Raw genomic sequence first — 72,089 nt, 5'->3', positions numbered from 1 at the left:
ACTTTAATTAAACAAAAGTGGAATCCGTTGAATACGAATCCGTTGACACATAAACAGTGAAACGTGATAACGTTGAACACGCAAAACCATGAAATTTAAACATCGAAACCGCAATAGTCGGCTAACCCCACCACCTGTAACATACTACCTACGCAAACACAACAACACAAAACACATAAATACACTAACCAAAACCCTACTACTAACCTTAAATTAAAGCACCAAAACCCCACTTGTAACCCTGCACTAAACCCCACATACACAACTATCTATGCACTACCCTTAACCCCTCCCTAACGCTAAGGTCCATAACTACCGCACACTTACTCTACAGAACTATACCCACACAAAGTAAATATTCCACACACATACACTTAACAAAACCCTACACTAAACCTTACATACATTACCTATCTATGTACTTACCTTAACCCTAACCCTAATGTCCGTAACTGTCACACACTTACCTTATGGAGCTATACCGCAGATGAGCCAACTATGACAATTCGACATTTCCAATTTTGCTATTTAGTGCATTCAATTTTTCCACTTTTTGCTGTTTATGTGTCGACGGATTCGTATTTGACGGATCCGGTTTTGTTTAATTAAAGTAGACCCAAAAGGCTGTAATGGTAATCAATTTGTATATGTAATATGAAGGGCTCTGCCCTGTATGGATTTTCCAGGAGATTAGTTTTCCATGCATTCTTTTCATAGTGGTAGGGCTTTGGCTTTGGCAAGGGACGGCAGATCTATTGAGGTCATATGGAGAGTGGGGCATTGGTCTTCAAATGCATTTTTATTTTATATTAGGTAATGGATTCAATTGATAATTTATATATATATATATATATATATATATATATATATATATATATATATATATATATATATATATATATATATATATAGTCTTTCCTGATTGTCATCTTGGGCCATTCTTATATTCATTGGGCAGTTAGGATGAATGGAAAGGAATTGGGTTTGCATCGATTGGGGTAGACAGTTGGCAAGGAATTAGAATTTTAGGTAGACTTGGGTAATGGATGAAGATGAATTGATATGGTCACAGATGGAGCTTCCTAGAATATTGGTGATACATTTGTCTGGTAATGATTTGGAAATAATTCCTAAGAAGAAGTTAGTGGATAGGATATGGTAGAATCTGCTTATGTTGCAGATGTTGTGCCCAGGCATGTACATTGTATGGTCAGAGATAGCACTGCGTTTGTGTTGGTAACCACAATGAAAATCTTCTCCAAAGCTAACTTTGGGCTCCTAAGAACAGAGGTGGCTAACTTCACGGCACCCATGCAAATGGAGAATAGTTGCATGACTGCCAAATCATACAGCAATGCACTGTAGGAACACGTACACAAATGCATGGATCTCGCCATACCCAAAAGAACCAAGACAATCTCCTCCAAAAAAAGGAAGCCAATTTGGAGGACCCCTGCCATAAACAAACTCTACAACAAAAGGAGAAAACTGATGCGGAATAAGGTAAAGACCCAAGACTGGAAAAACTCCCTTATCAGTCTCAACAAAAAGTTGAGATCCCTCATTAAATCCTCTAAAGCTAGCTATGAAAACAGAATTGTAGTATATAGTAAAGACAACCATAAGGCCTTCTATAGTTATGTAAATAACCCCCCATGACAATTCCCAGATTTGCTCTGAGCTACTGCACAATAGTACCTCCTATACCGAGCTAATAGACATTGCCAATATACTGGCTGATAGATTCATTGCCAGCTTTACCCCTCTCCCTCCCAAAGGACCAATCACAATACCAGTAGATTGCCAGGCACACAGAATTACTGCTGCACAGGTTATGACAGCAGTGTCTAAGGCCAGGAATACAGCTTCTATAGGACCTGACAATATCCCTGGCTGTGTTCTACATGAACTACAGAGTGAACTGGCACCTCACCTGTGTGCCCTGTTCAATCACAGCCTCACCTCAGGCTTTCTCCCTACTAAATGGTGTACTGCTATAGTCATCCCTCTCCACAAAGATGGAGTGACTACAGACCCTGGGAACTATTGCCCCATTAGCCTGACAAGTCTGATATTCAAAACTATGGAATGCATCATCATGGACCTAATAAACAAGGATATGGGAAATCTCCAAACTCTAGATCCCACACAGTTTGGTTTTGTGAACGGTAGATCACGCCTGCTCAACTTGGTCGACTTCTTTGAATCAGTCATCAGAGTTGTGGATGAAGGCAAGGTGTTTCATACAGCCTACCTTGATCTGGCCAAGGCCTTTGATACCATTCCCCACTCAGAAATCATAGAAAAACTCACTAAGGTATGCATCAACACCTATATCACTAGGTGGGTTGCAAACTAGAAGCCACAGTGTGAAAGTAGCTGACTCCAAGTCAGACTGCCGACCAGTCAAGTGTGGAGTCCCACAGGGATCAGTCCTGGGTCCTCTTCTGTTTGGTATTTACTTCTCAGAAGTCAAGTCCAACACAAAGAGACTCTGACTGACAAAGTTCACAGATGATTGCAAGTTGGGAGCCATTATTAACTCCCCAAGTGATGTTGACATCCTACAGAAAGGCCTCACTAAGACCAACAACTGGTGTCAGAACCATGGCCTTAAGCTCAATGCCAAAAAATGTGTTGTCATCCCCTTTGGGAAAAACCCAGTTCCCATGAGCTAACACATCAATGGTATTTCACTGAACACAGAAGGTGTTATAAGAAATCTGGGAACACAGGTTGACAGCAACTTCTCTTTTGACCATCATACTGCCCATGTGGTCAGAAAGTCCTTCTATGTGGTACATCTCATTACTAAGGGTTTTGCATCCAGGAAGAAAGAGGTCATTGTCTCCCTCTAGGCCAGTCATCAAGTACAATGCCCCATTTGGCATGTACTTCACTATAAATCTGCAACAACTGGAGAGGCCACAAAAGTACATCACAAAGAGGATCCTAGGCCTTAAACACTTGTCCAATATGGACAGACTCAAAAAACTCCAACTATTCTCTTTCTCACATTGCCTTCTTAGAGGCAATCTCTGCTTGACTTACAAAGCCATGTCTGACCCAGCTCTCTTAGAAATGCTACATCTAAAGCAATCCCAATCCCTCCACACCACATGATCCAGAGACCTCAACCTCATTACCACAATCAAAAGAACATGCTGGAGGAGCAGGTTTATAACCCAGAGACTGCCCATGCTATGGAATATACTTCCCAAACATGTCAAACAGAGCGCTTCACTGGCCCTCTTCAACAGAAATCTTGATGAGTGAATGGGAAATAGAAAATTCACTCCGAGTATCACTCCAGTGGCTCTACTCTACAGAGGCACTGGAAACTAAGGTCGGGTGGCATGATGCGAGGATAATATTATGGGCTAGGCTTGTAAAGGCTGCAGAGCCATTAGCCTAGTACACACCTATGAAACTATGACCCTATAAGAATGTTGCTAGCTTTATGGCATTGAAGTGAGCATGGAGGTTTATTAATTATAGGCTGGCTTGGTAGTTGGGTGCTTTGGGTATGTATTTGATAGACTATAGGGATTTTGCCGACAGAGACTCAGTTTGGTTTAGATCTGAGCAGGGTGCATTTGAATGAGTTTGGTTTAAATTTGTTAAAAGTACATTTAAGTGTATTTTTAGTAGGTTTGGTGAAAGTTCTTTCATAGGAACGGAGGAGCAGCCTGCGGTCAGGCTGGTGGGTCATAAGATGGGCAGGCTTCTCCTTCTTCTTTTCCCCTCTTGGTGTTGGGTGTTGATGCAAGGAGTTTGTGAGACGAAAGTGAGTGGTAGGATGCCTCTTGATTAAAAAGAATAAGTGAGCAGGGATATGAATGCTACTTATTCATGTATTATTGAAGGGGACCTGGACAAAATATCTTTTTTTGCATTAGGTATGCTCAACCATACATTTATTTGTTTGTTTTTTTGTATGAACACTCTCCACAGACTTTGATGTCTTATTTTTGTAAAGTCTTTATGCCCCTCCAAAAAAGTAATCTAGCACCTCAGTCCATCCTCCAGACCACAATGCATCACCATCTCTTACCCTGTTGCATACATTTTTTTACAATTTGCACCCAAAACAGTTTTCTTAAATTATGTTTGATATTGATTGCTCTGAACTGCAGCATTACTCTTATTTCCCAAAAAAATGGTTGCGTTCCATAATTAGCACATGTTAATGTTCCAAATAATTTGGTAATTTTTTTTTTCATTACAAAAGTGCTATTTGGTTTTCTAGATAAATGTAAAGCATTGTCTTACATGCATGCAGTGATCCTTTTCTGGACTGACAGCAGTCCCACAGGATTAAGATTATTTGTCCGAAATGTCTGTCTATTCGGTTTTACGTCACTGACATAAATAGAAATGAAGTAACTATCATGTGATTCCAATTCACTATATTTTTCCGCCCCTGTTTTAATGCATCTGGAGTGCATATTTCTGCAGTCATTGTTCCACCTTTTGCTTTGTCCTTGAAATGAGGCATAATCTTTCCAATTTTCTCATATTTAATTTATTTATTTGTTAGCTTTATTCATTTAAATACCTGATCATGCTATTGTTATTTTCTTTCTTTGCCGCATTTCAATTTCTACCTTTTCTATTGGGAAACTGCATAAAAGACTTTTTTACTGAACAAGCCACATCAAATATCTTCTCTAGCTGAGAAATCCACAGCTCACTAGGTTGCAGTTCTGTACTTCTCAAGTGTACCTCATTATGAGGAATGTACCTCATGTGGGGTCTTAAAAAGTTCATGTTCCTCAAAGTTCCACACTGACAGGGTCTGTCACACATTCAGTATTAGGAAATCTTTAACTGATATTCATGGTAAATAGAAATGAATCATAATATTTCATTAAAAGATCTTTTTTTATAAGTAAAATGAGCATATTTAAACCATCCTATGACCTTCCTAGTTAAAGTTGTTAGTAAGCCATTAGTATGTGTTCCACATTTTGCCTATTTGTTCCACATTATAAGGGCTAGTGTTCCTCATTTTGGAGATTGAAGGTTGAGAGCTATGTGCAGTTCTACAATTTGGATTGCAATATATTGCTACTCAGGCACATTCACTGCAATTTATTCCTTGCAAAGAAAACAAAGACTCATTTCACTTGCTGTCTCTACCTCACTCTAAAGCAGCAGGAGCACTAAATGGAAGTGTAGGGGGAATTTTCTGGGTGTCTTGCTCAAATTTCCCCTAGATAACATAAAGGCTACCCTGTCTATCCTCTAAAATATGGTGAAAAGTCTAGTGGGACTAACCCAGTCCACAAAACAAAATAAATCCTTGTTATGCTCTTCTTCTTCAGGTGCAAAGTTCCCACGAGGACTGATTGGTGCACTGACATGTGAGCACATCATGGTGTATCTGTCTAGGATAGGCAAAGAAAAGTCTGCCTGCAAGATTGCATAGCTGAAAAAAAAATAAGATTTATGGTTCTGGTGGACTGGCTTGCACTGGACCTTTTTCAAAATCAATAAAGTAAAATCAGTTTGTCTGGCCAACAATAAATGTCAACTTTGTTGCTGTAATTCAGAAGTCAGTACTTCTTCAGCTGAGGTCTACACCAGGACTGAAAAAGATGCAGTGTCACAGTGGCGCATTCTTATAGATCTGTCTGTGATGAACAATGAAAACAATCTGTCTATATCCACAAACAGTAGGGTGAAAGTTGACACAGTCTTCACTGGACTAGACTAAGATGTTTCTTAATTAATTTTTTTGCAGTCAATTCAGGAATCAATAATCAGTGAGGCAATACTGGATATACACTAGAACTGATTAACCCTCTCACAGCAGTATATAAACTGATAGACTTCTGTAGGACAGATACTGAAAAAGGGCATGGTTATCTCGAGTCCCATTTTAGAAGATACTGATCAAATAAACCAAACTCAGCTAAGTTGCACTCAATCAGATCTTTTTTTACATTAAGCAAATCCACCCCTCATGAAACTAGATTCACCCTAGTACCCCATTACTAATACAACTAACTTGATAATATAAAAATAGAGGATAAACTATAAAAATATTCAGAGTACCAGTTCAATTGGTTAATTTCATCTGATAGTGCCTTACCTCTCAACTGTCTGGATTTTCACAGACCGTCCAGATTTTTGCCTCATATATTTGGTCTGATACTCATAAAACTTGTGGTTTTCTGACAAATCATGAAGTAATGAAGCCATTAAATAATGACAAGTATTTGGATATCAGAACTTATATCCATCATAAGATGCATGCTGATGCAAAACATGTTATTCCAGCAACTTTCTAAGTTTATAAGAGCAGTAATTAAAATGTGTCTCTGATTTTGCCCCCCCCCCATTATTTTAGACTTTGTCCAGATTTCTTATGCTAAGAGGTTGAGAGGTAAGGATAGTGCTTCTCTGAAACATGACGTGAGTAGATGATTAAATACCACAAGAAAAATCCATCCAGACCCATATCAGTGTTGCTGTTTTTCTTGACTTCTAATCTGCATCCATACATATGTGCATTTATATTTTTGGTTATGTTGCTTCTGAGCACACTCCTACTGTCACTGCTAGCAAGAATGATGTGCAAGAGCACCACAGTACCATTGTGGTGGGTTTTAGTACAGCAGCGTTTTACTCCAACTTCTGTTTGCATTGTCTTCCATCTTGAATTGGGAGCAGACGGGATATGTTAAAAAATGCTCCCTGTTGCATGATACCAAAACAGGGAAAACAAACTAATACACGTATGCTAGTGTAAACTATTACCAAATCATAAAATCTACCTTGTAACTGCAAGTTGTTAATAAATAATTTAAAATTCCCATATCGTAGCTTAATTTAAACAGCAACAACAAAGAAACAAAAGAAATGTATGTCAGCTAAAGCTGAAAAGGGTAGAAAACAGCTTACAGCTCTATACTTTACAGTCCAAGTTGTTAAAGGGACTGGACAAAGTATATCAGTTTAAGAAGATTTTGGCTGAAGTTGGCTCATAACTACTTTATCTCCAGTCAAGGTACCAGTTACTATAGGTGATTGTGCTGGACCTCCTCCTCACCTTGGACTTTCTCTACCTGGGCTCCTTCAGTGACTCCATCTGTGCCAGGTCAAGTAAAGTGATCTCCACCTGCTTCCCTTTATCTTGACAGTCTTCTACACCTCTTCTGAGTGTTTCTTTTGAGATTCATACCATTCAACCTCATAAACAGCAAGCCCACTGGCCAATTATTTTCCCTTGAGAAGAAATTGATGAGGATGGTATCCTGACTTGCTGAAGCATTTTAACTGTACCTATAAGAGAGACTGATAAGAATAGAAGGGGTGAACATTTCTTCATTAAGTAGATCTTATTTCTGATTTACGGGACTCAAAAGCTGATTCAGCTATAAACCAGTTTAACATCTGATTTCCTTTGATTATTGCACCTTATCCAAGTATACCAGCTGATGTCTTCCTAACTTAGCTTCTTTATGACTTCTTCACTTGCTTATCTTCTTTAGCATGGTGCTGCTGAATCATTAACAATGACAGCCAAGGCTATTAAACTTCTGTTTTTACAAAGCAAAAAAGAGAAGTTCCCCGGCAATTAACTACCTGGGAATAACATAGGAAATGTTCAACAGTCACCACAAATCCCAGCAGAAACACAGCAGAGGTATAAAAGCAGTATAAATGCTTTCCTTTCAGTACATCATAAAATGCCAATAGCAGACAATACCCGAAGCAGAGCAATATTAGCAACAGTCCAAGTTGTAAATATCACAGACCAGTAACCAAATAATAAATGTGTAGTTTATTGTAAATAAATAAAAAATTATTTATTATAATAAACTACAGTTTTATTCTTCAATCACTGTTCTGTTTTTAATAATGCAAACTGCCTTTGCCATGAACCAGCACCTTCTTGCTGAACATACATGAAATACATATGAAATGTTGTTTCCCATGTAGTTATACCTAATGTAAATGTCATTAGTATGTGCAGCCATAGGGCTGTATGTATCCTTTAACATACATCTGTTTACAAAAAAAGCAAAAACAAAAAAATATATGTAATGGGAGAATGCTTTGAAGGTGTTCTTCATTTGGAAAAAAATATCTTGTGGATGCACTGTACACGTTAACATGCTCTGATGTGAGTAACCATTCTGGATGAAATTTTCAGCACACAGTGCAGATACATCCCAAAAACGTTTACTGCAGTACATGGAGCTCTGTTAGTATGCTGAAATATCAGTTAAATGACATTCCGGTTCAGTGCTAGTATAGCATGAGACACAACGATTCTGGTTCAGTGCTAGTATAGCATGAGACACAACCTTAAGAATGTTTAGAATCATGCTTAACAATCATTAAACACATCCTAAGTTGTTAACATTGCATCTGGTGCTATAGCAGCTCTGAACTACAATGTTATTTAACTCATGTCTGAGCCTAAATAACAACAGCAGAACAAAAATGGGTTAATTCCAACTCTGTTTCTGTCTGCTGTCTACATTGCACTCAGTAAAATGTATTTGGAAACCAGCTGTTTCCTTTACACAGGGAATATGTAAGGATGTAAAGCAGTTCCCAACTATATTACTGGTCTTCAAATCTGATACAAAACTTCCCATTTTTTTGTTAATTTTTCTGTGGCTACTAGGATAAAGAGCAGGCAAATTTCTTTGTATCACAAAGAGCTACCGATAGTAGTTTGAAATGATGTGATCTTGACATGAATGCCAAGATTCGCCTCTCAAGCCTCACTTTCGAGGTGAATTTCTTGACATCTGTGTGTCAAACACATAATAAGTAAGTTATGATTAGCAGCTTGGTCACAATCGTCTAGGGTACCAAACTCAGATTTATAATTGGAACAGTTCTGTGGCATAAAGTGAGGCAGTCCTTACTATGACTCTGATGTCTGGAGTTTTAATTTGCATTTTGGACCATAGATGAAAAAGGTAGGAAGGAGTTAGAAGGAGTGATAACCATCAACTGGGCTATTTAAAGATGGAGGATTGGGCTTCTGCAGTCTAGCACACCAGTGATGGGATTTTGTACTGTAATGTAAAATCCGATAGGCTTTGATTTTTGCATGTGGTATCTCCTGGGTTAATTTCTACAAGTCTTTTGGGTTTCTAATACCATGATAGGAATGGACCACATTTGTAACTCAAAGTATGATTAATGTTTGTAAAATCTGTATTGTTTCAATCTGATGTTAGCCAAAAATGTGCCTCGTATCACCCAGAATGTACTCCTACTGCAATTCATATAGAGTTACATGTATCAGTAGCATATCTAAATATGACTGTAAATTTTTTTATGAGATTCATTGCTCCTATTACTATTGGAACTGTCTGGGTATCCTTCTTCCATATTGCCCTCATTTATACCTGTAAATACAGGTATTTTATGTCTTTGTGTCTCTCTGTACATAAGATACTGTAACCACTGGGTGTAACAATTTCAATGATCAATGCTTTGTCTTTTTTCATGAACTACTATATCTAGTGTTCTTGTATCAATGTTCGAACTGTTGATAATGGGTGGTCCTATGTGATATAAGCTTCAGTGCTCTCTATAATGTTTTGTGCTTCATGATTCCAGTGCTTCTGTGTTACTTCAACATTGCAGTGTTTGCACAATCCCTAATACAACAGTCTTGCCACATTGTTATGCCTTTCAGTATACAAGGCCCTCTGTCATTAATGTATTACACCTAGCAATAAGATGTTGAACTGTTTCTAGCACTGTTTTGAAGACTTTGCATTTGTCTGTTTCTTCCACATAGTCAATAGACTTTGCAAACCAATGTCTATGTAGTCCACTATCCTGAGCTGCCAATATTAACGTTTCATCTTTTGGTTTAAATTCACTTCTCCTTAACTACTCCTGCATCAGATCCTGACTGACATGAGGTTGTTCCAGTAGTTTTCTGTATTTGCAACTACATTTATGCCTTTTCCACATTTCTTGCTTTCTCATCTCATCCTTTTTCCTTATATTCTTTCTTTTCTTTTTTGGCACATTCAGAAGCTACCTGTTTTTTTTTTTTGTCTACTTCTAGTTTTATTTCTGTTCCCACTTGACACTAATATGCTTCTGCTAAGCTAGTCAAGGAAGTGATCTTAGACTTGTTCTCCTCGTGTTTTTAAACTTTCACTTTGTTTGGATCTGGTGAGGTCAATAGATATGTATGCAGTCCTATGACTGCAGAGCTATATATGTAATCAGTTTTGAGAAAGCCCATACCTCCTTCAGAACTGAGAATATATCATCTGGTATACACTGATTTGTATATATCATTTGATAAGCATTCAGCATTTTTCTTTTTTTACCTGACCATCTGATCCAGCACCTTTTGGGGCTAGTCATTTACCCCAAAATTCTAAGTTAGAACAGGAAGAGCAAATTGGATTATAGCTGGACTTTGTTCCTAGATGTCAGGGCTGTTTTCAGTATTAAATTAAGCCTTCTAAAATATTCCTTACCGAATTTTCTTTACATTTTTCATGTTTTGCTGTAGCTCCTTCATCAGTTCTTATAAATTTATACAGTCCCTCTTGCTCAAGGTCCTTAATATCACATTCCTGTCCCTGACTGATATTTTCTTGGTGTTGTAGGTTTCCTGCTTTAAATGTTGCGTTTGCACATTTATTAGCACCAAATGACATTCTTATATCATCTGAGAAAGTTTTGACCATATTCATTTGCGCTTTTAGCTCCTCATCTGATGAACTGTATAGTTTTAAATCATCTATAAAAAGAAGATGAAAAGTTTTTACACTTTTGTTGTTTGCTGGCAGCCAAATTATAACCATGACTTAATCTGTTTGGTAGACTGCTTAATGGTTAAGGAGAAGACAAAAGAGCAGCGGCAATAACGAGTCACCCTAGAATACACCCCATTAAATTTTTATCCCTGGGATAATAATTTGTCCTTTATCATAGCTTAGCTGCAAAGTGATTTCCCACTATTTCAGGTCACTCTAATGTAATTGATTAAGGTAGGGTGTATCTTATACGTCTATAAGCACCCCTTTATCCATAAATGTCGGATGCTGTCAAAAGGTTTTATTTGTAATCTATCGATGCCATACTTAGATTTTTTTCCCTTTTTACAATTCTGTATTATGACCTCATTTAACAACAAATTATCCTTTATTCCCTATGACTTTCTTCAATTACCTTTTGGCTGTATTGCCATATCTGAGTTGTGTTCTAAATGGCTACAAGCTCTGTCAGCATCAGTCCTCGTATATAGTTTTTACATAATCAGAAGTCAAGTTATTGGTCTATAGTTTTTGGAATAGCTTGCATGCTCACTCTTAAGGATGATCATTCTTCCTGTTATTATCCAGGCTAGTGTCTGTTCAGGATGTGCATATAAGTTTATAGGTTCATAGGTAAGTACTAGCTTTGCGGCCCTTGTGGGACATTTTAAGCTTATCAAAATTTCCTATCAAGATGAGAATCAAACCTTCTACCTTCTGTCTGGGCAGTAAACACCTTAACCATTATACCAAAGCCTAAGTAAATAGTACTTTCTTAGCGCTAAATCTTCATGTAAAGATGCTAATACTATTAGCCATCAGTTAGGTACTGCATCTGGGCCTGGGGTTTTTCAATTAGGATCTTTTCTACATTTTGTTTCAATTTCTCTGGCCATTGCTTCATCCCATTTCATATCCTATGCATTTGAACTTCTTACTGTTTTTTTTTAACTTCTTCTATCCATTCATCATCGGTATTATGTTCCACAGGGTCTTCATAGATATTTCACCAAAATATGTCTATTTCTTCTGTTTTTGGTGGTGTTTCTATTCCTTTTGCTTTGTTTCTCAGTTCTGTATAAAACATGCTGGGTCATCCATGAATTGCTTACTTTGTACTTTTCCTTTATATTTATATGGGTCTACTTCTAAATTTTGAAGTTTAAAAACTTTGAATTTCTTACAGTCGAGACTGTAAGATTGAAGTTTTGAAACTTCGAACCATTTAAATGGTGATCACCTTACAGCAAGGAATGGTATATTTACTGTTATTTCTTCGCTGTAGTGTGATCTTGAACTTGGTATATTTAACTTATTCACTCCAATAGAGCTCAGGAAGTTTGCACTGTAACTTCCAATGGGCTGAGCCTAAGACTTTTGACAGAATCAGATTATGTTCTCACATTTCAAACAAATATTCATATCTCTGGAACCATAGGAGTTACAAAAGAAGTGTAAATGGCAAACTCTTCAGCACAAACTATTTTTATAGTAGTAGCATTCTTTAGTTAGTTGGTCTTAAATCAAATTTTATAAATCACAGTAAACACAGTAACTATTACATTTGTAACAGTTTGTAAACAAATTACAGTATCTCAGCAACCACTCAAATTACACACATATTATCAGCACTATTTTATTCATCTAGCTGAGAGCTTTAATGTGAGGCTAAAGAGTTCTGTCTGTGTTACTTGTTTGTTGAGATATTTAGAAATATATATATATATATATATATAAATAACTATATAAATTAATATCATAAAAGCAACAGTTAATATCTATTTACCTGCACTAGATGGTAGTCAAATATTAATGTGGTTGAGTTTGTCATTGTGTAAGCTTTAAGATGAAATATTTTAAAATCTTGTACACAGCATGGTTTTGGAATTATTAATGTAACTATGAACAAACAATATTTGATGCCTAGAGGCATCAGTAGGAGTTAACTGCAGATGCACCTGGAGGCATCACTCAGATGTAATGAATTAATTAGCAGGGGGTGTGAGGGGTGCAGTGGGTCTTGCCCCCATCTAAAAATAGAAAAAAAAATATTTTTTTGTTTTTATTTTTTCATTTATATTTCAAAGTTTTAAAATTTTGATCTTATGGTTTCAACCATAAGAAATTTGAAGTTATGAAACTTCAAAATTTAGAAGTACACCCATTTATAGGCATACCTTTTTCTGCCCATGCTGATATCTTTAGTTTATTATTTGCAATAGTGTATGATAGATCCTAGTCTGTTCTGACACTGCACATTGCTTTCTAAGTATTTTTGTTCGTCTGTTTCCTCTTCCATGCTCTTCTAGTAATTGCTTTATTGTTTTCTCTATTTGATACTTCCATGATGGCATTTGATCACATCCCTTCATTTCCCTTATTACCCTGTGTTTTTGTGGTAGGACTTTGGGGGGAATTCAATAAATCCTAGAGGATTTTTTTGGCGCGATGCATACACAGCAGCAAAGAATTTTACAGTCAGTAAACGTAGCTTAGTGGCGTGCAAACACACACAAACAGGGAATCTTCCATGCAATGCAAATTTCTGTTTAAGCAGGCAAATATTATGCAAATGAGGTGATCCAACAAGGTGAAATTTTATTTTGTATTTATTTTATTTATCATTTGTTAACCGGGAAAGTCCGACTTGGAATGAAGCCAATTTTTAGCAGAGGCACGGGGAGAAATGCTCCAGATGCATGTAACGTGAGAGGAAACCGGAGCACCTAGAGGAAACCCACACGAATGAAAGGAGGACATACAGACTCCACACAGAAGGCACCCCAGCCAAGAATTGAACCAGAGAACCTCATGCTGTAAGGTGATAATGCTACCACTGCACCACTATTCTGTCCAAACACATCAGTGTAGACTCTGTGTACGTGGTCATTGTGCAAATGGAAATTTTTCATGTACAGGACTCTACATGGACAGAAGCAGATGTAAAAGTCCACAAATATGGATGTAACTCCCCTGAAAATAGCAGACTTCACACATACATGTGCAAAACATATACTGGGGATGTTTGTAAAAGTAAAGGGATGTTCAAAATTCATAATCATTTTTTTTAACAATATTGGCATATTTGCTCTATGCGCCGCATTGTGCAAACATGCTTAACAGAAAAAAAATTACTAAAAATAACATATATAATGTACTTTATACAAATGTATTGTAGGACCCTGCATCTGTACTATGGTGCATCAGTGCTGTTACCCAGCTTACATGGCTAAGAACCATGTACTTTTGAGGCTAATGAGGTTCCCTTGTTGAATCACTGAAAGGATCAACAGTGTCCACATATCTCATTCATGTAGGCTCCTACGCAGTTTTCATATTCCCACTGTGTTACTTTTATGATTTGTTTAGTACTCAATGCACATGTTTTTGTTCCATAGCTTAGTGGGTTTGTGTAGGCAGACTACCCATGTGACAGTGATGATATAGGCTTTTGTCAAGGAAAACCAGAAATCTTTTTGTAAGTTATGCTACTTGATGCGGTGCTCAGTACTATGTCATGCACTAAAATAGGACCTTTAAATCAGCTCAGTTACATCCTAGGCAGGTGAACTGCATCATCATTAGTCAATCCTACATAGTGTACCAACAGCAGAACTGTATAAAGGATGCATACACCCTACATTCTGAATTTCTATAAATACTCTGAACCATTGGAGTAGAGACTTGGAGATTTTATCTAACATAATACTGGGGGCCGCTGCAGTTTTTCTACATCTGTATGTGCTAGATGCTGTAGTCAATGCTGCTGGTGCTGCTGACAATAGACATAGACCAAGAAGGAGAAGAGTGTTCAGGCCTAGGGTAAACTTTCAGGAGCTACATGAGCTGGAGATTGTAGAACACTACAGGGTGGACAGTGACATACTGCAAGAGCTCAGTGAGCTATGCCACCCTCAACTCAGAGCCAGAGCTAACAGAGGGGAACCCATCCCATTGGAAATCAAGGTATTTGTAGCTCTTCGGATACTAGCTGCATGTACCTTTCAAAGACCAACTGGGGAAATGATGGGGGTGTCACAGGCATCTGCATCCAGGATACTCCACCAATTCCTGGATGCTATGCTGTCACATGCCAGTGAGCACATATTTTTGTCCTAGAACCTGAGGTAAGGGCCAGTATATGACACACTTCTACTGTGTAGCACACTACCCTGAAGCACTGGATGCCATAGATTTCACTCATGTACACATTAGGCACCACCTGGTAAGCAGGGTAGAATCTATGTTAACCACAATGGATAGCACTCCATCAGCTGCCAAGTTGTGTGCAATGCCTAGGATATTATCTTGAATGTGTGTGCTGGCAACCCTGGCAGTTATCACAACTTCCATATCTGGCAGATATCACAGTTGTACTAGATGTTTGATAGTGGGGACACCCCACAGGCCATTTACTGGGGGATGCTGGGTATGCCCTTGAACTGTAGATGATCTCACCCATCAGAAATGCACACACATCCTCGAAAGAATGCCATAATGAGGTACACGCACAAACTAGGAACATCATAGAGCATGTATTTGGGCTTCTGAAGTAATGGTTCTGGTGCCTCAGTATATCTGGTGGAGCCCTGCAGTATACACCAGCCATGCGTGCATAGATATTCACACTATGTGCTATGCTACACAATCTGATCCTGCAGAAACAGCTGCAGCTGGATCAGAAAAGGGAAGGGATAGACAGTGCCCCACCATTGTCTAGGTAACCATAGCCACAGTCATAGGGGGACTTGGAGGAGGAATCCTCCCCTGCTGATGTCCCTGTAGGCAGACATAGAAGTACTCAGTATGGCATGGCTTTGGCTAAGAGACAACACATAGCACATTTACTGATACCCTAGGAATCTAGGGACTAGCACCTTACTCCTACTCAAATACAGATATGAAAATTGATGCCAGCCAAATCACACATTCTCTACCTATCCATGTAATTATTGGCTGTGTACTGGTTGCATCAAACAGAGTCATCCTTCAACTACACTTGTGTCAACTGATGCACTTACAAGGTAAGTCCATAACCTAGACAGTAGGATAGTGGATTGCTATGTTACATCATTGCAGCTATGGAATGGGTAAACTATGCAGGCAACTATACTGGGCTATTTGGACAGACATTACATCCACATGGAACTACAGACACCCATTCCACTGACATGTCAACATTTGTAGACAGTAGGCCTCATACATGGAAGACTCTTGCAGTTCTACTGCAACAGGTTACAGGTACTTCATTCAACGGACATGGTAGGCAGTGAAGTCAAATGATAGACAGACTAATGTGTGTCTTAGCAGAATATGGGCTTTTGTTTCCATACCCCTGAAAACTGCAGTGTTCCCTTGTAACTGCCATAATGATAAATCATATATGCTGCATGAGCATTTCACACAGTTACTATCCCACATGCCATCAGAACAGTAATGTACATTTTGAACTTATGTATTATATGTTAGTCAACTGATAATAGCAAAGTGCATATTTATGCAGGTGATGGTGTGATAAATGACCCTTGTCTATCAAGCAGCCCATGTGGCTGAAAGGACTAAGGGAGGTAGCTTGTGCGATGGTGTTTAGGGTTCTAATCCAGAGATATCCAGATATTTGGCATGTTAAGGAGAAATACATACTGTTTTGCTGTGTGTACTATACTAGTATTAACCTATTTTACATATCCCTGACATATTTACATATGTGCTGCATATCCAGGACCTATTTGAAAAGTGATAGGTAATATTAGATTAGTCAGTATCAGAATTGTAAAGGTTGGGACTTGAAACCATATATCAGCATGCATATGTTTAAATAGATCTAAGTTTCACCTGCAACATGATGTATTATGAAAATATAATAATTGCAATGACTGAAAATTGTGCTGTGATGTAATTTATAGAGATTTTTTGGGACCATACACAAAACAATAATCAATAAACTAGAACAACCAGGTATTGATGCACTATTGATAAGATGGATAGCTGCATGGCTTACATATAGGACATGACAAGTATCATACAGCAATTAGACAAGTGGAATAATTGGGTACAGCCAGCGTGCTCCACAGGGCTTTGTCCTAGGTCCAGACTTGTTCAGATTTCTCTTTAGACCTATTCATTTAATTTTGACTTGTTCTACAGTAGCTATGCAGATGACTTGAAATTGGGTATACTGATTACATGTGTTACAGATGGGGCATGCCTGATAAGTAATTTGACAAAATTGACCATTTGGTCACAGCAGTATAATATGCTGTTAAATATATCACAAATTAACCATATGAAATTTGGAAGACATAAATAGAAATTTGAATATTACATACAGCACACAGTGATTGAAACTGTAGATTCAGTTAAGAACCCGCGTATATAGGTAGATCCAGTAATCATATCATAATCCCAGCCTAGAGTATAGCTAGTTGTGGACTGGAGTCAATTTATCGAACAGTAAGTCTCTGGTGTAAACAATGCACCTTCTATTTGTGTGTTGCTTAACAAAGCACAAACAAGCCAAAAATGCCACTGTGCATGCCCATATACTTAGTTAAGCAGAGCACAAATCCATTGCTTATCTTGCAATGTTGTGTATATACAGGTATATTATATATATATATATATATATATATATATATATATATATATATATATATATATATATATATATATATATATATATATATATGTGTGTGTGTGTGTGTGTGTGTGTGTATGTCTGTATTGCCCTACATACCCAGATCAGGGAGAGTAAAGCTGCACTACGGCATTTATAATGTTGGACGAAGGACCAAAAGGAAGGGCTCAACATTAGATAATGCACTTAAAAATATGTGGAACTGTATAGAATAACATGTGCTGCATCTAGTGAACTACTGGGATATCTGAAGTTCAGAATTCTGGCAGTTTTCACACACATCATGTGTAAATGATACCACATTTGATAGCAAACCACAGTTTTGTGTGAAACACATAGGTATGAGCAACACCTGTGTACTTGCTACAAACATCTGGACAGTGGTGAGTCATACCATATCTCCTCATTACACCATGTGGAAATCTTGAAAATGTATGGGATCATATATGAATATGTAAATATATTGTCAAGCCATATGTTTGTATCTATGGCACCAACAACACCTACATTCACTACAGCCCCCTGTGTGTGCTGGATTTCAACACATATGCATCAACAACTGAACAATGTGTGCACTGTATTATGTTGTGTGCACATTCATTGACAGGGCTAATTTAGCTTTGCCACAGGCTTGCCTATCTAAATGCAAACAGACACATATGCCCAAAACAGGTGCAGTTGTCACATAGCAAGGCTACAAAACAGTTTTCTGAGTGTACGTCTGCTAGCTGCAGATGACAGAAGGAAGCAATGTGACTCTGCAGGCCTCTCAAGTTGTTCAACACAGGCCTTGTTTCTATTCTTTAGGAGTAATTCACTGCAGTCATTTATAAAACAGACTTGAGATGTGGAGTATGCATAAACTACTGTGATCTGTAATGTGCAAAACTAGATAGGTAGGGGTTCTAATCTCACTCTGGCCCACTTGCTATGTGTGTGTGTGTGTGTGTGTGTGTGTGTGTGTGTGTGTGTGTGTGTGTGTGTGTGTGTGTGTGTGTGTGTGTATCCCCCCAAACAGAAAGTGAACATACCACACTGACTGCAGAAGTGGCTTTGTTTTATACTTTTTGGCTCATGCAGTTGATGCAGTCCTCCAAGCTCTCATCTTCTACAAGGCCTGCTGATGTCAACTACCAAAAGACTACATAAAGCCACATTAATAACAGACTTAAGCTGTGGCATGTGAATTAAGTACTGTGATCTGTAGAGTGTAAGACTAGATAGGTAGGGTTCAAATCTCACTCTGTCTCACTTGCCGTGTATGTTCGTAGGTTCATAGGATGGTACAAGGCTATTGGCCCTAGGGCCTATACAAGCCTAGCCATAACAATTCCCTGGATATTTCTTCCCACAATATTTACTACCCTGGACCCTGTCTAGCAGGGCTACTGACGTGATCCCTGGGGTGAATTTCCTATCTCCCATCCAATCGTCAAGGTTCCTTTTGAAGAGGGCCAAGGAAGTGCTCTGCTTGACATGTATGGGCAGCCTATTCCAGAGTATGGGGAGTCTCTGGGTCAGGTACCTATCCCTCCAGCATATTTTGTTTACTTTGATGACAAGGTATAGATCCCTGGAGCGTGTGGCTTGGAGGGATTGGGATTCTTTAAGTGGAGCATGTCCAACAGCTCAGGGTTAGACATGGCCTTGTATGTTAAGCAGAGATCACCTCTGAGTAGGCAATATGCCACAGAGTATAGCTGGAGTTTTTTTATACAGTCAGCATAGGGCATCTGCTTTAGGCCTGTGATTATTTTAGTGAGGTATGTCTGCGGCCTTTCCAGCTGTTGCAGATATCTTGTGAGGTTAATACCAAATGGGAAATTGTAGTCTATAGTGGGTCTTATGAGGGATGAGTACAGTAGGACAATGACCTCTTTTTTTCTGGATGAAAAGCCCTTAGTGATGAGGTGTGCCACATAAAAGGATTTCCTGACTGTTGTGTCGATGTGGTTATCGAAGGTGAGACCACTGTCAACTTGTGCCCCTAAGTCTCTCATCACACTTTCGGTGTTTAGTGTACTGCCACCTATGAGGTAATTCATGGGTACATGTTTTTTTCCAAAAGGGGATAACTATACATTTCTTGGCATTAAGCTTGAGCCCATGGCTCTGGCACCAAGCATCTGTTTCTGTAAGGCTCTTTTGTAGAATATACACATAATTTGGTGATTCAATAATGGCTCCCAGTTTGCAGTCATCTACAAACTTTGTTAGCCAGAGTCCCTTAGTGTTGGCCTGTACTTCAAAGAAGTAGATGCCAAACAAGAGCGGCCCCAGGACTGAACCCTGAGGTACTCCACTTGTCACTTGTCTGGAGCTGGATTTGGAGCCAGCTACATTTACAGTCTGGGTTCTGTCAGTAAGCCAGTTGGCAACCCATTAAGTGATGTAGGGATTTATGCCCAGCTTAGTAAGTTTATCTATGATTCCAGAGTGGGGGAATGGTGTCAAAAGCCTTGACCTGGTCCAGATAGGCTGTGCGGACCGCCTTACCCTCATCCACAGCTCTGGAGACTGATTCGAAAAAGTCAATCAGGTTCAGAAGACAAGATCAGCTCTTCACAAACCCAAACTGGGTGGGGTCCAGTGTTTGAAGGTTGCCCATGACTTTGTTTATAGGTTCCATGATAATACATTCCATGCCCTTGCAGATCAGGCTTATCAGACTGATGGGACGGTAGTTCCTGGGATCCAAGGTGGATCCACCCTTGTGGAGTGGGATAACTGTAGCTGTGCAGCACTCAATGGGAACAAAGCCTGACATGAGGCTATGATTAAACATGACACTTAGGTGAGGTGCCAGTTCATTTTGTAGTTCATGTAGTACACAACCCGGGATGTCAGCTGGTCCCATGGATGCTGTATTCTTAGCTTTGGAGAGTGTGGTTTCTACCTATGTGGCCATGATTACCAGAATTTGGCAATCCTTTGGTATGAGATGGGCCCTTAAGGGGGTGAGGGGGGGTGAAGTTGGCAATGAATATATGTAAATAATCTCCCATAGAGGAAGTGTGCATACCACACTGACCTCAAAGTTGGCATTGTTTTGCACTTTATGGCTCTTGCATTTGATGCAGGCTTCAAGCTCTCATTCTCCACATGGCCTGCTGATGTCATCTATCATAAGACTACCTAAAGCGATATTTAGACTTAAGTCACGGAGTGTGTGATAAGTACTGTGATCTGTAGTGCATAAAACTAAATAGGTAGGGGTTTTAATCTCACTCCAGCCCGCTTGCTGCATTTGGGGGTGTATGTGTAACTTCCCCACAACAAATATGAATCCCATACAGACCTAAAAACAGGGTTTTGCACTGTTTTGGGCCTAGCAGGTGATGCAGGCCTCCAAACTCTTGCCCCCTCTCAGGCTTGCTCATGTCATCTATCATAAAACTACCTACAGCCATACTCATGTCAGACTTCAGCCGTGGTGCATGTGAGAAGTATTGTGATTTGTAGTGTGCAAAATTAGAAAGGTACAATTTCTAATCTCACTCCAGCCAGCTTACTTGAGTGGAGTTTTTTTTGTGGATATGCAGCAGTCCCATCAAGGCAGAGTCTGATATTGCTTTGTATGCCAGACAGAGCTCACCTATGAGGAGTCTGTATGAGACTGAGTGCTGGGACATAGATTTTAGCCTATCTGTGTAGGGTAGATGCTTGAGGCCCTGGATTCTCCTAGTGAGGAACCTCTGTGGTCTCTCATGCTGCTGCGTGTGCTTTGTGAGATACATGCTGAAAGGGGTGTTGTACTCAATAATGGGATTTACAAGGGAAGAATACAGGGATATTAAGAATTACTTGTTCTTGGTTGAGATACCCTTCTTAATAAGGTGGGCCATGTTAAAAGCTTTCCATGCAATGGAGACAATATGGTGGTCAAAAGTCTGTTTGCTATCAACTTGGGTGTCCAAGTCCTTCATGACTGATTGTGTGCTTAGGACCTTGTTATTAATGTGATAATTTGTGGGGACGTCACTTTCCCCAAAGGAAATGATGATGCATTTTTTGGCATTCAGTTTGAAGCCATGTTTCTGTCACCAGTCATTTGTTTGGATGAGATCCTCTTGGGGTATGTCCACATTACTAGGGGAATTGATGACAGCATCCAACTTGAAGTCATCTGCAAACTTGGTCAGCCACAGCCCACTGGTTTTGGCCTGCACCTCAGAAAAGTATATCCTAAACAACAGAGACCCCAAGACTGACCCCTGGGGTACACTGCTCATTACAGATCTACTGTTCGAGGTAGCTTCACCTCTTTTAACTAGGTGGGTTCTATCAGTGAACCAGTTTACTACCCATCTGATAACATATGGATTGATGCCTAGTTAAGAGAGTTTATGTGTTATACTTGAGTAGGGAATAGTATTGAAGGCTTTGGCCGGGTCAAAGTAGGTGGTATGCACCATCTTCCCCTTGTCTATGGCTTTGATAACTGTCTCAAAGAAGTCAACCAAATTTAACAGGCATAACTTCCCCTTGACATAACCAAACTGTGTGGGATTGAGTGTTTCGAGGTTGACAATGTTGTTGTAATGTGGTCCATGATAATCCATTCCATGGCCTTGCAGACCAAGCTAGCTAGAATGATGGGTCTATAATTACCAGGATTGGTGGACGCACCAGCTTTGTGCAAAGGGATGACATTTCCTGTTCTCCATTTGGCTGGGATGAAGCCGGTACTCCACAAGTTCCTGCCTGAGCTCATGTAGGATGCAGCCTGGGATGTTATCAGGTTCCTTGGAGACTGGATTTTCTGCTTTTGAGATGGCAGTGATAACTTGTTACCCAGAAATAATGGGAGGGGGCAGGTGCTAGGGGATATCCTGACTTACTGATGGGGGGGACAGAGGGGTGAAGTTTTCATTGAACCTGTGTGCCAGTAGTTTATCTATATCTACGGCATTTGTGTATGTGGTGTCTTGACCACCAGTTCTGAACAGATCTGAGTGCTTCCTTTGACATTGCTGATATACAGGTATGTGAAGAAGGCCTTATGGTTGTCTTTAGTGGATGTGGCCAGTTTGGACTCAAAGTTTGCTTTGGAGGATTTCACAACTGCTCTTCTTTGCTTGTTCAGGCTGAGGAGAGATTGCTGATGACATCTACCATAAGGCTACCTAAAGCCATGTTACTGTCCCACTTAAGCTGCAGCTTGTGCAATAAGTACTATGCTCTGTAGTACATAAGACTAGATAGGTAGGGGTGCTAATCTCATGGCAGTGAACTTGGTGTATGTATGAATGTTGTACAGTGTTCTGCAAAGATGAATAGATCCTGGTACTATTCTAATTGCAGCCAGGTTTGTGTGCATGTAAAAGCATTTTACATCTCCTTATGGAATCATAAGCTCATTGGAATTTACTTGACTAATGGCCCTAGTGCCCTTAGATTAATAGCCAAGCTGTTACGCTTATGTACACAATGAGCCCCCATTGTCTCTGTCCAAGAGGGACCCAGTTGGAACTGCTATGCTGAAATTACTGTCACCTATCTGATTATACTGACTGCATCTAAAGAGGGCAAATAAAGTGCTCTGGTTTATATGATGTGGGAGTCTGTTCCAAAGGTGTGTTAAACTGTGGTAGACAATTTTCTTCCTCCAGCAGGTTGTATTAATGTCACATGTCAGGTTAAGGTCTATACAGCGAGTAACCTGTGTATCATTTGACTTATGGATATGCAGCATTTCCAATACAGCAGGGTCAGAGATTGCTTCATATGCAAGCCAGAGATCACTTCTGAATACTCTGTATGTCACATACTAAAGTGACACTGATATCAGATGATCACCATGGACAGATGCTGAACAACTGACTTCCCCTTGTGAGGAAACTATCTGTTCTCTCCAATTGCCACAGGTGCATGGAAAGGTACATACCAAAAGGGCCATTAAACTCAGCTATTGGTTTGCAGAGGGAAGAGGACATGGTAGTTATAATGTCTGCTACTTCTGGAAACAATCCACTCACTTATTACATGAGCATGATAGAATGCCTTTCTTACCAATGTGGAAACAGGGGACTGACCACAACTTTGATCTGTGATATATAACAATAAGTATTGTGTTTGTTTTTTTTTTTTTGCTTATTTTTACTAGTTATTGCTTATTCTAACCATTTATAGCACTTTTATTGTCTACTGCCTACTATTTCTACTGTATTTTATTGCTATAAACTGATCTGCACTATTACACTGAAATTGTCTGCCTTACAGGGATTGTTAAATCACTTTTGTTACTGTCACACTGTTTGTAAAGCTTTTTTAGCTAGTTTCCCTGTGTGAAAGGTATGAACTGTATATTTTCTCCATTTGATAAGCATCTGTTTGTTCTGATTTCCTACCAAGGAGTGTATCATATAACTTATTTGTTTGCAGTTAAACACATTCTCTAGAGTCTCCTTGCTCCTTTATCTGTTTAAAACTTTCATTTAGTGTCTCACTGCTGTTTTTCTGCTGTGATAAACGTTTCTGTAGTGTTTTCTTCCTAAAATAGTGTAGCTAGTAGCTGTAGAATAACCCAGTTCAGGTTTGCTGTTTCTGGGCCTGTTTGTTTGCATTGCTTGTTTATTCTGAACACATGTTCCAGGGCATCTTGGATTAGCAGAAGTCTTTCTTCACTTTAGTGTGAGGATTGTGTTGATTGGCCACTGGTAAAGGTTGGTTGGTCTAGGGCTTGGAGTAAGCACTCATTGTTTCTTTTGAGCTTTTTTAAAGTTGTTTCGGGTTGTACCTTCTGGTATTTAAGCCCTACATTTGAGAGGATTTCTGTTTATTCACACTGAGCTGAATGGAGGACAGGCACTGACCACAACTCTGATATGTGATATATAACAATAATATCCTGTTTTTTGCTTATTTTTACTAATTATTGCTTATTCTAACTGTTTATAGCACGTTTTATTGTCTACTGCCTACTAGTTTTTACTGTATTTTAATACTATAAACTAATCTGCACTATTGCACTGAAATTATCTGCCTTACAGGGCCTGCTAAATCACTTTTGTTACTGTCACACTGTTTGTAAAAACTTTTTAGCTAGTTTCACTGTGTAAAAGGTATTAACTGTAAATTTTCTCCATTTGTTAAGCATCTGTTTGTTTGTTCTGATTTCCTGCCAAGGACTGCATCATATAACTGATTTGTTTGCAGTTAAAAGCATTCTCTAGAGACTCTTTGCCTTTTATCTGTTTAAAAGTTTAATTTAGTGTCTCACTGCTGTTTTTCTGCTGTGATAAACATGTCTGTAGTGTTTTCTGCCTAAAATAGTGTAGCTAGTAGCGGAAGCATACTTTCCCATCCTTCCTCCCTACTGGTGTCTTGTTCTTATACTTGGTGGCTTTGCAGTTACCCACTCCTACTGTAAATTTGACCTGGGACACTTCTCCCAGTCCAGTGTCATTAGCTCATTCTACCTAATGCAGAGAGCACATTTGGGAAGGCCAACCCCCTTAGTTTCTTATCCTTGAATTATCTCCTTTCTTCTTTTACACTTTATTAAAAAAAAAAAAAAAAAAAAAAAAAAAAAAAACCTATTCAGCTGCTTTTACAGTATTTGTGTTTCCTCCTCCTAATCTGTTACTTCATCCTGGTTTTTCTGCTACTTGTGTTCTTAAGTGTTCAATTACATCTTCTCTGCTGGATTTATTACTGCTTGTTTTAGCCTGTTCAAATGTTAAGTGTTATTCTAAGGCTCTTAGTTTTGGTTTAAGCACTTGGGCTTTAGGCTTACCCCTTAGCTCTCCCTCAGATTCTGAAAAATATGGATAGACAATTTCCTATGGTTTCTCCTGCCAGCCTGGCTGATATGGGCATCCTCAGACAATTGTAGCAACTACTTCTTGTACACAGACAACCGTCTAATACTACCACCTAGGAACACAATTTGTGAGAGATGCAATTACATAAAGAAGCTAGAGTCTATGGTCTCTTCCTCACAAACCAGTATATCTGGCACTGAGAAGTTTGTCAACACCATCACTACACCTCAAACTCCACCCATAACTACACAACACACACCCAGATACGCAGAGGCTTTCAATAAAAATAAACTCAAAGGAGACCTCAGAGGCAAAAACACATGAGAACTCCATAGCCCTCCACACCACATACCATGCATAGTCCACACACCAGTTTCATGCAACCACTAAGGCCTAACCATAAACCCAACATATTATTCATAGGAGACTCCATTGTGAGACACACAGATGTGCCTCTCACCAGGATGGATAATGAGGAAGTCATGGTTAGTTGTTTGTCAGGTGCCAGAATCCACCATATCACACACGCATTCAAGTCTGTCAACAACTGGTACTGTTATGACTGTCATAGTCCATGTTGGCATAAACAACATGAATATGTGTCCCAGGCAGGTATGTCTCTAGCCTTAAGCAGCATTCTACCATCACCCAGAATAATGCCACAGTACAAAAAGACAATGCTTGACTTTAACAATTGGCTTAGTTTCTGGTGTCATTCCAGAGGGATCCAGTACCTGACAGCCTAGGAAGATATGATCGACAGACCATGATGCTTTGCTAGAGATGGCCTGCATCTGGCTCACTTGGGCTTCAGGCTTCTGGCAAAAGCCCTTGCCTCCCCCATAGTTCCTTTTTTAGGAAACATCAGGAGGTCAATACTACCAACATAAAAACTTCAACAAAATGCAAACTAAAGGTCATGCTGCTAAATGCTAGGCATCTAAAGAAGAAACTGTACTCATTGCAAGCATTCTTAAACCTGGAAGATGCTGACATTTGTGCAGTCACAGAAACCTGGTTCAAAGCTGTGAAGAGCACCCCAGTCTTACCTAGTTACTCATCCTATCATAAATTCAGACCCCAAAATGAGGCAGCAAAACCAAAGGAGGTAGAGTTTCAATATATACTAAAGGCACACCTCCAGGCTGGTCAAACAGTATGACACACAGGAGACACTCCAGGTGCAGTTAACCATTGACAAGAAAAAATTATAGCTAGCTACAGCCCCCCAAATTTGATTCAAGATGCCCACTCCACCTATCTGGACCTCTTCAACTCTATCAAGATTCAACCCTTTACCCTGATCCTGGTGACTTTAATTACCCTACCATATATTGAAAAAAATACTTATGGCAGAACACAAATGCCAGAGATTCCTCAATTATCTTAATGTGAATACCTTGGAACAGCTAGTCAATACCCCCACAAGAGGTGATAATATCTTGGGCATGGTATTAACCATGAATAACCACTTCATCACCTCTATGGTACTATTCTCCCTGGTAAGATCTAACCATAAAGCTGTCACTTTCAAAGTCACCATCTCCCTTGACACCCCTCTAGCTAGGGTCAAACAAAAAAACTTCTCCAAAGCTACTTACAACCTCCTTAGGGATGGTATAAAGAGCTTCACAGCCTGCTCCCCCAATGTAGGAACTGGCAACAATGTCAAAATCTACACCAGAGTACTATAAGAGCATTTATATAGATGCATGGAATCAGGAATACCTGACAGGACAAAATCATCCTCCGCAAGGAAGAGTAAACCTGTCTGGTGGACATCTGCAATAAATAAACTATAGAACAAAAGAAAAAAATTGCTGTCCATGACCAAGAAGGAGTCGGTGCCCAACTGGAAGCAATCTCTCCTTAGCCTGAACAAGCAAATAAGAGCACTAGTGCAATCCTGTAAAGCCAACTTTGAGTCCAAATTGGTCACATCTAGTAGAGGCAATCATATGGACTTCTTCACATATGTCCGCAGTATCAAAGGAAGCATGCAAATCTGTTCAGAACTGGTGGTCAAAGACACCACATACACAAATGCTGTAGACATAGCCAATCTACTGGCTGACAGATTCAGCAAAAACCTCTCTCCTCTGTCCCCCCATCAGTAAATCAGGATATCCCTAGTATCTGCTCACCACCCCTTATCTCTAGGGAACTGGTCATCACTGCCCTCTCAAAGAAAAGCAATACAGCCTCCATGGGACTTGATAACATCCTAGGCTGCATCCTACATGAACTCAGACATGAATTTGCAGCACCATTAGGCATGCTATTCAACCAAAGCCTGAGTACCAGATTTGTCCCAGCTGAGTGGAGGACAGCCATTGCCATCCCTTTACACAAAGGTGGAGCATCCACCGATCCAGGAAATTATAGACACGTCAGTCTAACTAGCCTGATCTGCAAGGCCATGGAATGGGTTATCATGGACCTCATTAACAGGGACATCGGCAACTTCCAAACACTCAACCCCACACAGTTTAGCTTTATCAATGAGAGGTCATGTCTGTTAAATTTGGTTGATGTCTTTGAGAAAGTCATCAATGCCATGGATGAGGGGAAGTCAACGCACACTGCCTACCTTGACCTGTCCAAAGCCTTTGACACTATCCCCCACTCTGGCATGGTAGATAGCGTTTATATCACATTATTGAAACATGAAAATAGCAAAAGCTATTTAATTGGCCCCAAAACATCTAAACATGAAAATATCGATCATTCAGAACAGAAGATTTTTTCCCATGGAAAAAATTTGCTTCTCCGAAATACATACACACAACACAAGCACATAAAACAAACAGCAATCACACACATACACTTAAATTCCTACATCTAACGCTACACCAAACTAAACATACACTACTATCTACCCACTTACCTTAACCCAAACCCTAACCCTAAGGTCCGTCACTATCGCACACTCACCTAACTCACGCCCTAACCCTAACTCACTTCAACTGCCCCTAATCCTAAAGCCTGTCACTATCGCACACACGCCTAACCCGTGCCTTAACCCTAACTCACTTAACCCGCCCCTAACCCTAATGTACAAACAATCTCACACTTAACTGTACCCAACCTGTAACTTTCCACCACAGCGCTAAGAATAGCGAAGCCACAGAAATGGCCAACCTAATTCTTTCCCGAGAAAAGAATTCGCTGTTCTGCAGATTTGCTATTCTTAGCATTTGCTGAATAGTGTTCGATATCAGAACATTCGAAGTTTTAATACATCGATGTTCTGATGTAGACCCGGTAGATAAACTCTCTCAACTAAGCATCAATCCATGTGTTACCAGATGTGTAGCAAACTGGCTCAATGATAGAACCAACCTAATCAAAAGCCACCTCAAGCAGTAGGCCCGTAATTAGTGGCATACCCCAGGGATTGGTCTTGGGGCCTCTGTTATTTGGGATATACTTCTCTGAGATGCAGGCCAAAACCAGTGGGCTATGGCTGACCAAGTTTGCAGATAACTGCAAGCTGGGCACAGTCATCAGTTCCCCAAGTGATGTGGATATCCTCCAAGAGGGTCTCACCCAAACAAATGACTGGTGCCAGAAACATGGCCTCAAGCTGAATGCCAAAAAATGCATCATCATCCCCTTTGGGGAGATTGACATCCCCACATATTATCACATTAATTATAACGTCCTAAATACACAATCCATAGTGGGTGATGGCCTGCCACATCTTGATGTGAACAGTACACTCCCCTCTAGAGCATACTGCCACTATGGGGGCATGATTGTGCATGGCCACGTTCCCTCTCAGCAGATGTAGTTGCTGACCTATGTCCATGAGACCAATGCTCAACTTCAACCAGGTGTTCTATCACAGACAACATGCATTCCAAGACAGATAGTGTGTGATCTCTCTCAGACCAATGTCTTCCACTGCTTCAGTGATCTGATCCAAGGTATCAGCAATCCAGTGAAGACATACACAGATGTCAGACTGCACTGCATCCATAACCCTGAGCATTCATCTGGAGTACTTTTCTGAGTGTGCCTGTGCCTCCATGATGGCTCTAAACATTTACTGAGTGACATGAGATGAGACACCGGCAACATGTGATGGAGAGAGAGAGTAGGCCTCCTATGAGCACCCCTATCAATCCGCCTGTGTGGAACCTCGCCAACTGTTTGACTATGGCCAGTGTCTATAGTCAATGAAGCCAGAGTAGCCACATGTCCCTCTTCAATGTTCCCACCCTCTGATTGCCCAATATCTGAGGCCACAGGAGACTGGGTATGGGTAGGCATACTGGCTGTGTATGGTGATAATGAGGGTTGACAAGTGATGTCAGCCTCTGTGTCAAATTCAGACCCTGCAACCTCCCAGCTGTGCCTCACATTGCTCATCATTGTCATCAGAGTCTCAAGAGACACTGAAATCAGGTTGTGAAGGGGACAAAGACCAAACTCCCCGGTCACCTGTGATAAAAAGGTAAAAGCATTACATTAATAACCGCACTACTATGCTCTGCAGTACTATGTTGCAATATACATTAAGCTGTATACTACTGCTGTCACTATTGCAAACTTGCATAACCCACAATCTCATACAGTGGGCCATGACAACATTATTTACAAGCCTACATCTGTGATAATTTTGAAATAAATGTTCTTTAAACAGGGATCTTATGAACAAAACAAATGATGTACACTGTTGACATTTTACAAAACTCTGCACAATTAATAGTTATGGCAATCTGCAAAGTCCTGACAATACTGTAAAATCAATCAGTGTGGTCACACCTACAAGGCATAAGTATGAGTTCAAACTGTGTACAGTCAGAAAATATCTGTACAGATGGCAGTCATGCACACAGTACATCAATTCAGCCAGCAGACCTGTGATGACACTTGAACAAATACAGTAAACTAAATCTATATCTCTGACACAACAATTTTATACTTACCAGCACCAGGAGCTTGGCCTCTTCCTACTGATGGTCTTGGAAAAATGTGAGGAAGAGGTAATGTATACAGCAGTCCATGTGACAGTATAACATGGCTGATACTTTAAAATATCTCACATGTGCATTAGCTGCTATGTTAACAGGTATGTGGATCACAAACTGTGCATGAGCTTAAAATTACAGCTAACCTCCTCCCCAAAACACCTGACACACATAACACTATGTGCATCCTGACACACTGACTGCTTCAGTATTCCAGTGATGACCAGACTAAGCATTCCTAGATGCTCCTCTTGAGCGAAAATGGTTGCACCAACATCCACGACATATGGGGCGATGGATGCCTGTGGGCTGGGGCGATGGATGCCTGGGGGCTGTCCTGTGTTGCAAGATTCACCAGGAATTCCACAGTGGCTGACACAGGTTGTTCTGCTACAGACCCACCACCAGTGACCTGATGATCCCTGGCTGTGTCTGCTGCACGTTTGCATGCCAAGTTGATCATACCTGTCGCACATTGTCACATCTGCTCATACGTGTGATTCTGGTGACCCACAGTATTAATGTTGTGAACCAGTTCATCCCACAAGGCTGTACGCTCTTGCCTATTTTCCCTCCCTCTGAACAGCAGAACTTGGAGTTGTTGTCTCAAGGCCTCAATAATGAGGTCATTTTCATCCTCAGTGATAGGTGTACATCATCTGGCATGCATGATATCTCCTGAAATACAAATAAATGAGAACACATGTCAGGATTGCATACGCTGTAGTACAGTATGTAGAGAAACAGCAATAAAGGAAGCCTATTGATATTCCCTGCTTAATTACATATCTCTTAATCAACAGTGTGCCAGACATACAAAGGTTGTGGAAACAAGTAGGATAGTAGGAATACTGACCCACTGCTGTTTGCGACATGACAGATACATATGATCACACAACAAACACAGGAGTCCATTGTAGTGTGCCCCACAGCAGAAACCCCCCATTCATAATATATGTATAAACAATGCCAACAAAATATCGCGGTACTACTACAATTGCTATCAAGGGAAATATCCAGGACACCTGTGTACCTAGTTAATACAGAGCATTAAACCCTCTGTACTTTACATCCTATGTAGGTGTAACACAGCTGAAGATCGCTGGCATGTCCCTATTCCCCCTTATGTATATTCAAACATATACATTATGTTGAAAACAAAATGGTTACATAACTGATGGAGTACAAAACTCCTCTGTTGAAAGATACAGCTATATGAGTACTGTGTGAATGAGTTCAGCATACAAACTAACTCTCATACACAATGGTTTCCCTAGGTAGCTAGGTGTTTACCTTTTTAAGATGGGTCTCATTAGCAGGTGATTGTCCCTGAACAAAACTGTGGTTGAGGAATGCTACATACAGCATGCACAGATGATTTGCATTATAATCGGCCAATCCGATGCAGCTACTCAACAATACATAAGGCCTCAGAGTAGATTCCATCACCTTTCTTACATTTGTGTTGACAATTACTGGGGTAGGGATTATGTCAGCACAGAATGAATGTTTGTAGCTGCTACTTGTTAGATACAGATATGTGTCCTACAGGCTGAAGCTGCTGTTGCAGGCAATAGGCATAGCTAGAGAGGCTGTAGAATGTGCAGGTCAACAACACTTAAGGGTAACTGTGTGACCTGTGGCAGCCTTCCTGTATAGCTAGAGCCTGATTGAGGGAACCCCTCCTACTGGAATGTAAGGTATGTGTTTAAGGTAAGTATGTTCGCCAAAGGTATCATTAACAGAGTGAAGGGAAACATGCTTGTTGTATCCTAGAACAAGGTAGGGGGTACATTAACCAGTATGTCAACCAGTCGGATAACTGCCAAGTCATGTATAATGTCATAGTAGACATCCATATAAGTCTGTACCTTGTGTCTCTGTGGTTGTCTGTAATATTGCTAGCAAATAATTGTTGGCTAAAGTCTGATATCACTGGGCCTCATTTGAATTTCATACTTCAAAATCCTCTGGGAAGTTGTACTGATGCATGACCTGCCATTCTATGCACATTCTAATGCTGTAATAGGAATACTTTAAATGTGGTGCTGCCTGTAGGCCTTTGACTGCCATTATTTAGAAGCAGACATTCCATGTGTACTGCCTTGGGTGGATAAATAGGTGATTAAACAGTCATACATACAGAAATTATGCTGGTGATGTATACAAACATATATCTTAAATACTAGACACAGCTGTATTTGAACCCAGGACAGTGTGGACCAAAACAAAACGTTTTCACAGCTTTTAACCAATTTGGCTACTGAGTCACTGTTACAGTGAGTGGATTTTTACATGTTGTACATATAATTGCATACTTTCCTGCTGTTACATACTTCACTTGCAGCTATTTTTATGTGTATGGCTTTATAGTAATGTATTTCTATACCAGAGATACAGTTACACTCTTATTTTTCCATTACTCATGCAGCATGTGTATGTTTACATGTTGTAGATGTAATTGCACAGTTACCTGCTGTTAGATACCTCATTTACATCGATTATTATGTGTATGGCCTTTTAGTGCTGTATTTCTCTGCCTGAGTCCCAGTAACAGTACTATTTTTCTATTAATCTTATAGCAGATTTTCACAATGCAACGCAATGCACTGCATCACTTAGACATACTTAATGACTGTAACTTGACAATTGCTATATTTTGCTTAAAACACCTGTGTTAATTCATAGCTGTATGGCTTGGTGGGTTGATGCCCTGGTCTGCAGGTATAATGTCCTGGGATTCAAATAGGGTGCAGGTGTACTTTTTGAACTTGATTAATATTTTTCACAAATATATATCAATATAGCACCATTTAGCTTAGCTTAGCAATGCTCAAAAAATCTTTAAGGAAATGAAAACCGGGAAGATAGGACAGTAGTGAAAGGCAGGTGGGAATGTGCAGGAAGGGTGTAGGAAGGAACCATAGCTATCCATTACTTGTACAGCAACAACTGTGCACTTTAACAGATTGTTTTGCTGAATTTGAAATGTCACCTCCAGAGAGAGGGGTGAGAACAACATAAATGCATTGTCAAGCTAATTGGACCAAATTAAGTGTGTCCAGTAGACACGTGTGCAAAATGGAGAGCTATGTATGGGATGATATTTTCTTTGGGGGGGGGCAGGTGCTCATTTCTTTTTTTAAGGTGAAAGTGGAATGTTGGGGAAGGTACATAGGTATGTTTGGGGGAGGTAAGTTGGTAAGGTGAGGAAGCTTTTGCAGACAGACAAGACTGCAGACAGGGTTGGTGTATGAAACAAAAGGTGGATGAACATCTTAGTCAGGGAGGGTGTTGTGGAATCCCAGTTCCTTGGACGCCAGACACAGTAGCAGTGTGACTCAAGTTCTCATCCATGGGACTGTCAGTAATGCATCTTCACTGCTTCTGTGGAGGCAGTGGTCAATGCCAGTGTGTGGACAGAGACTGCAGCAGTTTGGCACATCAGCCCACACACCATGCCTGGCAGTTTATAACGGGTGACATAAGTGTCCCCTCCACTTCTACTCCCAGACAGGGGACCACCTCCAGCCTGTGCTGCAGAACTACCCAATGGAGCAGGTAGTGCAGGGGTAGCAGACAGGGCACCACCAGACTGCAGCCCAGGTGTGCTGGGCCATGGTGCCGCAGCTGGGGGAGCCAAGGTAGGTGGATCACTTGGAAATGGCCTACCTTGTTGCGCTTTAGGAAATTAAATATAAACATAACCAAACAAATGTAATTAATAATATGATATAAAATAATAATAATGAGTAATGAAATGAAATAGAAAGGAAAATAATGAGGAACACAACAATAAATAAGGTAAATGAAAGTATTTTAATAGCAAAGCAATATTAAAATATTCATAAGGTCAACATAAGATGTCATTACAAATAATATATTAATATCAAATCATAGTAATAAATACAATTAATAAATTAAAGAAGAGAACGGGTAGGATGAGAGAGAAAAAAAGAACATTAGTAGCTTTGCAGATAATATAACTGCGCAGACTACTACTACATACTTCTACATGTGTCAGATTTCAGTTGTGAGAACAGTGACTGCTAATACTGTATAGCTGATGTTACACGCGCATAGCTCTCAAATTGTAGTATGGGACATTATGGGCCAAGCCCTACCAAATAGTGGAACAGAGGCACAACTACAGGGAAAATTTTTACATAGTGTACTCATACATTAGCAGCAAGGTGTTCTTATAACATATTTGCCATTAAATTGCATTCAAAGTAATGTCATATATCTGCAAATCAAGGACCAGACATATGTGGCAGTAGTCATTACATTCTGCAAAAATCATGAAAGTTGAGAGGTATGTTCGTGTGCACTGATTACACTAGACAGCTGGTCATTTCTCAGTTGGCTGTCATGGGATTAGAACCCACAAACAATGACTACATGAATAATGTGCACTTTATTTGAATATAATGAATTATCAAACATCATCTCCTTTAAAACTTCAATTCCGACATGTATGAAATCGTACATTTACACTCATGCATAGCTGTGTCTGATATTGTATGGAAACCCACAAGCAGTGCCCACAAGAATAATGAGCACTTTATTTTAAAAGATTACTTATCAAGGCACCATTTCCTTTTATACTTTATTGCTTAATGTCACTTCCAATCTGGCATTTACACACATGTATCATTTGTCTAAGACTTCTGTTAACATACCCGTACACCCTGTTCATTTACTGAGTGCTAACTACAGCCTGAAATTATCAGAACACAAGCTTGACATGTAGTGTAGGTATTGCACTACATTTATTCCTGACATTTGTTGCTGCATTATTTATTTTGTATGTAACAGTTGACTGGTGTCAGATTAGAACACACATGCAGTGAATACAGGAATAGTGAACCCTTTATTTGAAAACATTACTTATCAAAGAACCACCTCATTTTACACTTTATTGCTTAATGTTGCTTCACATGTGATATTTAGATACCATGAATTGCTGTCCAGGATTTCGGTTAAAGTACCCATATACCATGTTCATTTACTGAGTAAAATAGACAGCATATTTCAGACAAAATGAGCAAAACACAGGCTTGAGCCTTAATATGGGTATTGCAATACATTTATTTCTGCCATTTGTTGGTGCATCATTTATTCACTCACGTGTAACAGTTGACTGGTGTCAGATAAGAACACACATGCAGTGAATACAGGAACAGTGAACACTTTATCGAAAAGCATTACTTATCAAAGCACCAACACCTTTTAAAAATGTCTTAATGAATGTTGCTTCAACTTGGGCATTTAGACCATGGATAGCTGTCTAGGACTTCTTTTAGCTAACCGATATACCCTGTTCAAGTTATTGAGTAAAGCCTACAGCATATGTCAGACAATGAGCAGATCAGAACAGTGACTCTGAATCTGGGTAGAACACAACATCAACTGGTGGTTGGAAGCTATGCTACACACTACTGCATGCTTACTTGCTCTACCATTTCAGATATGTTCTGCCGCATTAATAAAGATGTAGGATGTCCCAGGTATGTCATACCTGACTGTTAGGACTGCAACATCTGTATTTACTTTACTGTACTATTACATTATGCATTACGTTATTAGTTAGATTATTTTCTTACTGACTACATGCCTGACTAATCCTGGCCAGGTGCCCTGCATGGGACTGTACATTGAGAGCCCTCTCTTCTGAAACTGAGGGAAGAAAAGTGAACCATTACGCATACCAGTTTTTGCACATATTCAGCTTGAATATTTATAAATTACTAGAAAACATACTTGCATATCTGTGGGGTACGCCCATCCCTAGGAGTCCAATAAAAACTTTGGACTTCTGCGCAGCCCACATTTGCACCCAAAAGTGAGCTCCCTCACCAACTCCAGCAGTCTTACCCACAGTCAAGGTCAGGCTTCAAGAAATGATGTAAAATTCCAGCCTATTGGTCTTTATATAGGCTGCATTCCTACCCTTATAAGTCAGACTGTAACTTTCAAAAATGTGCTGCGTCACTTAGCATCGCGTAATTCACGATTAAGCAAAGTTTACCAATGAGCAAACTGGAAAAGACCACTGGCCATGTTTAAGCCATGCTTAGCAATATGCAGTTTTTCTAACCATTTCTAAATGTATCAATTCTTTAATTTAATGTCAACCGATGTTTCAGTCATCTGGCACAGTTTCATAACACTATATGTAAAAAAACATTACTACTTAGGACCTACTACAGTGTAGGTCATGACTCAACCCATCTAGGCACTAAGATAGTGAAGGGAACTGGAATATCTGCATATATACTGGGAAGGTGCCTATAAGTGTAGAGCAGCTTCACTGTGTGTGTGTTGCTAAGCACAGCAGACTTACAACAATTGAATACATCTGGTTTCTATTTTTAGCTGTCTAGCAGATGTGTACTGCTTCAATACACCTCACTATGCCTAGCTAAGCAAAGCACCGCATCGAGCAAACAAGCACATGTAGAAAACAGAATTTCAATATTGAATGCATCCGGTTTCTATTTTTAGATGTCAAGCAGATGTCTGACATATATTCACACAAAACCAAGCATAGCTAAGCAATGTGTTGCATTGTGCAAACAATCACATAAATGTAAAATAAATAAATAAATAACATTGCAATTTAATAAAATAAAATGTCTGGTACACCTTTTGGACCAGGTTAATGGGCCAAAAGGTATTGTGCTATTCTTACCAACTGTCCAAAATTTAGGGAAAGCCTGTACAATCAGTCTTACATGGATTCAATATCCATGTTGTTGTGATCTCCCTCAACAGCATGCCATACTTAATATGCATGGCATGCTGCCAAGGAGGAACCATGGCCATGTTCATGGATACACTCTGTGTATGCCCTACATGGAACCTACATGGATTTTATTGAATCATGCAGTTTATCTCTTATTAATTTAGTGCACAGTACTATATCCTATTTACTTCTATTATATTGCATGAATTTCTGTTAATAGTTTGTGTTCATTTGTTATATTAGACTTCTAACATTTTGAGTTTTATTGATTTTTCATAATCTATTTCTTTCATCAGTCTTAATATGTCTATCCACCTCAATTAAATCAAGCAACTCTTTGCTTAGATAATTGATTTGTTTTCTCTGGGCATTTTACAGAAAGTTCCAAAACATCTTCCAGTGACATGTTCTCTTCGGCTGCATCCTATGTCTCCATTGCTCTTTTGTATGGGAACTCTGACATATCACTACACAACTTTGACTGCATCAGAGTTGCCACTGTCTCCTGCTCCTTCCCTTGTTATGCAAATCCAACTGAACCTTTGTGCTGTCTTTTACTGAAGGCTCCAATGTATCTTTATGTGGCAAGTGATCAGATGCTTCTCGTTCCACCAATTTCTCCTTAATTTGGGGACTCATTGTTCCATCACACTGTGATGTCACCAGAGCTGTATTTTCTACACTAAATTATTTGCTTCACAGATAGTCCATAAGTGTCTATTTCTTTAACCTATCCATTACCAATCCTCTTTTCTACTTTACCCTTTGTTTTCTTATTTTTTGTATTGTGAAATTTTCCATAGTCAGATGCCTTTGTCTATATTTCTCTTCATGTGTCTTTTGTGCTACTTTTTTTGTGTTGACTAGTTTTCTTTCTCCTTGTTATAAATATTGCACCATATTAAAACTCTTTTTCTTTCCCATATCCATATTTCATCTTCAGATGTCTCCCACACTACCTGTTTCTCCTAACTTTGGTGACTCATTGTTCCATCATGCTGTGGATATTCTACACTATTCCATAACTTCAGCTTCTATTTGTTTAATTTCTACCTTACTAATTTACTAATCATCTGTTCTACATTCCCCTTTCATGATCTTATTTTTTGCATTGTGACATTTTCCATATTTGAGTGCCTCTGTGTGTATTTTTCTTTAAATATCTTTTCTGCTGTATTTTTTATATTGATTAGTTTGGTTTTCTCATTTGCAAAAATATTGCACCATATCAGATCACTCTTTCTTTCTCATGTCTATGTTTATTTTTATAAATTTCAAAAATCTCTAGGTTTTGTTTTTTTATATTTTGCACTTCCTGAATCACTTCTTTTTCCAAACAGCCCAAAGTTTCATGGTCTATATCATGGATATGTTGTATTAATGAACACAAACTGACATTTGAAGCTTTTGTTAGTTTTTCTGCTGTATTTTCTTTCCTCTAATTTCTCTCTTACTCTTTTTGAATATCTTCTACCTGAGAATTCTCAGCTTCTTGCATAACAGTAACAATATATGATTTATTTCTTATCTTCAGTAATCCACTCTTTCATCTTTATGGCTCTTTTTTTTTGCTGACAATTTTTGCGGATTACTATTTCCTTCTACAGCAGGGGGGGCATCCTTCCCCTGAGCCCTGCTTAACTCCATAGTAGGAATGTTTCCGTGTCTTGAGGATTCTACACTGACATTTTTTCCAGTCCTGGCACCAGTACTCATACCAGGATTGGGCACTTGTTATCCTGGGACTTTTGCACCCAGCTGTCTCTTTTTATTTTTTAATCTACTTCTGTCCATGATATATGCTGTATAAAATAAATCTATATACCACTGTAAACATAAAGCACATAAGCAAAAGCAGTACAAATGTAAGAAAACATAAGCAAAATAAATAAAACCACTGGGCTGCCATCAAAGTGGTTTCATTTGTTATTTTTTTACTTTTGTTACACTCGAGGCTGCCGTGATAATCACTGGGCTGCCGTTGAAGTGGTTTTATTCATTGTTGTTGGACTGTATATCAGTGTCATGTTGATGAGATTTTGTGTAAAAAGCAGGATCCAGCTCATGAAGATACTCAGAGACTTGATGATGCATTCAGTTCTAGCAATGCTACTCTCCTTTTCTTGCTGATTTTATTATCTCTCCATTTGGATTGGGGTTCTACAGTCTAGCCCGCTAGTGATGGATGTTGTGAAGTAGTCTCACAGCATATAGCTTTTCATTTTTGTATATAATGCTATGGGGGGCAATTGATGTTACGAGTGGTGATGTATGTCAATTCAAACAGCCCCAGACAGTTAGGATATAACAAAGAAAATATCTCAGTGTACAAATACAGCATATGTGACACTGCTAGTTTGCCGCACTCCACATTTCCCCTTCCCTTCCCCAGCCCTCCAATGGCCACTGCTTTTTCAGGCAAAGGGTGCAGTAATGGGAACTCTTTTGCTAGGATCAGTTGTAGCAACATTAAGCAGGTGATTGTCAGCTGGAACAGTGCACAAAAAAATGGTGTGAGGGTTTAAATTTGGAGTATATTTTATGACTGATTCATAACATCTGGGCTCCACCCTGGGTTATGCTACTTAACACATAAATCTATGTTTTACATTGCTTGTAGAGCAAAGCTCATGTAATGCTAATGGTCACATCAGGCATTTTCATTGCCTTTGTTTCTCTGTCACTTGACCACTTTTGAAAGCCAAAGACAGGAACATGTATGCAGTTATTTCAGCAAAAGTTTCACTATGGACTTTCAACTTGAATCCTACTGAGTTCTTATTTACACATGTAGGTATTTGACCATTTCAAATGTTATACGTACTGGTGTGCAGACAATTACATAATGTCTGGTCATCTGCAGTGAACCTTTAATAAAACATACAGATTTTTGAAAGCAATGCTTATTATATACTTGCCAAAATATTAATTAATGGGAATATATCATAATTCCTTCTCAGCAGTGATAACATAGCTTACTCCTCTGATTCAGAAGTAGACCATGTGAAGAGACAAGAAATATATCTGCACTGCTAACTTGTTTTCTGATAGTTTTTCCTTTGCATTTCTTCCTTTTTATATGACTTTCATATGCTGCTGGGAGTAAATTAGTGACATCAACATGAATTCCCTTCTCAGCCTGGCCTGTCATTGCTGGAAAGGTGCCAGTGACATGAATGTTGCCACAGCTGTAGTCTAAGTTGCTTATAATTACTTGCAGGCTGTTTTTATCCTCCCTACTTGCCCTGTCATTCTGAAAGCAGCAAATTTAATGGCATGCTGAGAGTTTAAATTCAGCCTTGACCAGAGGTGGTCTTGCTTTAACTGCAGAGTGTCTCAGAACTAATGCATTTGTATGATGCCGCAGTACAGCATCAACCAATTTACGTTCTTTCAGTGCTATAAGGGGCAATCTGATTTAGTCAGAAAATACTGTCTGGGACCACTAAGTGATTGTGAATCATATAAACCTCAACCAATGAGCTATCTATTTGAACAATATGTCATCTAAATTTGTCCAGAACAGGTTGTTATATGTATGTGCAACTAAGGAAAAGAACACAGCATTAAAAGAAAGAGACATACTCTGCCAACTCCTTTGAATTTTTATTAGTTAACCCCCCCACACACACCAAAGTATACAAAAATCAGTTATTAGTGATTTTATCATGACATTATGGTTTTCTTTTTTTGTCATTCATTTTATAATTAGAAATTAAGCAAATATATATATAAAATTGAAACATGTTCTAAAAGCATGTTGATTTATACGTTTAATTTAAAGTTCATAGTTTTAATTACATATTTTTCTAAGCTGATATAAAAGTTTACAAGACTGCTGTGCCTCTGTGATTCAACTATTGAACACTCATGCTACTAGCAGAATACATATTTTTAGACTGCTTTTTCAGCATACAGTTTCTGTGTGAAAAGCTTCAGAATTTAAGTAAATTTCAGTAATTCAGAGAAAATTTTTTTTAGTGATTTAATTTAATTTAAAACAGCAATAATATGGCTGTTTAATTAGTTTAATTAAACTAAATATCATAAAGTTAGTCTTTCAATAAAGCATGATGGTACTCAATACTAATCAGCAATCTTAAGCATTATAATGTATTTTAGAGGGCACTGACCACTATTTCCAATAACAAACTGAACTACGATCCCTCTGTGGAACGCGGACACACACACACACACACACACACACACACACACACACACACACACACACAGGCACTAGTTATAGATTAATGTGTCTCTCTGTCATGCTCAGCCTGCTGCAGGTATGACCACACTCATTTATTGTTTATTAGGCACTCATACTCCACACCATGCAAAATGGAAGTATTAAAATGGAGTAATAAGCAGACATTGTGCAGAAATAATGCTCCATTTTATTGAATTGATAAATGTTAGCCCTGTAAACCACTCAAATATTGATTTAATAAGCTGCCTGTTGTCTTGTGCATTTGTTTCAAAATATTTTTTCTAAACTAGACCAGTAAATCAAGCCCACAACTTTAAAATGCAAACCAATAAATGTAGTTACCGGATGTGAAAAAATGTATCACTAAATAATTGGTATATATGCAAACATCAATTATATTATGCCTCTTTCACACACAGCCAGTTTGGTTCAGGCAATGAAGAGAAATACATTTTGTGTGTCCCTCCTTTATGTTTATCACTCCACCAGAAGACATAGATGTTGAGATCATTTATTTTCTAATTAGTTAAAGTGTTGTTAACATTTCTTATGCATCTGTGTTTCAAGTTCACATTATTTCTAGATATACTCCTGCAAGTGGTTTACAAACATGCTTTTTGATGTTTTAGTTTCACTGTCAACTCATTTTCTTTCATTACACCTATAAAATTATGTCAACATGGGTATTGATAAGGATTTGCATGCACCAACAAAGCATTCTGGGTAATCGAACCATCGTACCTATTGAGAAGAACAACTGCTTACTTACATTAGGTTTTCACTAATAAAACATTGCATGTCAGTTTTTAGTGTAAGGTTTACAACCTGTGAAAAATAGATGACAACTTCAAGGTCATTAGGTTCAATCTTTCATGATGTCATGATAGGGTTAAAGAAAATTTTCAAAGGTTAGTCCTTATCAATAAAATGAATTGTAAAGATTCGTGAACAAAAGTGGATTGGATGAGTAAGTGGTTGAAGCTTAAAGTCAAGCAAAGAAAGAACAATATTGAGTGCAAAGGATAAGGAAGGCAGGATAGTTTGTGATAAGTGAAGTATAAAGAGTATATTTCTTAAATTTTTCAGAGAAATTTACAGCTCTAAATGTTTGTCAGAAGGAGGAAACCTTGATACTGTTAAGTGCTTTATGTGGCAAGGTAAAACATTTAAATAGGATGGAAGGGAATTGTTAGGTATGAGTACTTCTGAGGGTAAGAATACTGATGCTATTAAATCATTAAAGAGGGGTAAATCTCCTGGAAATGATGGTTTCTTGGTTGAGTTTTACCATATGTTTCAGAGTAACATAGTGACACAATTGATGAAGATATACAATAGTGGTGCAGAGGAAAAGACACTGCCAGAATATTTTGCAAGAGCCGTTACAGTGCTGATTCCAAAAGGTAAAAGTGACAGACAATTTCAAGACAATTACTGGACCTATTTCATTGCTCAATATTGATGGTAAGAAGATAATGTCATGGATTTTGGCTAAATGCTATCAATGGTTTCTGCTAGATTAGTTGGGGAAGATCCATTTTGTTTGGGTGCACCAGGCAGAAAGTAATTGATTGCTAGAGAGAATGTTTCTGGCACTGGCAGATAAACAGAATTGGATTTGGGCAAATGTGTAATTTTTGATATAAAAAAAAAATTTGACTAATTTCTATGGCTTTTTTCCCTAATTCTACAGGCTATTGGTATAGGATGCAAATTTCAGGAATGGATCTCAGCACTCTATAGGAGTCCTAAGATGCAAATGCTCAACAATAGAAATGCGATGGCTGTCATTTAGGTGGGTAGCAGGAAAACGAAGGGTTGCCTCCTGTTCCCTCTATTATTTTGATTAGCAATGGAATTATTAGGTCAGGAAGTATGTAGATTTACGACAACAATATTTTGTAGATGGACATTTTTTAGAAGGTTTAGGGATGATTGCATGTTGCTCATAGACTAGTTACATCTTATCCTTCCAGGTATTATAGACATTTTCAAAGGATTTAAAAAGGTTTCAAGTTTGGAATATAGTTGAGCTAAGTTAGTAAAGGTAAGGATGGGGAATATATCTAGTTTAACTGAGGAGGTAAACATTATAAGGATGCCAGGCATTTGGGGTTGATGACAACAGAAAATGAGAAGGTCTTAGCAGAGCATATCTACAGGGAGATATATCAGTTGATTCATCAATTGTTATCTAACTGGTCCTCTAAAGTATCTTATAAACTTAATTTGATGAAGATTTTGCTGAATATTTTTTATATCAGTACTCAAAATGAAGAGCTGTACAATGATGGCCAATGAAGTACGATTCTCTTGAGAAATAGGTAACATAATTTAATGATATTAAACTTATAAAAGTGCAGCATATATATAAAGACTGGCATGAATTTCCATTGCTTCAATTAAATGCACTTACAAGATATCCACGCTGTGAATGCAGTTACACTGTAGCGAAATGATGGTTTCAAGGTGTCCAATCTTTCAAGACTGATATACAAAGTATACACACTGAAGATGTAGCAGCTGCTTTAAAACTGTAGCAAACTGCAATTACAACTTAACCAATCAAACATTTTTTATGTCTGTCTCTATATACCCATATGTTATTCAGATAAAAGTTGGATGCATAAAATACAGAACATGGATGATACGTTTGTCTGGAATGTCAAGGAATATAGAATTTTGAAGGTTATGTTACAATTCGTAAGAAAATGAGGAGGTTAGGGGTTGCCAATTTGTGTTTGTATATGCTTGCTGCTGTGGGCTCAATGGTCTTATTGCTTGATATTGAAGAACAGTGAGGGACCCTTGTTCCCATTTAGATCTGAAACTCACACTAATAAAGTATTAAGTTTTATAAATGAAACATAATGTGCTAGAGACTCAATTTTGGGCATCGTAAGGATAGGTTTATGGAATAATCCTATCTTTAAAATGAAGAGCCATATTTTGTGTTGGGAATGGCAGGAGAAAGGTATAAGGAGAGTTGTTGAATTGATGTTGGGACCAAAAGGAGGTATTCTTCATTTTTAGGACTGGGCTAACCTTTGGGATAGGTATGACTTACCAGAGGGGACCTGAATATAGTTTAACCAACTGAAACAGATGGTTAAGAACTGATAGGTACTGTAGAGTCTGATGTAGGAGACGGTCATAGGAGATGGTCAAGTAGGTTGCTTATAATGTGTTGGAATGAAAGCACTCAACTTCTTGATTAAACTATACATTTTTGGATAATTGCCAGTACTTTTATTCAGCACCACAAAAGTTTTTTTTGCAGTTTGTGGTTTGTGTTGTTCCTATGAGATTATTGGTTTGTGCAGGAAGGAGAATAGGCTTTTAAGATCAGTGGCAGGAAGGCATAGTATTATGCACAAATATGTTGCTGGCATGAAAAAACTGAGAGTTAAATTGGAAGTGACCCCACACAGGGTCTTTTATGCAAAGCTTTGAGAGGTATGGAAAGCCCTGGAGTATGAATAACAGGCATTAAATTAAAACAAAAGAGGAAAAATACTTTTATTTCTCTATTGCTTAAAGGTTAAGTTATACTTAGAGTAACCTGTTTGGTGGTATGTTTTTTGTAGTTTTCTGTTTCTTTTCCTTGTGTTATCCAAAAAAGTTAACTGGTTGCATTTTTTTTATTTTTTTCTGCGACATTAGTCTAGTAGCTTCATTTGCAGCTGTGGGAAGATTGGGTATGTACCTTACACTGCATTTCTATCTCCATAAGTAAAATTACTTGTAAAAGCTAGCTGTTTTATTTTGAATCCCATATGGGGCTTTAGTGTTGTAGTTTTTTCACAGTCATGGCAAAACAGTGAACTACTGCCAGATTTGTGTCTCATGTAATCATTATTACTACATTTTTTCCCATAAACAATATTCCTGGTAAATTTCTGCATAGTCTGGTGTCTTAGATGCTGGTAGAATTGCAGTAAGGAGACTATTGTAAATTTTGCTCCAAGATTGGTGCTTTGATGCTTTTACAGCTGTTTATATTCCAGTTTTGTTTCTGCAGAGTCTTGTATTATGCTTATTATTGACTGGCAAAAAGCTACATTCCAGTGCCTTTCTGTTCCCCTGTTCTTTGTTTCTGCCCTACACTCCATTGAGACATTAAGCTAACATTTGTGAATTCTACCCTACCAGGGGTCATTGACCTCTGGCTTCTTGCAGCTTGAATGTTTCCCAATCTTCCCACCCTTTCATGTTGCAGTTTTAAAAGGCTGTGTCTCTGGCCTCTGCCCCTTATGGTAATCTGATTTCCAAAGTCCCACCCTCCTCTCTTTCAATTCTATTATTTGTCGTGTAAGCTAGTTCAGTACTCTTCCCACATATAATTTTCCATAGATCTATAATACTAAGTTCCCACCCAGCAAAATAGTATTGCTCATGAATAAAAACCTCTTTTACTACAAATTGTCTAGTGTTCATTTTCCCAGAGACACCACTCTGAGGGGATCCAGAATAAATCCTGCTCTATCCTTGATAGATACACATTTTTTATTATTATTTTTACTTTATTTGTTGATTTTGCCATTTAAATTTTATTAAAAGTGCCTAATTCTTGAAATCACCTTTTCTAAGAAGTGTGCTCAAATTGTTCTGTGGTAACATTACACTCTCAAACCATGTCTTTTGTGTTTTTGCATTAGGAGGACTGGCATAATCCATCTTGTGGTAGTAGTGCTGGTCTGGTCTACATGAGTTAGGAACTTAGGTGGTTGTTGTTGAATTGCACTTGAGAGACCTTTGAGCCGTGCTTTTACATTAGGAAATCCAAGATCATCCATCTTCTGGCAGAAGGTGTTTGCCTAGTCTCCTGGTGTTGGGAATCACTTCAGGAGAGCTCAAAGTGTAGTTATTTATCAGCCATTGGGTGGGGGTGTTCAGTTTTTAGCTTTTTATCTTTGCTATACATTAGTTAGTCACATTTCCCCAGCCCTGTGCTTCCACAGAGCTCAGCAATGCTTGGGGACCTCTTCTGAGAGTTTCAAGTGTTTTTTACTGTATCCAGAGACATCTAGGCTACAACAAGCTACTTTACTTGACTTTTTGCACTTGCACTTGCTATTAATTGTGATTACTACTGTTTGACTGTAATCTATATGCACCCAACTAGATAGGTTTATTGCTTGAACATCAATCAAGCACTTTTATTTCAATGAATTTCATCAGCATCCGCCATTGCATCCCATTAAAAGATATTTAAATCATAAAATCCAATCATGTGATGAGTTATAAACACTCATATATGGTCAATGAACCCAAATGTATACAACATCATGCATTACCCTGAGAAAAATAAATATAAATATATTAAATATTTAATAGTAGAAAGCATCATGTTTATTTTTAAAAGAAAAATACTCAAAGATAATAATACCAAAGTTCTGTATTGATAAACATCAAATAAAAAAGCTTTGCAGTTTATTTAGCAATTACTAATGATGAGCTTGCTATAAAAATAATAGTAAGCCAAATGACCAGAAAAGAACTGCTTTAACTACAACAATCTTGGCTATAATCATTATAAGTTAGCAGAGCTATGTTTAAGAACACTAGCATAAACCATGAAACAAGAAACATGCCCCTGGATTCATGAAGCCTCTGTGTAAGACTAAATAAGTCTTACACGGAAACTGCAGTCTAAGGGTATGACGTCAGCGTGCCATGCATATTCATGAGGGCATGCTGACTCAACTCTTAGACTAACACGGAGCATGTAGGAGTGCAGGGGGCATGTCAGACTGCCGAGCAGTCCAAATATCCATGCTCCTGCAAGTGCCTAAATCTGCAAATGTCAGCAGATATGAGCGAGTCCGCTCAAATGTGTATACCCCCAACACTACACTCCCCCACATTCAAAACCCCTGTACAAATGAAATAAAATGTAAAACAATTTATTATTTTATTATTCCCAATATAGCTGCCTGTATTTGTGCGTGTGTGTGCGGGTGTGCCCATTGCTTAGCTACAGTTAGCAGTTTAGACATCGAAGAGGACAATATACCACTTATATGATATGCACATTAAGCCAAATAGCAATAGCGTAGTGGTAGAGCCTTCACACAAAGATGAGGCATTCCCAATTCGAGTCCCACCCCTCCCCTTTCCATATTCTGTAGTAAATCTGTGCATAAAAATAATTCCTGACATTTGCCTTTTAAATTTTATTAAAATGCATTGAAATGGCCTATGTATTAGAGAATGATATTTTAAATATATATAAGAAGGTGAAATGGTCATGCATACTAATGAATGCATAAGTAACCTATCTTAAGCAATGTGAAGCACTGCTAAGCAACGTTTATCAGTAATAAGCACATTTAAGATTAATTGCCCATAGCTAAGCACTGCTTTAACTAGTGCAATGGCTTTGCACGGAGCTGTGCATCACGCCAACTAGCGCAAACAAAACATGTTTGCGCGAAGCTGCGCACCGTGCTAACTAGTGCAACATCGGGCAATGTTGGGCAACATAGAGCAACGTTGGGCAAAGTTGAGCAATGTCGGCTAAACACAGACACACTTCCTACCCGGTCAGGCCAGTAGTAAAATAAAAAAACAATGACAGGCCTCAAACCCAGGATAATGTGCACCATAATGACTGCACTGAACCACTAAGCCATGACAGCTTTTGCTGTTCATGCAGTGTCAGCATGCATATACATATTAATGAAAGTTTACTCAGTGCTAAGCAGGTGTGCACTCAGCTGAGAATTTTCAAAACCGGCCAATCACAAATAAGTGAGGGAAATGAGGCATATTTAAGCTTCATAGGTGGGAATAATCGCCATAACTGGTTGTAGTTCCCATCTGCAGTCAGAACAGCCAGTGCTGGAGAGGGCTCTCATTTTCGAGTGAAACGGTGGGGCATTGAGTAGTCAAAACTGATGGTTTGGCTCCTCGTCCATCATCATGATGCAAGACTCCTGCAGGGCCAGTTCCAAGGCACTGAGTACAAAACAGAAGCCTGGAACCATCTAGCACATGATATCACCAGTGCCACAGGCATCCCTCAGACTGGTGATCAGGTCAGACACCACCATGCAGACCTGAAGAGATGGAAGCAGGACCAACTGAACCAATGGATACAGGAGGCCCATGGAAATGAAAATTCCCCACTACTGAGTAGGTAGCCATGGAATGGAGGATGTAAGAATTGCTATTGTAGTCTATATAATGGACAGATATGTCTCAATATCCCTTCATTTACTTCACAGCTGCAGGTGTCTGTGCTGCAAATCAGCAAGCCTATGCAGATAGGCTGCTAAGGCTGTGCCACCAGGCAGGTTAGTAATTATTCTGCATGTATTGTTATATACAATAAGTGAGAGAACCTGAAATCAAGTGTTGTAACCCAATAATAAAGGCAGAATAAGCCCTGAATAATTTCTCTGCATGTACTGTTATATAAAATAAGTGAGAGAGCCTGAAAATGCGTGTTGTAACCCATTAATAAAGGTATAATACAGCTTGAATAGTCCTCTGCATGCACTGTAATATCAAATAAATGAGAGAGCCGCTAGAAAAGTGTGTAATGCAATTAATAAAGGTATAATTCCTGGAGTGTGTCTGTGTCACTTACTTCAAAATGTTGTTGTACTCTTGCATTATATAAATAGTACTGTTATATTAAGCGCTGTCAACCCACACTTGGCCAGGCCCATATAAAGTGGATGAAGGGAGTGCCAGTAGCTGTGAAGCATATATACAGTCCTCAACTGTTGGTTAATGGCTGGCATGCATAGGTAAATCTGGCACATGGGTAGCTTGTTAATGTGTTCCCCAGAAATGTCAGTGTGCTGCTAGTAATGTAGGGGGCTGTAGAAATATAACTGATGATAATGTCACCTGAACACATCCAGATATGTAGATATATAAATAAAATATATAAATACGTAGCAGTAACATCTACATCCTGGATAGTTTGTATGTCAGATACAGGTCAGGTATATAAGGAACTAGCCAAACTCATTACACAACTTAATGCACATTGCCTAGTGTAATAATACATGTAGGGGATATACACCTGCAGTCAATAGGAATGTAGTATAAACTATAAGTACATATAAGATGTTAATGGAGGTATCTTTTTACACCCTACTGTATGTGCATAAACAATGCAATTCCACACCTCAATGGGTATGTCTAATCTCAAAATATTTGTTGGGACATATGTCCTATTGTTTTACAAATATCTGCATTTACTTTGATGCATGTGCCCTGTTCAAACACCACAGTCTTGGTGGCTTGTTGCCACCAATCAATCCTGCATGCTGTTGGAATGTCCACTGTTGTTCTATATATGCATGTCTTATGCTTGCTGTTCAACTGTTGGAACTCTGGTGTGTTGGGTTAATGGAAATATTACTGCATGCTGTTACAACTAATTTGGAATGCTGTTGGCTGTTACCAACCCATATTGTCATTAATTCCTACTAAACATAGAGCGTATGGGAAGGCCGGTCCCAGCGGACCCACCTGTCCCACCTCAGCTGGCGATGGCACCTGGCACCAGCAGGTCCGGTGTCCAGCCCTGGACCTCCTCCTCCATTGGCTCTGTGCCACCTTCAGGTGGAAGCACTGCAGGGGATGGGGCTCATCCCCCCCATGCAAGTGTGGCCAGAGGAGGGCCACCTATCACCCTCCGAATGGTTCGGGCTGTGGTGCGTAGGGAGATCCAGTGTTCAGTCACTGATCCTCTACTCCAGCTCATGGCAAGAGTGATGCGACTCATGGGTGAACCTGCCCCTCCTACGCATCCCCCAGCACAGCCACCCTCTGGGCTGTGAAGGTGCAGTGGTGACTGCCCATGGGTGGAGATCTCAGTTCCACTGTTGCCATCTGTGGGCTCATGGGTTTGCGATTTCCAAACATCCTTCCACATCAATGGTGTTCACCCACCCTATGTGTCATATTACACCCCTATATGCATTTTGTTTGTCTTGTCTGTGTACCTCCCCAACCTACCTCCACAAATATACCTACGTCCCCTACCCCACATTCCACTCTCACCTGAAAAAAAAAAAGGGCAATCTGCTTCCACAAAAAAATTACGCCCCATACATAGCTGCCCATTTTGCACACATGTCCGCTGGGCACATAAACTGAAATTTAATTGGCAGTACAACATACTTTCTTGTCCTCACCCCTCTCTCAGGGGTTGAAGGTTTCAAATTTCCCTCCAAATTCCTAGTATATGCACAGCTGTTGCTGTTAAAGAAATGGGCAGCTATGGACCTTCCCTACACCCATCCTGCACAGCCCTAGCTGTTTTCCCTACTGTCTGACCCTCTTTGTGCCCCTTTTTCACCACTTTCCTATCACCCCATTTTCTTTTCTTTCAAAGAAATTAGCGTGGTGTTAACAGGAGTAAGCACTTTTAAGCAGCCGTTAGCGGGTTTGCGCGAGTGTGAGCATGTGTGCACTTAGCTAAGCATAGCTAAGCATCGCGCAAACCCGCTTACAACTGCTTAAAAGTGCCTTAGTCACCCTGTATGTCAGGGCCCTTGTTCTGCTCACCAGCAAAATAAAACACCTCTGTGCGTCTCGAACCCCATACCTTGGACACACTAGGCTGCATGTAGTACCACTAAGCCACAGTAGATATACAAAATGCTGGTGCTGAAATAAATATATCATGCATCAGAATGAGTGAATGTAAAGGAAAAATAGGAATGTCATAACACAAAACTTGTTCTGTGGATCTTTACCAGCAGTTGTTGTGGAATTGCATTACATGACCGTGATAAGAGAAGCAGCCATTCTAGCAGGAAATAATGTTACAGCAGCACTTTAAAATCCCCACACAGTATTATAGCAGGACAAACAGTGGCATATCTGATTAGGGCAGAGGCCATACTTCCCAACTGTGACTACTTTTCAGGGATGTCCCTGATTGTGAAACATATGTTAGCTGTGTCCCTGTGAATCCCTCTGAAAACTACTGACATTATGCAGAAAGGTGGCGTATTACACTGAATGAATAATGACAATAATAAGAGTTAGACACACTTGTACTTCAGAAAAGATGTAGTAATCCATATGCACTGGTTCTCTGAAAGTCTACACTTACTGTCTCTATTATTTGGAAGGTTTACCTCACTTTTACCTACCTTTCCCTGACTCCATTCAAATATGTATCTGAGTGTTTCAGAGGCCTGACAGAGGCAGAAACATACAGGCATATCAGCTATTCTGCTGTTACACACTGTGCAAATAGCTTTGGAAGGAGTTCCACAAGCATACCCTTATGTAGGAGTACAACACAGAAATACCAAAGGATGTAAGCATGTACTGGTAGTAACTGACAGTAACAATACCATTGTACCAATGCTGGAAAGACCTGTGGGTTGCACAGACAAAGAATAACAGGCTAACATCTGGCTACCTTCTGTATAGGTTCATAGTTGGGAGCTATGCAGACAGGCTACCTGCCTTGATAAACTAACAGGTACACACCAACCCTTTCAGTCCAGTAAGATAACATTCACACAGTAATACATAATGCTCGCTGTATGTCTGCATCCCCACCCAAATGTGCAATATACCTGTGTGTTCAGGGTCTACCAAGGATGTAGGTAGGCATACTCAGTGCTTCAACAATAAAAAAGCACAAACTGTGCAGAAATGAGTACATTAATATTCAGAGTATAGCAGTTCACAAACAGTTCATGTGCCAAAAGAATACATCTCAATAACTACTTTTGTATGGCAGTTAATTGTATAAGTAGAAAAGAAACTACATACTCCCATGTATCTTGTGTTAGCATTTGAAGGGGTGAGTACAACTCTACACTGACAGCTGTGTACTGGAAGTGGCAACATTCAGGTCTGAGTTCAACATGTAAATCACTGGCTACACCCGTAGCTTCAGATATAAGAAGTATACCAACCTTCTGACTTAAACAACGGTGCCCACAGCAAACAAGCATGGGCCCCACTCTGGAAAGCTGAAAGGGCTACGCCTACCTAACTTAGCAATTTATAGCATTGTGTTGCTATGACATTGAGTACTGCAATTACCACACAGCAGGCTACATGCAATTACCAAATGGTGGCCACCAATTGGTGCAGAGACCATCACATGCACATGCGCAGATACCTATAAAAGCAGACTGTACTTGCTGTCCACACATGCAATCATTCCATTGCAAGTTGTGCAACAGACAGAGAGAGAGAGAAAGAAAGAAAGAAAGAAGAAAGAAGAAATAATATCTACAGACACCGACACCATCCAGTGGAACCCAAAACAAAATAATACATGTAAACAAAATTTAATTAATTAATACCTTAAAAAAAATAATTAAGTAATAACTAAAAAAAAAATGACTTAATTAATAACAAAAAAAAATAAAATCAATTAACTAATAACCAAAAATAAAAAAAAATATTTACAAAAAGATACACAGAACTGCAAACTACAAATGACAGGTATGTAACAGATATGTATTTACTGGAAAGTAGTAGATGTTTTGGAAGAGTACTGTACATACTTTCAAACATGTATATGTGGCAGCGGTATGTATCTATGCACAGATGCCATGCATAACTACTGCCATGGACAAATTAGTGTGTAGTTTTGTGCAGTGGGACATAACTGTGACATATGTAGCTCAGCATCAAATGTAAAACATCTGATCATGTTATCTGTGTTCTGTACAGTAGTGTGTACAATGGCTGTTTGGGGGAGTAGCGCAAACAGCTATATAAACATGGATGTGACAGAGTGACACATGCATGATAGTCATATTAATGTGTAGCTTAGCATTGGCAACTGCTGTACCAGGCTAGTATATTACTCTAGCATTTGCAGCTATATATACTCCCTGTAATATTACTGTGTGCACACATGTGACACCTGTTCGTGTTGCAGCATGGCCCAACAGGTCAGCCATGAGGCCCAGGGAATTACAACAGTGTGGACCTTGTATGTGTATGGCACACACATATGCAAAGATATTTCTGCGTCACATATATTAGCTTCTGTACATGTGCATAGAGCAAGGGACATACTGCAACTGTTTGTGAAGGGTGGCCATATATATTTTGGTGAAGGTTGTTATGTGCATATTTTTATGTAGGTTGTAGTGTGTGGCAAACAAGACAGCATACAGTGCTGGTATATGGCATGTGGTGTTTAAACGCTGTGGATATGATTTGTTAGGTTTGCAGTGTTCCAGCCAGTGAGGCCTGCTAAAGATACATGGTCTGAGAACACCTTCAATGCATTCTGCACAAGACTGTGCAATATTATTACATAACTGTATACCTCACAACCTTTGCATAATTGATATTCCCACCATGAAAGGTGGACTGTATATGTGCCTATATGTATATCTATATGTACACATACATGTGTGTGTGTGTGTGTGTGTGTGTGTGTGTGTGTGTGTGTGTGTGTGTGTGCATGTGTGCATGTGTGCATGCATTCATGTGTTCATGTGTGCATGTGTGCATGTGTGCATGTGTTCATGTGTGCATGTGTGCATGTATGCATGTGTACATGTGTTCATGTGTACATGTGTGCAAGTGTGCATGTGCGCAAGTGTGCATGTGTGCAAGTGTTCATGTGTGCATGTGTGCATGTGTGCCTGTGTGCTGACATCATGTACAGGTTGTAAAGTGTGTTTCTTGTCTTCCTCTCACAGGTGCTGAGGCAGGGCTGGTTCAATGCAGCAGGGAACCTGATGTCACTGCCACAAATAGTGACAATGATGATACATGTGTTGTGGCACAGGCATGTTTGCCAGGGTCTGTCGTTAGGCCACCAATCGACAGTACACAAGTGTCCACCCCATCTATGCACACATTCATACTGCCAATATATCTGTCATCACCAATGCCCTTAGCTGAGGGACAGCATACAGTAGGCATTGGCCAGGATAGTGTGGTATCTATGGCACATGCATCCCCACACAGCAGCCATACCCATGTGTCTGGAACGGTACCACATAGGCAGATGTCCAGGGGTTCTCGTCAGAGCACAGCTGGTCATAATGTCCCTGACAGACGTGCCCCCACAGGTCTTACTACCTCACGTATGTTCCAGGCTGTCATGCAGGCACAGGCATGTATGGAACAGTACACCAGACAGGGACTATGGGCTCAGAGGGCACATAACACCACTGTAAATGACAGTATCCATGACCTAGCAGGTGCCATTCATAATTACACCGAGGTCATGGATAGCCGTTGGGGTGAGACATTAGATGTCCTCTGCAATGTCATGTCTATGTGCCAGAACAGTGCATGATGGTTGAGACATCGACATGGACGTATGCCAGCAATATCAGCAGCTGGCAGTCGCTGCAGACGACCCTCAAGTCACAGCTGCTCCCGTAGTGCCAGTACCAGCCCCAGCAATGTTGGGGGTGGGCTGTCAATAGACTGTCCTAGGAGACCACGTGCATGTGGCTCTGGCCAGTCCCAGCAGGAACCTGGGTCCAGTGTACATCCCTCTACCTCTGATGATCGTACCCAGTCTGGCTTAGTACCCAATACTGTCAGTAGCACCCCTGCTAGGCACAGGTACCATATCCGTGGCCAGAGATGGTGATCTGTACAGCCTGGCAGGTACAGTCTGTGTCTGTCCCACAACCTCTCGTATATGGCAGCCACATGGTGGAACTGTGTGCATGCAGACACGCACACATAAACCAGACACCTACGGCTAGCACATACACATACACATTACGTCAACATTGGCCCATGCAGTACTGTTGTCCCTCACACACACACACACACACACACACACACACACACACACACACACACACACACACACACACATACATGTCAATTGGATGGCTCAATGTAGGCCTCTGGCAAACCAGCAACACACCCTGTACATATGATGAAACCTGTGCCACCTCCTGTCATCTGTAACATTGATGCAGGAACAGGCTAACATGGTGTTGATGCACAGGGTGACTTTATAGCAGTATAGCAATGTTAGCATGTTGTCAGCAGTAAAGTGTAATGATATCCTTGTAGGTGTAGCTGAGCAGGCATGATGCATTAAAGCTATGATTGTCAATGTAGTATTGTTTACACCAGTGTTACTTCCAATAATGTATTGTCTGCACACGTCCCACGTGGCTCATGTGTGTAGTATTGGCAACATGTGTTAGAGAGTGGGCAGTACATGTGTGATGTGTGCAGCACAGATTTGCAAGTGTACATTTGTGAACATGCTGTAGGTGGACTGTCTGCATGTACGTGCATAGTGGACACATGGGAAGGGTGACATGCCCTGTAGTACACAGTGTTAATACTCCATAGTTTCTATTGGTAGCCAGTATGAATCATACTACACACATTTTGGAACTTGGGTACACATGTGTGTATGACATGGTTTGACACTGTGCTGTGGGTGGTACTGTTACTATCTGTCATTGGTTTGCATTCTGGTAGTATACACAACCTCAACAGCCTGACCATAAACAATCATTAGATGATGTCTTGACAACTGACACACAGATGTAGGACACACAGTAATATTTGGATCCTTCAGGTACTATACTATGCCAGTAATCAGTGGCATTCACCAGCACACATTCCTGGGACCAATCCTGTTTGGCATATAGCCCTCTTAGGTGCAAGCAAACACAGTAGGGATATGTCCATCCACGTCTGGAAATGCATACTGTGGCCTAAAATGCATTCTCCAGATGACACACACATCCTCCACAAGGGTATCATACAGACAGATACCTGTTGTACAACTCATGTTGTAAAGCTATTAGCCAACTATAGCATAGTCATCCACATCTACTAAACATAGTATCCCCACAGTACCACATAGGTAGTAGCCCCTAACATGTTGAATGGGTACCAATGTGTACATACAGCCAAGTGTTATGTCATCTGTCCTTTGGTATTCACATTTCCAAAGGTATTTTGAAGTCCCTTGGTGGATAACATAAGCAATAAGGTGTCTGTATGCATATCCAAAAAGGTTGTTGTACACCTATAATGACTGGCCATTATTCAAAAACCAGAACGGCAACCAAACATACGAACGCACATACGCTATCAAAAAGTTGAAAATGGAAAATGCTCTAGCCAAGCATATTAGTGTGTACCCTAACCATAGTTTCAAGTTCATGGCGATAGATCACATCCCTATAGATCAGAGGGGAGGGCCTAGACCACTAAAATTAGAAGAGGCAGAGTTAATTTGGCAGGTGAGACTGTATGCTTATAGGCATCCCGGATTAAACGACACCTGTTCAATTGCTAGTATCTTGAAATTAAAAAATCTTATAAGATGATATGGTCATAGAATATGCATTTTTTGTACATAAATTTGTCCCCTATTCTATTTTATTTTATTTAGGTTATTATTATATATACATTTTTTATATCATTTAGTTTTGTATGTAGGCCTTATTTTATGGTTATATCATTATTATTATCATTTATTATTGACAGTATGTTGATGCAGGCTGCTCATTAGTGTGTTTTTTTAAAGAACAAACTTTTTTAAAGATACACTTTTTAAATTAATTAGTTAATTGACTAATTGTGTAATTTATGACTGTATATAATGTGATTGAGACTTGTTGTTTTATATCCTTTGAAGAAGGCAAGCATTGGGCTTGTCGAAAAGCGCTTTGGTTACTTTCAGTAAAGATCTATTTTTGGTTAAGGTCGCTGGTTTACGTTTGCTTTCTGACTGGCCATTATTGACAGACTTTGCTGTGTTTGAACAGGTCTGGAATATACCCCAGGCATGAACCCTCACTCACACTATTCCATAGAAACCATAATGGGTGTGTGTGACACAGATGATCTAGGCCAGGGATCACTGCAGTGGCTGGGCTTGTCACAAGCATACAGATGTGACCTAAGGTCTGAGAAGTGGCAGCACAATCTGGCAAAGGTAACGGATGTATTCATGGAGAAAGTAGGGTTCCCACCTATGAAGTAATTGAGGTCACATGTACATATACATACATATATGTATTTACCACACAGATACCTGACATTTGCAATGCACATACTGTTGTCATACTGATATGTCATATAGTAGTAAAAGCAAAATCCACAACACATTAACCAACAGTATCACACACATAAAGCACACACACACACCAATTGCAGGATTCAAACCCCTACCTAACTACTTTAGGAAACTAGAGGCTTACACATTAACACAACATGCTTTACACATCACTGGGTGTTCTCTTTTCCACAGGTATATTTGTAGGATAGTGACATCATCAGACTTGCCAAAGATAAGTATACCATATTTAAGGTGTTTTACTAGTCTCCAAAAATGTCACTCCTCTCCGAGGAGATTCACACACACACAGAGTTGTCAAGTGCAGGATTCAAACCCCTATCTGACTACTTTATGATACTAGAGAAATATGCATTAACACAACACGCTATACACATTACTGGGTGTTCTCCTTTCCACAGGTATATTTGTAGGATGGTGACATCATCAGACTTGCCAAAGATAAGTATACCACTTTTAAGGTGTTTTACTAGTCTACAAAAAGATCACTCCTCTCCAAGGAGATTCACACACACAGTTGTTAAGTGCAGGATTCAAACCCTTACCTCACTACTTTATGATACTAGAAAAGTATGCATTAACACAACACACTATACGCATTATTAGGAGTTCTTTTTTCCACAGGTATATTTGTAGGATGGTGACATCATCAGTGGGTTACATTAGGTGACATTAGGTGGGTACATAGAAGGAAGTACTAAACACTTTGGCCATGTGATCATCAAAGGAGAGTTTACTATCTACCTGGTTCCCCAGGGCCATAATTACTGTCTACGTACATACTGGATTACCACATACGTGGTAATGTGTGTAAACTGTGTTACATCCAAAGGGGATGACTATGCATTCTTTGGCATTCTGCTTGAGGGCATTGTTTTGACACAGGGTCTCTGTCTCTGTAAGATCCTTCTGGAGGATGTCTGTGTCAGCCATAGAGTTGATTCTGGACCACAGTTAGCAGTCATCCACAAACTTTGATAAACGTAGCCCTCATGTGTTTGAGTGTATGTCTGAAAAGTATACAGCAGACAGGAAGGGTCCCAGGACTGAGCCATGGGGGACAACAGATGTTACCAGTTTGAAAACGAGTCCACAAGTCTCACCTTGTGTGATCTATCTGTGCTGCAGTTGGCAATCCATCAGATGATGATACATATTTATGCACAGTTTGTTGATTTTGTGGATATGACGTGTCTGGGATGTTGGAAAGGGGCTTTTCAAGGTCTATGTGGGATGTGTGTAGCTCATTTCATTGATGTATGTCTTGGGTGACTGCCTTGAAAACAGTCTAGCAGCTTTGGGAATCCTGATCTGCCCCTGACCAAACACAACTTGGTAGGGTTGTGTGTTTGTAGGCTTCCAATAGCTCTGTTTATGAGTTCCATCATGATGGACTCCATGGCCTTGCAGATCAGGCTTCATAGGCTTATACAACAAGAGTTCCCATGGTCTGTTGGGCACCAACACTTGTGGAGTGTGGCAAACATTGCTGTAACACATTCAACAGTTTCATATCCTGTACAGAGGGTGAGGCTCAACAGACTGTTCCGGTGCAGGGTCTGTTTGTTCTGGAGTTCAGTTATGACACAGCTAGAGAAACAATGTAATCCCATAGACACTGTGTTTTCAGGTTTGGAAGGAGCTGTTTACCCATTCTATATGTGATATCTCCAGGTATGATGATAGGGCCTTTTGTCAGTGGGAGGGGGGTATGTATGTATGAGCCTGTCTGACAGGATGTTGGCAATGTCAGTCATTTACAGTTTGCACTGACTCAGGACATATATGACTATACATTGCTATTTATGACATAGCTGAAGGAAGCGTCATGGTTCTGTATGGACTCCTTCCCAGATTATTTGGCAAGAACATGGATTGGATAATGTTTGGAGTGCACATTGTTTATTGATGATACTGTTTGCGGGTTTCCTGAACTTCTTTGCTTTTTAACTTTCTGTGAACAACTTAAGTACCTGTGGTACATATTTGATTTTGACAGGGTTCCAATATATTTTATATGTGTGTGTGCACAAGGCAGGATTGGTGAATAGTGTCAGGTTCTTTGGGTAAAACATGCAACTGCCAGATATGTGTGGCCCACTGCTGTACTCAGACATGGCCTAAGTGTGTGAGCATGCCCAGTTTGACCTTTCAGTACGATGTTGCCTGACATTTGCTTTGTTTATTTAAGTGTGTGAGCACGCCCGGTATTGACCTTTATACTATATGTGTGGAAAATCAAGTTGTATTTTTACTGCAGGGTTCACCTTTGTGTCATCTATCAAGAGGGATTATGCTGTGCCTGCTGGGTTTCCATGAGACACTTTGCATAGACTTATCAACATTTCTACATACAGGCTGGCCAGTGAAATACTGTCATGGCTTAGTGGTTCAGTACTGTAACAGTAGTGCACAGTATCCTGGGTTCAAACCCTGTCGCTGCTTTTTATTTTCATGCTGGGCAGACCAGACTGCTTAAGGAATAATTCAGCAAATATGGGCATGTTTACCTGACTTTGCTCAACTTTGCCCAACTTTGCCCCACCTTGCTCAATGTTGCCCAATGTTGTGCTAGTTGGCGTGGGCAATTTTGTTTACATATACTAAATAATGGTGAAAGCTGCTTAGCACTGCTTTATATTGCTTAAAATATGGCAATCATGCCTCAGGTGGGGCTGCAGGGCTGTCTATGTTGGATGCACATGGTACACTCCCTATACATGTTTGAAAACAGGTAGTGTCAAGTTATGCATCCCTTTTACTGTATGTGCAAGTCAGAGACAGGTATCATTTCCAGGTTTCCTATTGAGCCAGTGTATGTGCTATGCGTTGCCGCTTTGACAAGGCATACTGGGCATGCCTCCTTCTGCCTACTGGGGCAGGCTCAGGTTGTTCCTCCTCCAAGTCACGATCTGCCTGTGATGGCCTTGGCAATGGAGGGGCCTGTTTGGCCCAGACCCATGCTGTTCCTGCTGCAGCTGTTTTTGTAGGATCATATTATGTAGCATGGCACATACCATGAAATTTGGGTACATGTAGTTGGTGAGTACTGCAAGGCTCCACCAGATGTGTCCAGGCACTGGAACCGTGACTTGAGCATCCCAAACACATGCTCAATTACATTTTGTGTTTGTGCGTGTGCCTCATTATGGCATTCTTGTTCAGGTGTGTGTGTATTTCTGATGGGTGTTATCAGTCACGGCTCCAGTGCGTATCCAGCATCCCCCACTAGGTGACCGTCAGGGATGTCCCCATTGGCAAATGTGTGGTACAGCTGCGTCAGATGCCAGATATGGGAATTGTGGTAGATTTCAGGGCAGCCAGCACACACATTCAGTATTAAGCCCTGGGCATTGCACACGACCTGGCAGTTGATGGAGTGGAAGCCCTTGCGGTTGATGTAGGCCCTGCCCCACTCACCGGCTGGTGCTTTGATGCATATGTGCGTGCAGTCTATTGCTCCCACTACCTCACGGTATTCCGCTATTTGCTGGAAAAGACGTATATTGCTGGCCAATACCTCATGGGAATTGGGGAAATGTACATGATCACCGACATGTGCTGACATGGCATTCAGGAACTGGTGCAGTATGATGGAAGCTGATGCCTGTGAAATCCCCATCATCTCACCAGTTGGTCTCTGGAAGGTACCTGTTGCTAGTATTCATAGGCCAACAGATACCTTGGTTTCCACTGGGATGGGTTCCCCTCTGTTAGTTCTGTGTGTGAGGTGTGGCCTGCACAGCTCTACAATTTCTCTGTCCACTCTATAGCGCTCCACTATCTCCAGCTCATGTAACCCCTGGTAGGTTACCCTGGGTCTGTCACTCTTCTGCGTCTCCTCACTGTGGGTTCCTCAGCAGCTTTTGCAATGGCACCACCATCAGCATCTTGCACATGTCGCCTTATAATAACAATGGCAGTCCCTAACATTTTTTTTTGTCTCAGTTAAGCTTTTTAAGTTTTCACTTCTCTTAGTATACTGCAGTGTTGCAGTCTTTCTGAGAAAAACATGGTGGAATTTTGTTTGCAGAGTTTTAAGTGCTGGGCTGGGCTGGGCTAGTATACTGCCTGTGTAATTGGCTGATTCTGATTGATTTCAGCTGGCAGCTCTGCTAGTTCTCCTTGGTTAACTTCCTACTACTTCCTTTACTTCCTTTTCCCTTTCTGTTTCCACAAGAGGCAGCGCCGTGCAAACAAGTGCAAACACATGCACACGAGCGCACATGCATGCACACATGCGTACATGGACTTACACGGGCTTGCACAAGCTTACACAGGCTTACACAAGCTTACACGGGCTTAGACGGGTGCACATTCTTGCATACAGGCTTAGACAACCTTACATAGGCTAACATGGGTGCACACACACGCACACAGGCTTAGACAGGTTTACAGGCATGCACATGCATGCACACAGTGTAAGCAGCTTTGCAGGAAACTTTGGTGATAGCCATGGCGTACACCTTCGGTTTCTGGGTTTCAGTTTAGACAACTGTAGACACACCTCTTCCAGTCCTAAGTAACTTACAGCAAACACATGCCACTCTGCTCCAGTAAGCTTACAGTCTTTTTGATACATACCCCCTCATGATGTCACCTATCTTCTACTCTGTTACTCCCCTAATCCTACTCTTACACTCTAGGGACATGGTTCACATGGCAGGGAAAACTGGGATTCACTATCCTTATACTCATTTGCATAGGATTGCCTACTAATGTTTGGTTACATCTCTCAGACTGAGCTTCCCCCCTTAGCAACCACTACTCAGTAGCCATGTTGTCTTCAGCCTGCCATTCACCTGCATGGCAGATGAATATTTTGAATAAAATTCCTATTTGTGGCTTTCATTTTTTATTTTTCTGGTTTTTAGAGCGCTGCACGTTTGCACGGTGCTGCGCTATGCTTAAACATCGGAGATCGAGGAAAAAAAAATAATTATATTTTATATTATTTTGCAACAGATAAAAATGCCAATGGCCATATATTTGGCCATTGGCATGCTTACTCAACTGGATGCATCCTTTATTTGGAGCTGTCATAGCTCCATTTTGCTATTTGCAGAATGGTAATCAGTTGCCAACCGAGTACATTTCTGCAAATAACACTACTCTTACTCGGACAGGTTACTGTTTCCTGGATCACAAATTTAACTCATTTGCATAGCTTTCAGCAGCAAATGAGGTAATTTGCATAAACTAACACTGTCCGTGCAAGAGTCGTTTTAGGAGCTCTCTTGCACGCCCCTGCCAGCTGTTCGTGGATCGCTCGGCAGACATGTTAGCTGGCTGGAGTCTTACTCTACTCTTAGACTCCGTGCAAGCCTTCGTGAATCCGGCCCATGGTCATTAAGACCTGGCTTATTTATTGTGTTGAATCTAAGCCACCAAATGAGCTCATGATATTCCAACTTATTCTCCCACACTCCACGGCTAGGATCTGGCTCATCTTTAGGGAGACTTAAAAATAGAAACTTAAATTGTTTGCACACCAAGGTATGTTTATACAATGAATTATTTAAATTCTTCCATTTTATATCATGATAAAATTCATAAATATGTTTTTAACTGTTTTTTGGTTTTCTGTACTTAACCTTTTTATTTTTTAAACAGGAATCTAAGTAAACCACCTCTATTGTTTGGCAATTATATAGTCCTGGACAAGCAATCACCTTATCATACCTATGTACAGTAACATTTATGTCATCACTAATGTACCTGCAGTACTTTCAATGTCGACATTTGGACATCGCCCCTGTGTCTATGTATATTGCTATTATTTCTATGAGTTTTATCATTCCCACAAATTTCTTTAAAATGTCTGGCCATACTAAAACCCATAATTGGCTTCTACTCAAACTGCCTATTTAAACCCATATTGAAAGTCAAATTCCATTTTCTAGTAACAATTCTTCAATTTATTTGCATCTGTGGAAAATGGTATAACCAGAACTTTCTGCATATCACATCCACAATCATTTCTTACTTTAAAATCTTTAGAAATTCCAATTCTTAAAATGGGTTTAATATTTGTGTATCTTTTTAGTTTCATCACATTGTTCACCTCTTCCTTGATGATATATTTATTTTTTGGAAGGATTTCTTATACACATTGGACGAATTTTTAAATTATATTTCTCATACCGCTATATTTTTGAAACTGATCTCTTCAACAGATTTTGAAAATTTTAATTCCTTAGATATAAAGGTACATAAAAATGTTGTACAAACCAGATTTCAATTTACTATTTTTAGGAAAGACACATTTTCAAATACCTATACATTTCACCAGTAATTACTCATTCCATCAAAAAAAATATTGTGAAGGTGGAATGTGTGTGATAATCCAGATTACAGATGAAAATTTTTATTTGACAAGGAAAAGGATTATTTATTTGATCTATTCAGGCTCAAAGGTTATTGAGTGCCTTTCTTGTAAGAGGTGATGATGGTTTCTGATATTAAATGTAATATATATATATATATATATATATATATATATATATATATATATATATATATATATGTGTGTGTGTGTGTGTGTGTGTGTGTATATGTGTATATATATATATATATATATATATATATATGGGTGTACGAAAGTTCACTACTTCAGACTTCAAAAGTACACCCACACTAATGCAAAAGTGCACTTTCATGAAAGTGCACTCTTGTGAACCCGCTAGACCGAACGGGCTAGCAGTCACAGACCTTGGGGTTAGGGCACAGGTTAGGGTAAGGGGATAGTTAGTAGGGCTATCCCCTTATCTTGACCCATGCCCTAACCCTAAGGTCTGTGACTATCACACCACAGTGGAAGACATTCCAAATCGAGCTATGTCCTCCACTGCGGTGCAATAGTCACGGACCTTAGGGTTAGGGTACAGGTTAGGGTAAGGGGATAGTTAGTAGGGCTATCCCCTTATCTTGACCCGTGCCCTAACCCTAAGGTCCATGACTATCGCACTATAGTGGAGGACATAACCTGTTTTTCAATGTCCTCCATTGTGGTGCGGTAGGTTCGGTCTAGTGAGCTTAAACGAAACTGCACTTTCGTTAAAGTGTACTTTCGCTTAAGTGGGGTTGTACTTTCCCATTTCGTAAAAGTGAATTTTTGTTGTAGGAAAGTACACCGAAATATATATATATAGATATATATATATATATATATATATATATATATATCTATATATCTATATATATCTATATATCTATATATATATATATATATATATATATATATATATATATATATATACATTTTTTTCCCTTAGGTTAATATATGATGTGATATATGTTTGATGTCATCGATCATATTTGATTGGTTGCAACTCATCACGTGATTGGATTTCATGATTTAAATATCTTGCAATGGAATATAATCACAGATTCTGATGAAATTCTTTGGAATGAAAGCACTTACTCTATGTTCATGCAATAAACTCATCTAGTTAGGTGTGCATAGTTCAGTGTTCATTTTTACTGCTTGATTCCTGGACTTTACAGGATTTTTTCCATTGGAAGTTGCATTTTAAAGCATTTAATTAATTTGCTGACAGAAAAATCATTATTTTTTTCAGTATGTTAGGCTTTAGAACTGTTTTCATTCTAAATCACTTTGCAGATTGGTGACCTAGCCATTGACTTAATTGTTTGTTGCTGATTTACTCTTCAGTCTTTTTTGCTGCACTTTTACATTAGAAAGTCCAAGATCATCCATCTTGTTGCAGAAGGTGTTTGCCTTGCCTCTCTGATTAGGTAAGCACTCCAGAAAAGTTCAAAGTGTAATCACTTATTAGCCAGAGGGCACAAAAGTCAGTTTTCAGTTGGTTTCTGTTTGCTATAGATTAGGCACATTTGCATGGTGCTCCTCACAAAGCAGCAGTGGTTGGTTGTGCCATGTACTCAAACAAACACATAGCCAGTAAAATTTATCAGTAAAACTATATCAGGACTGTAGCCTTTAACACATGAAGCATTGTATGGAGTTAAGCTTAGAGCAGCTAGTTTTGGCATTGAACAGCACTAATACCATACATTAGCACCATCTAACATCTGTCCTTAACTCTAGAAATCACCCCAGGCGATCTCTGTAAAAATCGGTCCATAAACCATAATAGACCACCTTAATACAGGTCCAGACAACATAGATATGCAGTTTCCAAATGTGTCTGTGGCCAGCTTAGTAGATATGGATATCCTGAGAAAATGCAGTAATATTCTCAGACAAACATTTAATCATTAAATAAACTAACTCAGCATACAAGAGATATAAGGTACTCAACTTCCTTGCAGGCATAAATCTCATTTGCAAACAAGGCTGTCAAAAATCCGCACACTACATCCTCCATATATAGTGACCACAACACACATAGACAAACCTATGCCGAGGGACTTAAAATAAACCTTCCCAAACCTCAAAGGCTTCCAAAGCCTACAAACAGCAATGCTTATCCTCAGAAATCTGTAAAGCATGCACCAAAAGTAAAAACAAACACTGCAAATAAGCCTACAATGAATGGTCCCAAAATATCAAAGCCTATAAAGCAAACAGACACTCTACCTAGGACTCTTGTCATAGGGTATTCCATTGTATGACACACAGATGCTCCAATCACCAGCCTGGACAAGAAGAAGATGATGGTCAGCTGCTTATCTGGAGCCAGGATCCGCAATAAAATACGCACACATTCTAAAGTCACTGCACCACAGGTACAAATATAATTCAGTAATATTCCATGTTGCTGTAAATGACACAAGACATGCTTCACTGGACTATATAAAAAGAGATGTTATGGGTTCCTCTAGGAATATGTCACAGATAGGTATGTGCCTTGCATCAAGCAACATTCTACCTCCACCAAGAATGCTGCCACAATATGAACAAATTATTGATTTTAACAATTGCCTTAGTTTTTGGTGTCATTCCAGGGGGATTCAGTATCTGTCATCATGGGAGGACATGGTTAACAGATCATGTTGCTTATCCAAGGATGGTCTGCATCTTTCCCACTGGGGATTTCAGATACTGGCTAAAACTTTATCCACCCCTTAGAGCCTTTTTAGGCAATGCCAAAATGACAAACATTCCAACATAAAAAAAAAAAAAAAAAAAACTGAAAGCACCATTAAGGCATTACTGCTCAATGCTAGGAGCCTCAATGAGGAACTCAGCACCCTCCAAGCTCTCCTCATTCTTGAGAATATAGACAGCTGTGCTGTTACTGAAACTTGATTTAAAGCTCCAAAAAGTACTCTAGCAGTATTAGGCTGTAGTGCCTTTCACACAAAGGTGGAGGTGTCTTGATCTACATCAGTAAAAATATATCTCCAAGTTGGTTAAACATGATAATACCCTGGAGTGCATCCACGTGTAAGACACCATAGATAAAGTCCCTTACCTTATCCTAGCTAAATATAGGTCACCATCTATGCCCCAAGAATCTCATAACTCATACCTAGATCTACAAGAGACACTCACCATCCAAGCAAATATCCTATTTGTGGGGTACTTAAACTACTCCTCTATACATACACCTCCTCAAACTCACAGGCACAATGTTTTATAGACTTTACTAACATAAATACCATGGACCGCTCCACATTGGACCTTGTACTCACCAACACTGGTGACGTCAGATCACAAAACTGTCTCCTCTGAAATAAAAAGAAACTCAAAAAAAAAAAAACCCAACTAAATCTGTAACAGTTAGGGATTTTTCTAAAGCAAACTACATTCATCTGAGCGACAGTTTGTAAAACTTCCATGCCACCCAAATTCCAAGATTGGATCTGTATTAGAACACCAAAGTGTTAAAACATCGAATGTTCTAATATTGACTCCTCTTCAGTGAATGCTTGAAATAGCAAAGCTGCAGAACACTGAATATTTTCCTAGGGAAAGTATTCGGTGGGCCGTTTCTGCGGCTTCTCTACTTCCTCGAATGTGATGCGAAGGTGATGGACTGGGTTAAGGTAAGTGTGCAAACAGACCAAGGTAAGGTGAGTGTGTGATAGTTAGCGACCTTAGGGATAGGGAGCGGGTAGGGTGAGTGTGCGTTAGTTAGGGACCTTAGGGTTAGGGAGCGGGTAAGGTGAATGTGTGTTAGTTAGGGACCTTAGGGTTAGGGAGAGGGTAAGGTGAGTGTGTCTTAGGGACCTTAGGGTTAGGGTTGGGTTAAGGTAAGTGGGTAGCTAGTAGCGTATGTATGGTTTAGTGTAGGGTTCTGTGAAGTGTGTATGTGTGGATTATGTATTTTGGTGTGCTTGTGCTGTGTGTGTGTGTTCTTGGAACATCAAACTTTTTCCCTTGGAAAACATTCACTGTTCTGAGCATTTGAGTATATCACATTTCGAGATTCCAAGGTTGAGCTTATGGTGTTCGACATTTTGGAATTTTGATAATGTGATATAGATCCCCCAAGATCACCTAAGCAGAATTGAGCACAGAAACCCTGTACAAACATGAATGGCTGCATAGAGGCTGCTGTTCCTAACAGAAGTAAGCCCATAACAAACAGAAAAAAATTGTAGAATCCCAACCTTAACAGGGTATATAACAAAAGGAAAAAAGTCATACGCAAAATCAGAAAAAGGCCTACTCTCATAAAGGCAAGAGCTCACTGATTCAACTAAACAAAAAACTAAAAAGATTACTTAGTCCAACAAGGCCAGCTGCTCTGTTCCCATGGTAGCTGACAATTTTGGCTACAAAATCAACCTCCGTTTATGTCAGCTACCATGCATGCCCTAGGTACGTTTTGGCATGTGAACCTCCATCACAGCACAGATACTGCTGTAAGAAAATCATTATAGCAGCCATCAAGACTAACCTGGCCAACATAGTGTTAAACAAATTATGCATGTCAGTACAGTAGCAAACCCAACTGCTGCCTTTCAACCAAAATGGGTCGGCAGGCACCAGCCAATCATTCTCAAGCTACATGATTCTGGGTAATATAGTAAACTCTCAGGCCTTCATCCATGTGTGCCTCAATGCAAGCCAATTCATGGAAGCTTGGCACTACATAACAAAATCTGGATCAGTTATGATTATGAAGCTAGACAAATGTCGAAATTTCCTTTTGCACTATTGTATTTCACTAAATTGTTTTGCAGGTAAGATATTTTGAGTACTGACTCCAAGAATACAAACAGGTTTTCTCTATACAGGTATTTTCATGCACCTGTGATATAACAAGCTGCTGAGAATTGCTATTTTATAAAATGCCTTGATGCAGCTTGCATGAGAAACCTCTATTATGTAGCTGTGAAACGTAAGCTTTATGCTCCACATAGTATGACCTACACTAGATTATTACTAAAACATATTTTTGTAAATTCAGTATAAAGAAAACACTTCTTAGCAGAGCAGTCATATATGTGAGGTGCCACTGAGATGACGCAGAATTTTCACAGCAGGGAAAATGTTGTCCTCCAATTGACATTAGTGCTTTATTTAAAAATTGTAAGCAGCCCTACTAAAGCATAAAGCAACTTCAGATACTATCTTTATTACATAATTTCATTTAGTTATCTATAAACAGTAAAATAGATCACAATGTTGTAGGTATGCATGCTGCGTGCTTATTTAGAAATGGCTACTGTCATTAAATTCATTAGACTTTAACATCAAAGACTGAGAAAGAAACTGAGAAAATGAGATGGCTAGATAGACAAATGAAATCATATAATGACATTCGGATAGCAAACAAATATACAGCTACATTAATGCCATTTATAGACATTTCAAAAAGATGACAGGATAACCAGCCAAACAGAAAACTTGTCCAAAGCCTCTTTCCTATAATATCCCTTCACACAAAAGACAATAAATAACATTTTTTTTCTAAGGCACGCAGTATATTGATGCACCAAACAAGTAAACACCCATCGAAGAAGGGATTCACTGAATCAATTAGCACTATGAGCAACAGATCTAAAGGTGAAGAAAGAAGAATAAGCAAATTATAGGACAATGATATGCAAATGAATAAGTGCAGTCTAATGAATGTATAATCAGATGAAAATGAGTATGGGAACAGGAAGTCAAGATTCTTATTTGTTATGCAAAAAATATTGCAGGCACTTTCAACTGTTGTGTCAAAGAATTGTGGCATTATAATCAAAATGTTGGCATTAGTACCTGTGGCAGCGGGTTGTCAACTATGTATTCCTGATACCTCTACAAAGGATGGGGCAGTGATAAGTTCAAGCAGTTCTACATGGATACACACACCATTGCACTATTCCTTTTTCAGTCATGGAGTGTGTCTATCAAGTTTCCATGGGAGATATTGATCTTCTGGCCACCCCAGAAAATGTCAACATCTCCAGGTATGAGGCTTCTCCCCCACCAGCATCACAATGTACGGATGCCAGAAATCAGTCTTGCTCAGTGAGTGAAAAGTTTGACAGATGACCACTACCTGCTAAAATACTTTCCACTGCAAATCATTCCTTGAGATGTTTTGTGTTGTTTACACACCAACAACATTGATGTATGGCACAGTTCCTCTATCACCAGCAGTGACATTGTGCAATGCTAGTTCACACACAGGACCACATAGAATATGGTGGGCTCCCACTTTTTAGAACAACTACATCCCATTTGTCTTTAGTATATTTTGCAAGTGCTAATATTCTCCAGGGTGGAACTTGTCCAATTTCTGCCTTTCATCATCTGTGGAGGACACGCATGTACCTAGGAGGATAGGTTAGTATACATTGTAGAAGCAAATGTCAGTCTCTACATAGACCGAGATGTGGTTGAATTCTCTGGGATGGGTACACTGTGGCTGATCCTCATGTGATCTACGCACCACCTAAGGCCATGTGGCAGAGAAGGAGGAGCCTGTCCTCTGTCAATGAGCTGCCATCTCCTACTAGTTTTATATATTTGGAGCTGCATGAATGCCAAAGGTTACAAATGCTGATGCTACAAAGACTAAGACTACCTGGATGAGAATGGGGTGACAGTGGGCTGCCATCACCTGCTGTTTGTATGTAAACAAATGCATGAGTGAGATAGGGTACAGCTGTAGATATATCATACTGCACACTACTCTTACCTCAATAGTCATGGCATTACAGAGGACATTCAACTTCATGATAGTTGTATAGACACTACACATATACCTCTTACTGCACTAATACAGATGTCTGTTTATCTCTTCTTGGTTATCTCTTATGTAGTTGCTGCTTCTGTGCTGCCAGAAAATGATTCAGGATGCAGAAATAAGTATGCTGCTTGTTTTTCTCTGATGCAAGTAGTGGCATCCAAAATGGTAGATAACCTACAAGTGCTGCTAATCAAGTACTAAACTGCATCTTATTTGGGTAAATGAGGCTGTAGTCTGCCTTCCTCTATGAATCACTATGGCTTCAATAGCTGCACTAGCAACATGAGGTATACATACTTTTATCATCCAATCAGTGGTATGCCATGTATGCCCTTTTGTTCATACTAGCTATCCATGTGCAGACAATGCACATCTATGAGTTGATGCAGTGTGCTACCAAAAATTCAGAGTCCTGTCCAATGCCTGGGTCTGATTTGTTTTGCAATACATTCATGCAGAATACTACAGATGTTAGTGTCCCACAGAGAATGTCTGTCTGGTATCCAAGGCTGAATAAAATTATGCAATATTCCATTGCACAGATAGTTCAGAAAATAGCTATTGGAACCCTATGCAGGCCCTTTCAGGAATGTGGGTCCTTGGTGTGACCTGGAAGTTCTGTCCAAAGCAACCTCCATATCTCATATGTGTCAGCAGGGCCAATACTAGTGTGATGACCTACAACTCCATCATCCTGTATGTCTCTGGACATCTGAAGCAGAGGTGAAGCAAGAATGATCCAAATTGTACCATAAGTACTTACCATGTCTATGTTCAGTACTATATTTAATAAATATATTTGCTGCTTATAAGTTGTCTTCTTCTTTTCTCTTTTAATTTTATCTTACAGATGGAAGGACATTTTAGGTTGGCTGGTGTGGGTGATTGTATCTTTTTTGTGCCTGCAGTTGGTGACAGCTGTTGTGCTGTGGCATTTTATTATTTTGTTTTACTGGGCACAGGGCCCTAATCCTAGGGCTTAGTGGGTACCATTTCATGTTCTGCATTACTGCAGATAATGTTTAGTGTTTTCCTTTTTCTTATTTAAATTGCAATTGTATTTATTAAATATCTTGAACATTGATGCAACATCTGAAGTCTTCCCCTAGGATTCATAATCTAAGACAGATGTAAACCTTTCGAGTAGTTCTATAAAATATAAACATAATAATTTCTAATGTAATCTCTGTCTTATGTACCCAGTATTTCTTAATATGTTATTCATGATTCCATAACTACTTAACACTATTTTTAACTCCTTTTTGAACTTTCAGTTTCCTAGACTTTGAATTATCTTGCAGATTCCGCAGATCTTCATCCCATTTTTTAATTTTCTTGCTGCACCAGGATTTCATTTCGGTATATAGACACATTTTCAAATAATTCTATTAAATGACTTCAATTAGAGTTATTATTATTATTATTATTATTATTATTATTGCTGCTGTTATTATCATTATTATTATATTATTATTTAAGTTCATGTAGTCTTTAATTTAATTAAGCAGTCATTCTACAAATTCAGGTTGTTTATTTTAATATGACGGGGTCCTACAAATTAAATACATTTTTTAACAACTTTCTGAAGACTAAACCATATGGCATTATGATCTGATAATGTACAGGATATAACTACCACCATTTCAGTATTATTCTGAAGGTAATTTTATGCATATACTATAACTATCATTATCTGAGTAACAAACACTAAAGAGTAATGTGTGTATAAAATAAAGAGACGTTCTCTATCTTTTAAGTTTACATTTTTAAACTAGTCCTTCAAAACATTATCTGATGGTGTTATTTTGGGATCATTATTACTATTTATGTCCTTTTTT

The sequence above is a fragment of the Protopterus annectens genome, chromosome 1.part2, assembly GCF_019279795.1.
Source record: "Protopterus annectens isolate FY-2018-M chromosome 1.part2, PAN1.0, whole genome shotgun sequence".
In the NCBI taxonomy this organism is placed as follows: Eukaryota; Metazoa; Chordata; order Ceratodontiformes; family Protopteridae; genus Protopterus; species Protopterus annectens.
Note: the sequence above shows the minus strand (reverse complement) of the source record.